The following is a 71,002-nucleotide window of genomic DNA, read 5'->3' as shown; positions in this document are numbered from 1 at the left end:
ATTTGTGTTCTGAAGAAGAACGACAGTCTTACAGGTTTGGAACAACATGAGGGTGAGTAATCATTTTTGGATGAACTATGCTCTTAATCATTTTGGCATAAAATGCTTTATTTTCATTTTCTTCACTTTATTTTTCTTCTATTAGCTTGTTCGGAGGTGGATCGTGGCCTCTGATGCACATGGTCTCTCTCCTCCTACATGCTAGTTGCAGCAGCAGAGCTTTCTTCTGTCAGCCTGCGTGCCAAGGTAATGCATGGTTTGCATATGCATAGATTAGTTACACTACATCACTGTGTGCCAATAACTACCATCAAACATTTTATTTATTTTAATTTGTCAGCTATTTGTGACAAAATTGATCACATTTGTACATATCATCCCTGGCACACACAAAGCTTGAGGGGATTCCCCCGTCTTAGACAGGGTCTGGAGATAGCGTGACATGTCTGGGATAGTAGAACCATGTACCACTTGTTTCCTTTTAGGGCAATGACTTTCTAATTGGATGTTTGCCCAAAAATGTTTGCCCCAGGGCACACCGCCCACCACTAAGCAAGATGATAGAACTACAGTGAGTTTGAATCGTAGATGTAGTCAGAAATGTCCCTCATGATGATCTACATCTACGTTAGTTACTTTGGTTGCTTGATTACTTCCTTAGCAAGCCATTATCATTTGCCATGATTTTAAAATGGATGAAGCAACTGGTTAAATTGGGCGACTGTTTGTAAATTGCGCATAGCCAGACTTTTCGACACAGTCTAATCCAGTGTGCAGATTATTCTGGCCTGTTTTTAAATTCTGATTTAAAATTCATTTTGATATATATATATATATATATATATATATATATGGTTATTTTTGGTTGTGCGACTCCAAAAAATTACATTTATGAAAACTTAAAGGATATATTTTTATTATTTTAAGGCTTAAAAAAAAAGAAAAGAAAAAAAAAAGATTAAGATTTATGTACTTGCATAATGCATACCGTACAAAATTTTGGGGTCAAGTAAGCATTTTTTTTCTGAAAGAGATAATACTTTTATTTAGCAAGTACACATTAAATTGGTCAAAAGGGAGAGGAAAGCAATTTATAGTGTTACAAAATATTTACATGTCAAATAAATGCTCTTCTTTAGAACTTTACATTCATTAATTTATGCATGAATTATGATAACCTCAGTCACGATTTTTTTCCTATGTGTTTTTATTGCTCTTAGGGCATGAAAAACAAGATTTGATTTTAAATTTTTTTTTTTACAAATTTTCCAAAGAGATTTGATTTTTAATTTTTTTTTTTTACAAATTTTCCAAAGAGATTTTCAGGTGTCCACTTGAGTGGACAGCATGCATTTATGGTTTAAACTGAAGAGATACTATATTAAACATAATACAATAATCAATCAGATAAAGTATGTGTATTTAACAAACTAATCAATACAATTATATCAAATTATGTGAAAACTATAAAATATATACAAAAAATATAAATTCGAAATATTGCAAATGCAATTGAACTTCATACAAGTTGCACTTCGTGTATCTTTGATATCAGAACATGAGGACGTGATTCCATCAGAAATTTCTACAGCCTGTCAAGGTACAACAGTGGAAACCACTCAGATGCTCCCTCCAGTGTGCCAGAGTCAATTTACCTTTATTAGCTGATAATTCTGATTATGTTCAAGATAGACACATTTCTAGCATAGGCCTCTTCTGAGAAAACCTAGCGAGACGTATTTTTCAATCTCATCTGAAATTAGCAGTGTTGGGGCATGCATAACGCATTCAGATTACTTTTTTGATGTTACAAGTAAAGTAATGTGTCACAAGTAACATGCATTACATAATCAGATTTGTTTTAATGTTACGAGTAAAGTAATGTATTACAAGTAACATGTATTACCTAATCAGACTACTTTTTGATCTAACAAGTAAAGTAATTAATTACAAGTAATGTGCATTACGTAATCAGATTACTTTTTGTTGTTACGAGTAAAGTAACGCATTACAAGTAACATGCATTACGTAATCAGATTACTTTTTGGTGTTACGAGTAAAGAAAAGCATTACAATATAGTACATTACGAAATCAGATTACTTTTTGATCGAACAAGTAAAGTAATGCATTACAAGTAACATGCATTACGTAATCAGATTACTTTTTGATGTTACGAGTAAATAAATGCATTACAAGCAACATTCATTGCGTTAACAGATAACTTTTTGATCTAACAAGTAATGCATTACATAATTAGATTACTTTTTTGATGAAATGAGTAAAGTAATACATAAGTCACATAAATTATGTAATCACATAACTTTTTTCGATGTCAATGAAATTAACATTCTAATAATACAAATACATTTATTTACAGTAAAAAAAGTCACTGCAGATTAAGTATTTTCAAAAACAATATTCACAGTATAAGTATGAATTGTAGCTGAAATATAGCCATTGATGCATGAGGTCCACTATAAGGGACAGGTGATTTATCAGATTTTTCTCCCAATCTAAAATCAAAACTTGGAAAATTTTACTGTCATATGACTCATTAGATATTGCTTGATGCTGCAATATTTTTTTTACCTACAAGATTCTCCTAGGATAGAAGGAATGGGTGGATATTCCGGAGCAACTTGGCATGTCTGACTGACCATTGGCCATCTTGGTTTGGAGGGGGAAAAACTCGAAACACAACGGCTTGCAACTTGGTTGCAATGTATAGGATGATGCACCAGGGTCCACTGAAGAGATTGATGTGCAACTTTGCCATCAAAACCCTTGCAAATTCAAGAAAATGCTTTTTTAATAGCTGTCCACTGTAGTTACCACTATGCATGAAAGGGTTAAAGAGTCCTGAAATCTTTTTTTATAACAGTTTCCACAAAAACAATAAGCAGCGCAACTGTTTTCAGCATGGATAATAATAATACATGTTTCTTGAGCAGCAAATCAGCATATTAGAATGATTTCTGAAGGATCATGTGACACTGGAGACTGGAGTAATGATGCTGAAAATTCAGCTTTGATCACAGTAATAAATTATATTTTGAAATGTATTCAAATAAGAAACAGTTATTTTAAATGATAATAATATTTCATGAATGTTTTTACTGTGTTTTTGGTCAAACACATGCAGCCTTGGTGAGCAGAAGAGACTTCTTTCAAAAACATGAAAATTATTTTACTGACCCTGACCTTTTGAACGTTAGTCAAGATGTAGAGGAAATATTACATGTGATGTATACACCACATCAAACTTTCCTTAAAAATGATTTCAATATTTTTTCCCTTTTGATAAATTAGTCGTATCAGTCTCTCCCCAATACTTTCTTTTCCCTCCACACTCTCCCTTTGAGGCATAAATAATATTTAAAGACTCCTTTCCCCCGTGATCATTGGTGATGTATTTTGGATTGTACTGTAAATGTAGCATCCTCCAAGCCCTTCATTCACATGATTATTTGTACTCGGTGTGTTTTGATGATATTGAGAAGCTTAGGTGGGTGTGTGAGGATAATTACATGTGATATCATCCCCTGATGAGCACAACTGTGGCACTGTGCCAGTAGCCCAGCCATTTTCTATTAGGAGAGGGGAATCAATGCAACCAGTCTTTTGTCTAGTATGCATTTGTTCATCAATGTATACTTTACCGCAGCGATTTGAATATTTTGTACTGATTAAAACGCATCTCTTGCTAATGTCTGTGTGGCACAGATAAATGCAGAGCAATTGAATGCGTTGGAAATGCATGCGTATAATAAGCACTTTATGGCAAGGTTATTTTTTGTAGGCCATTTCTGTGAGTTTTATAGTCTTATAAACTCTGCGTACTAAGGAATAGAAAAGGGCAAAGTTGTTTTCCTCCTGAGACATGTTCTTATTTAATGTGTACATGCCAACAATCCCTGACAATGTTTTACTAGGTGATGACTCAGAGCTCTTGTTTAGTACCGTACGTGATTTTTTTTTTCAGGATAAAGGCAGACATTTTGAAGGCTGAAAATACACTTTTTGTCCGCCTTCCTCGTCCACCTCTTGTCCTTGTCCCATTGTTTTTTCTTTTTAAATGCCGAAGAGAGAATGCGGTACCCTTGTTTGGGTAAACTCACATCGCCTGGTCATCGAAAGTTCGTCAGGACGCGGAATAACACAGACGGCGGTTTGAGTGGGTTCACTCAGGCCTGTCCTGAGAGTGAACAAGTCTTGTGTAGGAAAAGGACGTGACCTGGATGACAAGAAAACCTGCAGGACAGCAGTATTGGCCCCTCTGTCTTGTGATTGATGGTGTTGATGTTCTAAATTGGCCTCAGATTCGCCAAGTACAAGAATCATAATAGCAGGGTTTTAGATTAGTTCTCTAGATAGCAGGAAGAGGGGGAGGTTGAACGTTCCAAGAATACAACAATGCCCTGGATCCCGAATGTCGGCTGGAGGCTTGCGAAAGGCACATCGCTAGCAAAGGATGTGAATAGTGATTCTAATGCGGAGAAGTATTTCAGGGGTCAGACTGCGTCATTACCGCCGAACGGAGGTCAAAGCCACACGCTTGTCCTCAAAGGCGAGACGCTGCATCTGGGCTGAACAAAAAAGCCTCTCAGCTTACTAATTGTTTGGGGAGCCTCTTTAAGACCGTATTTATGTATGTTCTTTGATCACTAAGATCGTCCGCTGTTTTGCAGCATTATGGCAAATTTGAATGTTGATTACCTGTAAGTATGATATATTTTCAGTGGGAGGTCTAGTATGGATAAGTGCATGTTTTTGTATTGTATTTTTATAGTGTTTCTCTATAGGGTTGGGAATCGAAAATCGAGTCCAATTTTGGAATCGAATACTTGAGGTCAGGATCGGATACTTGTTATAAAATATAAATTTCGATTCCTCTTATCGATTACTTTGTGGGCATTTCAATATGACCTTTAGAGTGCGAGACGACTCGCGCACTGTTTTGTGTGTAACAGTATATTGGATCCGTGCAACTCTTAAAGTGACAGCAGCCTAATATTCCTGCTGCCGTCTCTATAATAACAATAATCAAACAACAAAAGACAAAGAGAAAATTCACTCGTTCTTGACTGAATATCTTTCGTAACTGTATATTTTATTTATAAAGTGCAGTGTTATTTTATATTTGATTACAGTTTCTGTACCTGAATCCCTGAAAATCTTTAAACACTGTTTATTTCAATCATATCTTTGTTCAGTTGTGATTTGCTCATTTTTTATTTGTTCTTTTTTAATTACTGAGTGTTTATTGTTTTTAAATAATGCTTGAAATTTAAGTAAGTGTTCTTTAGCATGTTGATTTCTGTTCATGATTTTCAGCTAGAATTAAATGTTTTGCAATAAGACTAAATGTGAATGATATCTACGTTTTTTTGGTTTTTTTTGCATTATTGGAATCGATACGAATCGGAATCGATAAGCAGGATCGAAATAGGAATCAGAATCGTTCAAATACTTTCTCTCAATATGAATTCCTCATAATTGCTTTGAATAACTGTAATTCTAACACTAAACTAATAGTGAATGAAAGAGAAAAATGTGAAAGAGAGAGAGAGAGAGAGGGGGAGTAAAATTAGAATTTGAAAAATTATATGCCCATTACCAGGATGATCAGTTTGGGAGACAAAAATGACCACTTGTACTGTAGTGTGCAGGTATTTCCTGGGCTTTCAACACTGTTGAAGAGACTATAAAGAGTTTGAAATGATTAAACTTTGTTTTGACCCTGCAGTTAAATGCATGTGCTTGTCCATTATGGCCAACCCACCATCGAGAATAATGGGCATTTTTCAGAAGAGCCAGGGAGTCAAACCATACACTATGTGAAAAGCAGCGTTAAGAGGCTGGAGATCTGTGTAATTAAATAAAACCCAACTGTTTTAGTGTGTACTTTAGAATGAAACCCTGGAATACTTGGTTTTAAATACGCTGTGGGGCTACACCAATGTGCTTATGTTTGACAGTGCTAAAAGGGCTGTTTAATGCTTACGTTTAATAGCTTGTTCACAACACAGGGACTGAACCTCTGTGCTCCTGCCCTGTGCCGCCACCACAGCCGTAACATTGCCTATGTTTAAAGGGTTAGTTCACCCAAAAATTCAAATGACAGTAATTAATGACAGAATTTTCATTTTTGAGTGAAGTATCCCTTTAAATGTAATTAATATATTGTCTTATTTTCTTAATAAACAGGTCAGTAACATATAAGAATATCCAAAATAAGGTTAGCGGAGGCTTTAAAAATGTCACGTGCCTCGACTCCCCAAAAACGTAATGATTTATGAACTACTGATTTATGATATTTGTCATTTATGATACCTAAATAGATGCATTTACTTACATGTTTTGATAATAATAATTGTACATACACAAAATGATTTGAAAAAATCTAGTTTACTACAAGGAAATACACACTTTGGTTTCATTTGTTTAAATCATTTTGTGTATGTACAATTATTATTATCAAAACATGTTAGGAAATGCATCTATTTAGGTATCATAAATGGGGAGTCGAGGCACATGCCATTTCTTAAAGCCTGTGCTAACCTTGTCCTGTCATAAAAAGCTCAAATGATCTGATATAATAACCTTGATGCATATTTAAGAGTCTGCTGCATCATTACTGTGACATCATTTCCCGTTTTATTTACATTACCGTTCAAGAAATAAGTTATTTTATTCTGCAGGAATGCATTAAATTAATCTAAAATGATGAGAATGATTTATGAAATATCATGTGACACTGCAAGACTAGAGTAATGATGCAGAAAATTTTGCTTTGTTATCATAGGAATAAATTACTTTTTAAAATATATACAAATAGAAAAGTTATTTTTAATTGGAATAATATTTCACAGTATAACAATATATTTTTGATCAAATACATGACTTGGTGAGCATAGGAAACTTCTTTTAAAAACATTTAAAAAACCCATACTGACAACTTTTGAATGTTAGTGTATTTTTTGAACCACATAGCTTTGATTTGGTGGATAAATGTTTTTCAAATATGAATTAGCGGTAATGCAGTTTTGTTGAAAACGGTGAATTGATAGTAGAAGAACTGCTAAAAAAATTAATGAGAATTTTTTAGGACAGTTGTATCGTCATTAAAGATGTATATTCAAATCATTGTATGTACGAGTTTCATTTTTCTTAATTAATTGATGCAGACAAAAATGAGCATCATGTTATTGACCCATAGGAGAGACAATTAATTAGAAAAAACAAATGACATAAGTCTCTCAATTAGGTCTTTACACGTTTACATGGTTTTCTCCTAATTATCTTTATTAGCACTTGTTAAAGGACTGTATGCTTGTTTTATAGATAATGTCTCTGTCTGGAGTGTTGACGCGCTGATGTCTCTCTTGCCTCGGGCATGTTAGATTGGCGTCCATTAAGCACCCTCATTGTTTACAACCCACCAATCCCCGGCTTCGTTTCCCGTTTGTCCCTCCTTCAGAAAAAGAGAGATAGCAAAAATCTCAGACTGCCTGATCTCCTCATGTGCGGCACTGAGATCCGGACACCCCTGACCCTGGCTCTATTTTCTCTAGGCATGTGAGCATGCGTGTAATTTTCACCCTGCTGTCCTAGACAAAACTGCCCCTCTGGAGTCTGGGATAATGGTGATCAGGCTTTCCCCCGGTTGCACTGCGGGCAGCCCTTCCAGCACTGATAGTGGAAGAAAGAGCGGCTCGTGCGCATGTGGAGAGTCCGCATCTGAACCTCGAACACCCACGCAAATGAACAAATACAGCCACAGACAGAAAGACATTAATCCATAAATGCAGACACGTATAGAAATGACAGATGTATTGCAGGTTATTGCATATATAGCGATTATATGGCAGGAAAGGGGTGTAAAATGGTCTATACGATTGTGCATTATGAAAAGAAAAGTGTACCCTCTGGTTGTCGTTGCTCTTGGTCAACTGACAAAACTCAGTCCATCAGTGTGGATGTGAGAACACAGAACAGCATGGATCAATTTCTGCTCTTGTTCAAATGTGTCCCTAAATGCCACCAGTAGTTACGGCAGAGGACCACATACGTTGCGCCTAATCCATTCCATGATTTATCAGCATATGCAGGCTATTAATGTTCTCTGTGGAGAACGCTGCAGAGACACCCAGACTCGGGCTGTTCTGGTGGTTGGAGCAAATCTGTTTAGGATTATAGAAATACTGGTGCGGGAGACATCGAACCGTCCAAAATCCCAGCAATGGTGGAGAAACCCCAAACAGCTGTTTGCAGGATTTGTTGACATTTCTCTGCTTTGCATATTCGCTGCTTGTTCCAGTCGGTGACTTTATACGCTTCATGATGTTTGCTGCTGTTTGGGATTTGAGTTTTAGTGTATAGTTTCTTCAGTGAAGTCCATGTTTGTTTTTAACACCATCAAAAATCTATCTATCTATCTATCTATCTATCTATCTATCTATCTATCTATCTATCTATCTATCTATCTATCTATCTATCTATCTATCTATCTATCTATCTATCTATCTATCTATCTATCTATCTATCTATCTATCTATCTATCTATCTATCTATCTATCTATCTATCTATCTTGTTCTGTCTGTCTGTCTATCTATCGTTCTATCTGTCTATCTATCATTCTATCGTTCTTGTTCTGTCTGTCTGTCTATCGTTCTATCTATCGTTCTATCTATCGTTCTATCTGTCTATCTATCGTTCTATCTGTCTATCTATCGTTCTATCTGTCTATCTATCATTCTATCGTTCTTGTTCTGTCTGTCTGTCTATCGTTCTATCTATTGTTCTGTCTGTCTATCTATCGTTCTGTCTGTCTATCTATTGTTCTGTCTGTCTGTTTATCTATCGTTCTGTCTGTCTGTCTATCGTTCTGTCTGTCTGTCTATCGTTCATTCTGTCTATCTATCATTCGGCCTGTCTGTCTATTGTTTGTTCTGTCTGTATATCTATCTGTCGTTTTATCTTTCGTTTTATCTATTCTGTCTGTCTGACTCTGTTTAGAATAGATGGATAGATAGACAGAATGATTTCTTGAATGATAGAATTTTACCATCCAGGCAGTACAATATCTATCTATCTATCTATCTATCTATCTATCTATCTATCTATCTATCTATCTATCTATCTATCTATCTATCTATCTATCTATCTATCTATCTATCTATCTATCTATCTATCTATCTATCTATCTATCTATCTATCTATCTATCTATCTATCTATCTATCTATCTAGTTCTGTCTGTCTATCTATCTATCTAGTTCTGTCTGTCTATCTATCGTTCTATCTATCGTTCTATCTATCGTTCTATCCTTCTATCTTCTATCGTTCTTGTTCTGTCTATCTATCGTTCTGTCTGTTTATCTATCGTTCTGTTTGTCTGTCTATCGTTCGTTCTGTCTATCTATCATTCGGCCTGTCTGTCTATTGTTTGTTCTGTCTGTCTATCTATCTGTCGTTTTATCTTTCGTTTTATCTATTCTGTCTGTCTGACTCTGTTTAGAATAGATGGATAGATAGACAGAATGATTTCTTGAATGATAGAATTTTACCACAATATCTATCTATCTATCTATCTATAGAAATATGTGGATGGACAGAATGATCTATCTCTCTGTCTGTCTGTCTGAAAGGTAGAGTAATGGACAAATTGACAGATAGACGGATAGATGAAAGAAAGGTAGGTAGATATGCAGATAGACTTATAAAATGATAGATAGAATCTTGCCTTCTAGGCAAAACAGCAGACGTCTGATATGTAAGTATTCAGAAGGTAGTGTCTCTGGTGTTTTAAATGTATTGTCCATTCATGCAAGAGAGAGTGGTGCAGGCGTAATGAAAGAGAGAGGCACATGAAAGAGACTCAAACTTCCCCTATCTGATGTCATTTTCAGATCTTGGGCTCCTCAAACTGAGAGAGAGGTCAAGAGCGAGATGGCGTCTGTTCTCCGAAGGCTCTCATATTCACCTTGTGTCCTCCTCGCCCTCTCCCTCCTCCTCCTCTTCCTCCTCCTCTGTCACCTCCCAGCTTTGTCATCTCATCTCTCTGCTTCGCTCCCATGGCACTTCTCTCTTTTCTTCTCCTGTTCGCTCTGACAGCTCCTTTCATCCATTGTCTTCTATCATGCCTTCAGCTCCAGCACTCTCACTGCTCCTACACGGCAGGCATGTTCACATTCAGCCAGCACCAATCATTACTTTTTTTTCTCCCTTTGAAAAAGCAAAAATCAAATGCTGAAAAAGATTGATTGGAGTGCGTTGTGTGGTTCAGGTGTTATTGTAGTAACACCGTTACAGTGCATTTTCAAGAAAAATGCCATGGTGTGTATTTGTGTTGATAAGATTATATAAAGGAAAACTCATAGTTTCATTCAACATAGAAAAGTGACTTCCGACATCATATCTGCATCAAGCAAGGTTCGACAAGATTCCAGAGACAAGTATGTTTCCTGTCAACACTGAAGTTACGTTCACTTTAACCACAATTTGCAAAGTCAAACTAAAGTCATCCGGTTTCAGTAAGAGTTGCTGATTTGAGGTGAGAGGGACTTTGGTGATTTGATGTGGGTGTGCCAGACACCCTGACAAAGTTCAACTTTATGCAAATGAGAGCAGAGTTCATCTTTATGCAAATGAGCAGTGACACGATGAACTACTGACGGCTGAGAAGACAGTGAAGCTCATGTGGTCCGCCTAATGTCAAATGTTGTGGTCGAGTGTATAGACGATGGAGGAAACATTCATCCTGTTTGTGAGGAATCTTTCTATTCTGTATGACTGCGCACATACAGAGACGTACACAAAAAGTGATGCATGGAAGAACATCAAAAAGCATTGAGCATGCGTTGATTCTCGTTGCTGCATAATGCATAGTAGCAATTTATAAAGAAATAGTTTTCTCTCCAACATGTTCGTATTAGCAATGACTCTTTATCAATGCAATTTTATTTTTAGCAGCAGTGCAATTTGAGGTCAGGCGTTCGGTAAGTATTGCTAGAGGTGCAGCACAACGTTACTAGGGAAACCAGTGGTAGAAACGCCTACTCGCGACCAACAGTGCAGTAACTTGGTGACAAGGTGCGATCAGTTAACCCTGACTGCAATTTGCAGAATAAAAGTAAAAAAAGTCAGTAATTTGCAGTGAGAATCAGATAGTTGTGGTGACAAATTGGTGATGAAAGTTTAATAGAATTCAAATTTATGCACATGTGCAGTCAGTGGAGAATTTGCAACCTCCAGTGATTTAAATCGGCTACTATCAGTATGAAGAACTATACATACAAGAAACTATGTATATATACTGTATATATATACACTCACCTAAAGGATTATTAGGACCACCATACTAATACTGTGTTTGACCCGCTTTCGCCTTCAGAACTGCCTTAATTCTACGTGGCATTGATTCAACAAGGTGCTGAAAGCATTCTTTAGAAATGTTGGCCCATATTGATAGGATAGCATCTTGCAGTTGATGGAGATTTGTGGGATGCACATCCAGGGCACGAAGCTCCCGTTCCACCACATCCCAAAGATGCTCTATTGGGTTGAGATCTGGTGACTGTGGGGGCCATTTTAGTACAGTGAACTCATTGTCATGTTCAAGAAACCAATTTGAAATGATTCAAGCTTTGTGACATGGTGCATTATCCTGCTGGAAGTAGCCATCAGAGGATGGGTACATGGTGGTCATAAAGGGATGGACATGGTCAGAAACAATGCTCAGGTAGGCCGTGGCATTTAAACGATGCCCAATTGGCACTAAGGGGCCTAAAGTGTGCCAAGAAAACATCCCCCACACCATTACACCACCACCACCAGCCTGCACAGTGGTAACAAGGCATGATGGATCCATGTTCTCATTCTGTTTACGCCGAATTCTGACTCTACCATCTGAATGTCTCAACAGAAATCGAGACTCATCAGACCAGGCAACATTTTTCCAGTCTTCAACTGTCCAATTTTGGTGAGCTCTTGCAAATTGTAGCCTCTTTTTCCTATTTGTAGTGGAGATGAGTGGTACCCGGTGGGGTCTTCTGCTGTTGTAGCCCATCCGCCTCAAGGTTGTGCGTGTTGTGGCTTCACAAATGCTTTGCTGCATACCTCGGTTGTAACGAGTGGTTATTTCAGTCAAAGTTGCTCTTCTATCAGCTTGAATCAGTCGGCCCATTCTCCTCTGACCTCTAGCATCAACAAGGCATTTTCGCCCACAGGACTGCCGCATACTGGATGTTTTTCCCTTTTCACACCATTCTTTGTAAACCCTAGAAATGGTTGTGCGTGAAAATCCCAGTAACTGAGCAGATTGTGAAATACTCAGACTAGCCCGTCTGGCACCAACAACCATGCCACGCTCAAAATTGCTTAAATCACCTTTCTTTCCCATTCTGACATTCAGTTTGGAGTTCAGGAGATTGTCTTGACCAGGACCACACCCCTAAATGCATTGAAGCAACTGCCATGTGATTGGTTGATTAAATAATTGCATTAATGAGAAATTGAACAGGTGTTCCTAATAATCCTTTAGGTGAGTGTGTATGTATATATATATATATATATAAATACAAACTTTTATGTGAGATGCGATTAATCGTAAAGTTAGAAGCGTTTTTGGTTACGCTTTATTTCGATAGTCCACTTTAGACATTCTACTAACTATACGTAACTTTGCAACTATATGTCAACTAACTCGTATTAGAGTATTAGTAGACTGTTAGGTTAGGGTTAGTAGAATAAGTTGACATGTAACAAAGTTTCTTCTAGTCAGTATAATGTCTGTTGAGGAGCATCAAAATAAAGAGTTAGCAGATATTAAGCAGACAGTCTACTAATACTCTAATGACTGCTAGTGGACATGTAGTTGCAAAGTTACTTGTAGTTAGTGTAACGTCTAAAGTGGACTATTGAAGTAAAGTGTTACCGTGTTTTTGCACAGAGTATGTTTGGGGTCTAAGGGTTTAAGATGCCCTGTGAAGGCTACCTCAGAACCAGAGCCTCCATGCTAACTTATTGCCTGTTTCCTCACTACACGGCAGGGGCCAATTGTTAATGTTAATGGATCAACTCAACGCTGCTCTGGTCCTGTTGACGGATGCCCTGCCAGGGCTGCACATGTGAGATAAGTTTCCCGCCACAGGTGCTCTGTCTAGTGTCCTTCAGCGTGATATAGCGAAGCAGACCCTCTCTCTCGTGCCTCAGGCCAAGGTTTTCAATGAACACCCCTCTGGGAGATTCAACTCGGACCTTAATGCAGATGCAGTGCGCTTAAAAACCTGTACTTTTCTAACACACACTCTCGCCCTCCCTTCTTGTGTTCCCGCAGCCGTGTTATTTTTGGCTCTCTTCGGGAACGTATGTCATCGTGGAGAGCGTGCAGCACACGGTTAATTGGTGTACCTCAAAGCAGGAATAAAGAGTGAGATATTTATTGGTGTTCTTCTAGTGCCGCTTGTCACGAACACGTGTAGAGCCTCTGCAACAAACTGTGTGAAAGCAAGTCAGCGGCAGAACCAACAGTGGGGCCTTAAAATGTCAGCGCTCTGATTCATGGCCAAAAGTGTTCACACAAAAGAGTTTTCCTCCTCCATCATGTGTTGTAAGTATTTATTTGATATAATCAAGAGGACAGAGTGGTGTTTGTCCCTTAGTGTTTGCCATTCAGCCTTCCTCTAACAGGAAACGCGCTCTACTGGGAGCTTTCGCTAATGTGTGATAATTTATTAGGCTATTTTAGATGCTTATGCAAGTGTCAGGTTGTTTGATTTTCAGCTGAGGGCCAATAAATCCCAATTTCGCATTGCTTTAATGCTGTGGATTATGCATTAGACTAGAGTGACAAAAGAAGCTCACCACCCCATATTTTTTCCTATAACTTGCATATTTATTTTTTGAAGTAGCCTATATGAGTTTACACAAAATTGATTAATCAGTCAATGACAAATAAGAGTGTCCATGATAGAAAGGGGAAAATGTGCCATGTTCTTAGAAACGTGCTCTTTGCATTAATGATGGTTTAATAAAAAAACAAATAAATAAAAGAATTTTCACCACTTTCAAAAAAAGAATTAATTTAATGCGGTGTGAAGTAAAAAAAAAAAAAGGAAAGAAAACAAGAAACATATTTTGCTTACCTTGTGTGTATATCTTAATCATTTTCAATGTTTTCAAATATTTTCATAAATTTTCAAGGTAAATAGTATTTATTATTATTGTCTTTTACAAAAATCATGAATTATGCATTCATTCAAAATAATATCATTCAGTTTTAGAATTTAAAATAACCTTTCCTTGTCGTAAAAAGGTTGAATTATGTTTTTTGTGTTGCTTGTACCATATGACAAAAAGAAGAAGCATTGAAGCAGTTTTGTTACAATATTATACATATTTTCTAAGAAATAGGCCTAATGATAAAAGATTATCCCACACTATTTTAGATTTTCCTGTCAAGAAATAAATTATTTTAATGAGGCATTATATATCAGGACAGTTTTATCACCAGACATTTTTCACCCTTATACCCCCAACCAATGAAACTTCTGTCATTAATTACTCGCTCTCATGTCGTTCTAATCCCGTAAGACTTTCATTCATCTTTGGAACACAAATAAAGATCTTTATGATGAAATCTGAGAGCTTTCAGTCCCTCCATTGACAGCTACGCAACTACCACTTTGACGCTTCAAAAAGTTCATAAAGAGATCGTAAAACTAATCCATATGAATTGAGCAGTTTTGTCCAAATGTTCTGAAGAGACTACTTTATATGATGAACAGATTTAATTTAGGCTTTTATTGACATATAAATAAACATTCATCAACTCACACATCAGCTGTGGTAAACGGAAGCTCAAACATGTTCACTTGACGTGTGAAAACCAATGAGGTTCATTCTCGCGTGTCAAGCAAGTTCGGTTGAGCTTCTGTTTATGTTCGCTGATCAATGTTTAAATGTGAATAAAAGCCTAAATTTAATCTGCTCCTCGTATAAAGCGATCGAGTCTCCTCAGAAAATTTGGAATAAACCGCTCAATTCATGTGGATTAGTTTTACGATCTCTTTATGAACTTTTTGAAGAGTCAGTGGTAGTTGCGTAGCTGTCAATGGAGGGACAGAAAGCTCTTAGATTTCATTAAAATGTCTTCAATTGTGTTTCGAAGTCTTACAGGTTTGGATGACATGAGGGCGAGTAATTGATGACAATGTTTTCATTTTTTGGATGAACTAACAGTTTAATACCAAGCAGGCCTTCTTGTCTCCTTCTGTCCACTGTTTCCATCCTCCAGTCTCATCCTGGACATGTGCTGCAGTGCCGATCGGGTTTGGGCATGTGATAGACATTAGCACTGGGAGAGAAGTCCAGATCATTATGTTTAAGAGCTTTACAATGCTCATTAACGGCTTTCTACCACACAGTCCTGGCAGGAGCTCCTGGCTCCTGCAGCCTTTGGCCCGGCTCCGTTACAGCCTCCTCTCGGTGTCTGAAGACAGACTTTAACCCTGACAGTCCTCTATCTGACGTGCACAGTCAGCCCCTCTTTAGGGAGTTTATCGTCTTTCACGGCCTAACAGCTAGCTTAAACCAAGGTCAAAGAAGCAATATTTATGCACTCTCGCCATCTACCTCTTTAAGCACTTCATCAGGAACTTTCACCAGGGATCAGATACATTGCAATACTGATGCCAGACTTACCTGCTACATATGTGGCTCAGAAAGGCCACTACTGTTATTTTCATAAGACCACTTAAGACCCAGCAAGATAAACATAGAACCGCTGAGAAGTCTTTAAACAATTTGTCACTGAACAGTTTCCAGGCAAAGTCTTAATGTAATACATCAAATTGAGCGCCAATTCATGGAGCGAGAATTTCAGGGACAGTTGATGGAACTGTCACTTGCCATATTGGGCTAGTACCATATGTTTTTATGTCTTTTTAATATCATTTTTATGCATTTCAAACCTAAACATTTGGTTGTTTGGTTGTGAATTGTGATCGCTTACTAAGCTTGAACAGAGTCCCTTTAAGTTGTCTCATAAATTTTGTTTCCAAATGCTCAAATCATGTAAAAAAAATGGCAATTTTTTGGGCTGGAGCAGCCAGTGCGCATGTGCAGTCCTAGGAGAGCGTCACACTGACCGTTTCTATAGCAAACGGAGCACCTGCAATGATGCATTGACTTTACTAATTGGCGATTGGCTCTTTTATTGAGAAGGTGGGGCTTATTGCACCGTATTAACCTCCAGTGATTTAAAAACCGTCCACTAAAAGTTAAATATAAAGTCTTTGGCTTGTATCTAGCTGGTTTTGTTGAAATCACAAGAATGCCTTGTGTTAGTCTTGGTAGCATTTAAAAGAATGGATTAAAATTATGAAATTGTGAAAAAATTATGAACAAATCCTTGAATTACAAATCCTGAAAAATGATGGCATACATAGTAAACCATTATTTTTCCTTATTTCCAGCTTTCCTTATTTATAACTTATTTCCAGCTTTTATTATTAATTTTCTTTGTAAAGAGAACTTTAAAATTTGATGAAAAACGGTGTGAAATGATGTGTAAAGAAAAGAATCATTTTTTAATAAGTATTAAATATATGTAATTTCTTTATAATTTTGCATGTTTATAAATGAAAATATAAAATTATAAAAAAATGAGAAATAATGTAATTTATATATATATTAGGGCCGGGCAACGATTAATTTTGTATATATAAATACACACACATGCATGTATATATTTAAGAAATATTTGCATGTATATACTGTATATATATTTATACATAATTTATATTATATATTAATAACAAATTTTTCTTAAATATATACATGCATGTGTGTGAATTTTTGTATACAGAATAATTATACACAGTACACACACATATATTATGTAAACACAAACTTTTATTTTGGATGCGATTATTCGCGATTAATCGTTGCCCAGCCCTATGTTTCCTCATATAGCGAGGTCTAGTTGTTCACATAAATTGAATGGTTAGCAAAAATAAATCAAATAAACTAAAATTATTGTTGAGCAATATCTGTATATTGTGGGAAGGACGCCTTGTGTTCATTGTGTCTTGGCATCTGCATTGTCTCAGAATAGTTCCTGTTTAGCTGTGTACATTCTGTCTTACCTCACATGTCAGTTTTTGATGAATAACCTTGATTTAAGTCATCTTAAATATGAGTAGTAATGTACATGTGTCTTTTTTTCATGTGTTTTAGTGGTGCTAAAGTAAACTGCGCCGTCTGTCTGCTGAGTTAATGTGCTTAGTCGCACTCCAGGTTGTCTGTTTGCACAGAGAGATGTCATCACGGTAAAAACTTCACATACAGTAAGTCACTCAACAGCTTGATTGGTGTGTATTAAAATGAATGACTTTTCTCAACTTTACGAGCTGGTGTATAATGCACCTCTGCTCCTTTTTAGCTCCCGCTTTAATTCTCCCACCTAAATCGGTTTTAATTCAGCATGAGGACTTGGGAATTGGGAATGGCTGCATAACTCAGTGGAGACATTTGAGTGCTGGAAAAATGAATTCTTCTTAAGTGCTTTGCTGTGTTGGTCACCAACCTTAAAAGATATCCATAAAACTCAATTCCCAATAGGGTCTAAAATATGATTTATGAAACCTTACTTATTAGTGTGTCTCACTTTAAAATGAATCAGCACAGTTCTCACTTTCTCAGGGCTGCAATGGCTTAATATGTACAACTGTGTGACTGTAGCTGTTTCCATACATTGAGCATTTGTTTGACTGTAATTTTGACCAGCCCAATAATCAAGTGTTTGATAGCTGGTTTTGTTGATGCATACAAATAAAATCCAGTGTTGCTTTTTCTCGCTGTCGTCATCATCGTTTAAAGGCCAGTGACTTTTTCTAAGCAAACCGTGTTAATGGACGCCTTCTTTTGTAGTTGCAAGACAGTGACTAGAGTCTGTATGGTCTTAATACAAGCCTAGTGTTACTTAATGACAGTTTCTGATGATCTATAATTGCAGTGGCACATAGAAATGGAAGTAGAAAATTGCTGTGTCTGTTTCTCGGTTTTGTACAATTCGTTTGGGTAATTGGTCTGATCCCCAACAGCCTGATTGTTTGTGAATTAGACCAAAACACCTGGACCTGGCCTCAGATATATTTCCGAAATCCAATGGGATGCGTATAGAAATGAATCCCTCTAGTCTTTTTGTTGATGTCGAAAGCAAAACAGGGCAAGTCGCAAAACCCTGCGCAAAATTCATCTTGAATCTTGAATCTTGAAAAGGACTGTAAATGTTTCATTTAAAATGCCCGAACTGAAAAAATCGCGAAAGGAGCACCAGTTTGTTTTGGCGTGTGCGGTTTGTTCCATTCTCCTGTGGCTGCAGACTACTGGTCTACTGCCGGTTCTTTTATTGACTGAATCTCTCACTGTGAGGAGGGGGAAAAAACGACTTTGTATTATAACCGTATGGAGAAAAAAATGTTGGCAGCTGTTTTTACACAGCACACTTTTTAAAAAAGAGAGACGGTCCTGACCACAAGTCATAAACCATACTTTATTTAAACTGGCGCTCACCCATTATTTGTTCATAGGGCTTTCTGTCTCACAGAAATAATGTTCCAGCGCTCTCGGTTTTGGGGGGAGGGGCATGAGGAGGACTTGGATAAACTGTTGCCAGGTGTTGTTGCCATGACATTCCATTATGCGATTCCACGCTGCCTTGATCAAGAGGTGTGAACATTCTAAAAATGATTGAGAATGATAATTTATCCTTGGGTCCTTCTTTGTCTGTCTTTAAAGGGATAGCTCACCCAAAAAAATTTAAATTTTGTGTACTCACCCTCATGTTGTTCCAAACCTGTATGAGTTTCTTTCTTCTGTTGAACACGAACGAAGATATTTTGAAGAATGTTGGTAACCAGACAGTTGACGGCACGCATTGACTTCCATAGTATTTTTTCCTACTCTGGACGTCAATGGCTATCGTCAACTGTCTGGTTACCAACATTCTTCCAAATATTTTCTTTTGTGTTCTGCACATCTTGAGGGTAAGTATTGACAAAATGTACTATCCCTTTAAACGTATTCACAAAGTCAGTGTTTTCATTCATACTTGAGGAAAAGACAGAGTTCATATATCATATTGTTTAATTTAGCAGTGAAAATACAAAACATTGAGCAGTGAGATGCTGTTGTCCACGCCGTTGAACTCCACCCCTCTTTGCTTCTCGTGCCGAGATGACAAGTCCATCACGTAATGCTCTGAAAGCTCTCCAACGCCAAGCTCTGCCCTGAACGACCCTCTCCTGACAGCTTCCTCATTACCTTTTAATGTATTCATGCATATTCCTCCTCGCTGGTAAGGCCGTCATGTAATGCGAGAAAATGGCGAGCCGCTCCGTGCCTTGGATCATGCAATCCGCCCTTTATTTCGATTAACAAAACAACTTCTGATGCATGTAGACGGCAGGAACTCCTGGGTAGTCGGCGCTGAATTTCCTGCAATATGACAGAGAGAATATTGGCGCGTCAGTGGGACACCTCAGTGACTCTGGAAGATGCTATCATTATGTGTTGGCAATCGCGAGAGCTGAATTTTGTGGAAAATGAGGGAGGCCATGCCTCAGCCTCACTAGCGTGTTGTGAGTGGCCTGAAATGCATCCGCTATGAGAGTCATATTCTGTTTACCACAGCGGGGGGGGGCAAACAGGCACGACGGTGAAATGAACAAAATACATTCATTATAAGTTCGCCGCTCTTCCTTCTGGAAATATAGCTGATTTCAATATAAATAGAACAGGGAGGATGTCTTTACATCTACTTTGATTGTCACTTTTCAAGCCGTAAAATACCCAGAGGCCTTTCCGTGGCCTCGCTTATATGTCAATGCTAATTTCCCCCCGTTGCCAGGAGTAACACATTGGGGAGCCTTGATTTTCTTCCTCTGGTCATCGAGCTTGCGTCTTTCTTCTCAGACAGCTTGCTCAGTGCTTGAAATATCTCTCAATGTTGGCCAATCAAAAATAGGAGAACATCTCAAATCAGGTTCTCTGCAGGCTTAGAATCAACAATGACGTACAGTATTCATTTTCTCTGATAAAAAGTATCCCGCTGTGTCTTTCTTGAGAGGTAATTTCCCCGTATTGTGTGCGTGAGCCCATTGTGACTACGGCAGAGATGCTTGTGCAAATTCACGGCGCAAGCAAATCAGTCTCGGGAGTTTTGATCGAAGTGACAACGGTCCGTTTAAGAACTCAGGAGGGCGTAATCTGAAAAAGGCTAATTCAATACAACTTGCCAGACAGCCACTTTCAAGTATCAGAAATTTCGAGCTGTCAGCCGTCGCGGTTGAGAAGCACAGATGCATACAGCTGTTTGGTAGTCTGTAAATGACCCCTCTCAGCCTCTATGCCCCACTCTCTGACTGACACATTGTGCTGGATAACTGCCGGTGCTGCATTGCAAGCGGGCTGTCCAGCATGTGGTTACCTCCTCAGCTGCACTCACCTATTCAAGGGTTACTGCAGGTCAGGATTTCAATGCCTCAGTTTCACACCTTCTCGTGTGTCCTTTCGCTCGCAATCTCTGTTTCATAGGGATAGGGGTCCAAAAGCATTGCTTTTAGAGAATCTGCACTCGCGTGAGCACCGGCTACGGTGGTTTTTACTTTTCTGACGATTTACTACGAGTACTGCAAATATCATTGTTTTGGATGGGAAAGTTGGGGATTTGTGAGTGCAGCTGCACAATGCAAATGGGTGTAATTATATGTTTTAAATGATAGAGATAGCAGAGCTGATGAGAAAAACAGTGGGGGTCCAAATGACTGAGAACACCAGGGGAAATTTCTTCTTTAATACAACATTTGTAATTGCATATTATATTGTCGGCATAAAGGAAATTTGACCTTTTGGGTTACACTTTATTTTAAGGTGTCCTTGCTACAGTGTAATTAATGAGTAATGTTAATTAACTACATGTACTTACTATAGGGTTAGGATTAGGGTTTGGTTTAATGTTAGTTGGATGTAATTATGCTAAATAATAGTTATTCCTATTTTAACTGTAACGTGTAACAAGGATAGTATAAAATAAAGTGTAACCACCTTTTCTATAACGGAGTGATTATTGAACTAGAAATCTCAAATATTTCCCCAATTTTTACTTTTTTAAAACCAAAAATTTGATAATGTATATAATGGTGTGATTAGTGAACTAGAAATCTTAAATATTTGTCCATTTTTACCTCATAACTTTAAAAAAATTGCCTTTTGGCATGATTAGTGAACTGTCTTAGAAAACTAGAAATCTTAAAATGGTAAAAATCAAGCTTTTGATGTTGTTTATATGTCTATGTGGTGTTTTAAATATGCTTCAAGATAATCCATGTGCAAATTCATAAGTCAACACCATTGCTGAGTATTTTTCCTTTAAAACTGCGGTGAACCAAAGACAGTCTCAAAAACACGCTTTAAAATCGCTGGTGTTTCTGACGTCACAAACTACCTTGTAACCAATCAGGTCAACGTGCGATGGTCACAGTGGATCTCTGAGCTGCTGTGAGTGGAGGCGGGGCTCATTTGCATATAAATAGAACCGTGTATACTAGATGAGGCAAGGGAGTTACATTCAAGCTATTTTTAGGCATGAAGGTTTTTTTTCAAGGAAAAAACATTTAAATATGTAATTTTGGTGATCAAATATGAGTTTTAAGGGATACAATTATTGACTACGGGGGACTATATTATATATACTAATATTCATCCATTTTACCTCATAATGTTTGTTTTTTTTAAATCCTCAACTGCTTATTTTCAGATTAAAAAGTCAAAACATATATATTATTTTTTTATTTGTTTTCAGGCTTAAGGAACCCACTTTGTAGTTTGTATATGATGTTTGTAGGAAGTTTTTATTGCAAAAAAAACTTTTTTTGAATATGATTTTCAGCAACTGCATCAAGTAGTATCTCTCAGCTTTCATTGACCCTTTTATTGTTCATGACATAAATGTGATCAAATTATCCGAAAGTGTTATAAAAGCACTAACGTCAGGATTGTGTGCCATTTTTTTGTGTGCATATTTTACATTGTTTTTAACGTCCAGCTTATTGAATGCAAGAACGTAAATAAGGTGACTGAGCAGAGAGGGCAACGCGAGCGAGGAAAGACCAAAATGACAGGGAGTTTAGCGCTGAATCCTTTTAGTAGACCACTGACACATGAATGAGGGGAGAGTGAGAGAAAGAGAGAAAAAAGTAGACAGCCAATTTGGGAGTAATGCAACTAAAAACAGACAAGTGTAATTTCATCCATCTGGACAGATGTGTAAAAGCGCTCCTCAGAACATTCCCCATGATTCCCCCTGATTGATCTTCCCCCGGACTGAAACACCTATTATTAGCCACGAGCCTAATAGCACCAGGATGGCTTGCTGCTCTCCCAGAGGCCAATTCTCTGGTCATATCTCACTCACTGCAGCTGTAGAAACAGAGGAGAGGAGAGGAGAGGAGAGGAGAGGAGAGGAGAGGAGAGGAGAGGAGAGGAGAGGAGAGGAGAGGAGAGGAGAGGAGAGGTCCTTCATATTCAGTCAATAGAATTCTAAAGCGGACGTGTCAAACAAAACAATAACATTGTTTCATCCAGGTTTCCATTGTTATTTAGGAAGAGCGTTTGCACACCCACCTGATTACGATGCTACTGAAACACAACGAAAAAGAGTGGCTTGTGTACAATGCAATCATTGTTATCAAATCCTCAGTTATTTTAAATATATCATAGTTTAAAGCTTTACTCTGGCCAGCTGTGACACATCAAACGATGCTGGTTTCGCTTGAATAGTCGAGGGTTTTGGACTCCACAAACGCTCGCCTTCTTCCTACGCTGGTCTGCTGGCTTTTGGAAAAGAAGGAAAGCGGTTGAGGCGAGCATGAGAGCTTAAGATTGACAGCTCACCACCCCTGCCATGCCGTTCAAACCGCCACATGTCCAAGTCTGGTGTGATCAGATCCATTTTGATCCGGATCCAAACACGAACAACGTTCCCACTGTCCTTCATCTTTGCTGCTCTATATGGAGATGATTTCCAGCACTATAAAAACATACCCGCATCTCTGTTATTTCTATGCCAGCTCTCATGTATAGTGTGCGGAAAGCTTCTTTACATTTGCCTCTCATATGTTTGGTACGATCATCCTGTAGATTTATTTGACTGTATTTTCAGCATTCTTTTGAACACCCTCTCCTTACATTGATTGAATGAGCTCTATGGTTTAATGCATTTCCAAGAGCAGTTATCAGTATCACTGTGATTGCCGGCGTGTGTTTTGATAAAATGGGAAAAGCCTAAAACCCTTCAACTGAAATGGTTGTTAAAGTTTATGAAAATAAATGCTGAAGGGGATTTGTTTTGCACCGCATTACCAAGCTTGAGCTTAACCACATTTGTTCAAATGATCTTATGAATAAATTCAGATTGAATTTACACACTATTTGTTTGTTTTGTTTGATTCTGGCTGTTTTTTTTTTTTACACTTGTTTGGTTAATGTTACCGCACAAAAGGCCAAGATAGTTTACTGGCATGCTTATGAGAAAATCTTAAAGGCCTTCTCATTTGTTAGATAAGATTTGTTTGTTTTTTCTAAAAAAACAAACTTTTTTTCAATCTACACAAACATAATTTATCACCTTTAGTGCCTTCAAAGCATTTAATCTGAAATAAATGGAAGAGATGTTGTGTCTTCCATTAACCTTACACCCATTAATTCATCATTACTATGCAAAAACATAGACAAATCCCGAGACTAATGTTTTTATACGAATATGCTTAATAGAATGTCTGATAGAATACATAAATCCTCAGACTTGCTATTTCATACTTGGAGTTTAATTCTCTGCAAATATTTCAGTAATTTCCCACCTTTACAAATATGGCTAAATTAAACAGCTTGTGTTTTTAAGCATTAATTTTTGGCGACCAGCCATTCATGGCTTCACAGCTTCATTGGTGTAACTCTGCAGTCTTTATATCTCCCGCAGAACCTTTTGTGAGTGAATTTCAAATGTTCTTCATCAGCTAGAATGTGGAAGTTTGTAGTTTCAGGCAGTCTTTGTAATTTGGCTCTATTTAGCCCTGAACAGGAGCTTGAGAAAGCCACGCAGCTCCTGCAGACTGGTTTTCATGTGAGAATGAATGTGGCACAAGGCGGTTCTCCAGGTGTGACTTTTTTTTCTCGGCTGTTTTTACGCCTCATCAAACTCACTGTTCTTGAGTTTCAGGCAAACGATTATTGTCCGTGCTTCATTGTTTGTGCCACTTCCTCACCTGACCTCAGGAAATTCAGATCAGGGAAACTACTTAAATCACACGCAACATCATCCCACCAAATACCAGCATAAAACTCGATGAGCTACAGCATTATTTTAATAAATATCGACTTGTAATTAGAATATTATTTTTTGCTATTGTTGTCACTGCAATTCTCAGCTGTATTTCCAAAAAGAAAAATCAAAATATCAGCACACAATTGAGTAAATACAATTGCTATGTTGTGTTTTATGGATACATGATTAACACACAAAGAAACCGTAACCATGGTCCCTCCAATCAGATTAGGTGGACCAGCTTCAATCAAAGATCAAAATCTATCAGAGCCAGCTAATAGCAATGATTATAAATAATGACTATGGGTGGATAAATAGCTCAGGCAAATGTACTGCAGGACATGAGCTATGTTCAGACAAAGCGGACAGGCATTCAAGGTAATGCACATGTAACTGCATGGGTAAAATGTTTTACTTTAATACAAGCAGACATCGTCGGGGTAAACCACCTGCACATGCAAAGATTCATATGCAAAATACTATCCTTCCAAGGCCACAGGATCTCCGTTTCACGTAAATATTAAAATAGCCATTGATTTCACCCGCTTTTAGAGATCAAAGAGAATGATCATGTGAATAAACAAAGTGAATGATGTTCTGAAAAAAAAAAAAAAATGTATTAGGCTATTCTCACTATCATTCTTATTTCGTTGTTTATCGTACAGTTATCAGTTTAACATTTACAGGCAACTGTCACGCGTGAAAATGACTGATCTCCTGCTGTTAATATTTACGACTTTCCCCGTTTCGGGGAGCAATGACAACTTCTGCTGTAGCTTATCAAAATTATGATTATATGGTTGTCTTGTTGCTAGTCTTGTAAACTTGGCTTTTTTCACCTGTGAAATGCCTGGACAAGGAGTGTTGGTTATTCGAGCATCGTTTTTTTTTCCGCGCGGTTGTTTACCGAATGTTGTGGTCGGCCACTGCACACCCAAATAACAATAAAGCATGTGTCTGTCATGACACGTAAACCCACTATTCGTTGGGTGTGTTTTCAAACTGTCATAACAAGTAATATTCTGACAAACTCCTCCCCGAGACTTTGTGGATTACACGTTAAGAAATATTATCAATATACGATTACGAGGCGAATGACAAGCCACTTGTCAAAATGATTAATTTCGTATGTAGTGCGATTTATTTTATTATTGTACGAATTTAATGAATGTGCAAATATTTCAATTGACCTTCAAAATGTATTAAGTGATATTGTAAACTGTAATATGTGATCAAATGTTGCAGTGATACGCAAAAAGGAACAAATTGCACTTTGCTTTACATTTAGAATCTATTGAACATGTGTAATTATCTCTGGTGCACATCAGGAGCGCATTATTTTGAATTCGGTTTTGAATTCAAAGCCTCAGAAAAGCAGCTAACGAAATTTTACAAAATGAAAGGGGGCTCGGCGCAAGGAAATAAAGTGTATCTTTGTTTGCCCCTCTTTGTTTACCGCGGGATTTTTTTTTCTTTTTTCATTTTACTAATTCATTTCAATGGCTTTCAAACTGGAAAATGGAAATGTTGCTCTTGCCCTCTATTTCAGCAGCCGCGTCCTGGCAACAGAGCAATTTTCTATCATCAGGGATAAACGGCATCGAACAGTACATTCGGATAAAAAAGCCTGTGATTGCTGGCCTTCCTGTCTGTCATCTCTCTAGAAAATCCTCTCCCCCAGACCTGAGCCGTGTGCTGTCAGAGCTAATAATGTCTTCTATTAAGTCGAAAAAGAACCCCGAAAAATCCCACTGTTCTCAATTGTACAACATTCTCAAAAGATAAAAGATTTTTCAGCAGAGCCACGTTCATTTAGATGAACTGAAAATTAATGTTCATAAGAGGCAACCTCTGTGTTGGCTGCAATTTGGCATTGAACATTGAAGTATCCTTTCAGATCTGTGTAGCTACTACACAGCCTTATGTTCTTATTTCCTAGAGATAAACAAACCTCTTTGTTGTACATTGGGATGAAACGTCAAATGCACAGAGACACAAAGCTAATGCTATATGACATTATAGGCCTCTCTCATTTTAATTTGCTCATGCTATAAGAAAAAAGGACAATTATGCTCTGGTCACCAAACCGTGACCACTGTTAGTGTGAAGTTAGTCTACATTCATCAACCCACAGGTGGAGCTTTTAGCAAGAATGGGTAGTAGCTAATCTATATGCACGAGAATTAGCCGAACAGCTCAAAAACACAGCAAGTATTAAGTGGGTCTATATTTCGATGTAAAGGTCCTTGTTTTGTGGTCAGTTTTTATACCATCATATTAAAATGTTAAACATTAATAATGAGCAAGTGACTATTTTTTAATATTTGAAATGTTTGACCTACAGTCTGTTTGAATCGAATTAATGCATCATATGAAGCCGATACCTCCACCTATTTCAGTAAGGGCCTCTGTCTTTTTTTGTCTTTAACTTAAATAGGCCTAAAGTTAGATATTAAGTGAAAGAGTTCTGAAATAAAATGCGTGCTTTAATATGTGACCTAAATGGCAGGGAGGGGTCTGGTGATATTTGTTCTCCTCTCCTGATTTCTATTGTAGTGATCTCGCGCAGAATACCGACAGCTGCGCGTGCTATCATCTGCGTTCGCTTTGCCTCGCCACTTCCTCTGCTCAACAGCCACGGAGATCCGTCGACGCCTGCGTGTGTGTGTGTGTGTGTGTGTGTGTGTGTGTGTGTGTGTGTGTGTGTGTGTGTGTTCGGCAGAGAGAGTACGATCAGCCGCCTCTGCTGGACTGGAAACGCTCTACAATCCGAGCCGGTCAACATGTCTGTTCGGACCAGTGACAAGAAGGTCGTGCGCTCTTCGGAATGAAGGCGAATCCATTTCAAAGTAGTTTTGTTAAAGCTCAGATAGGGCTGCATGGATGCACTCGAGCGCGGCATGTCCACACAGACCCCTCTCTTTCTTTTTATTTTTGACAGATTTGTAATATGTTGCATATGGGTTTACACATGCGTTGCTTTAATATTCTCAGCAATAAAATTAAATAAAAATAGCCTATAGCCTAATAAAAAATACAACATAACACATTTTTAGTTAAAGAAATTGAAATAAAGTTTTTTTTTTGGTAGGTGATCGAGTTTGGTTTTGGTGAAAGTAGACTCCATTATAATACAAATATATATATAATAAAATGTCATTTATTTTTTAAGTGTCAATTTTAACTTTATCAAAACGGTTATCTCAAGGTTATCTCCTCATACTTGGAATGCGCAATTTTGTTTTTCATTTTAGATATTGAAATACAATTTAGGCTATGTAGAAACACAACACCATTTACGATCATTCAACAGCTTGTAAATAGAGGCTATTGAGTTTTAATTGAAATACGCGTCCTGTGGTCAAGATACGCTGAAACGGATCCACTGGCCTGTTGTAGAATTTTGTCAACTTCTATCGAATGATTTTATCAGTCCCTGGAAATATAACCATTCTAGATTTATGTTCTTAACTGTCAAATATAAAGTGTCAACGCAGGTTTTATAAAAAGGAAGTCATTTTAAAGGTACCAAACCATGAATTCTCGATCAATTAAGCACTTAAATGCCAGCAAGAAAGCATAATTGGAAGATGTTTGTACCATGCATGGCTATGTATCTGGTTTCGCTCTCACTTGCTCGACAAACATTTTCAAACTGATCATGCAGCAGCAATAATCAATCAAATTCCTGATCACTAATGTTAGCTCATTTGACAATTGCATTTAAGCAAATTATGACACAGCTTTTTATAAAATTCAAAAAAGGAAACAAAAACATTCACACATTGAGGAAATTGTTCAAATTCTCCAGGTTTCCTCTTACCTGCATGCACAATTCATTTGAACTCGAAATGTTTGATATCTTGACTATAAGAAGAAATCCACAAGCGTTCAGAGCGACCAGATGCCTTTCTGTCTCTCCCAAGTTCAGTCCACCATGGAAAATGGTTATCTACGCCGCTTGTGCACTCTTAAATCCGGCAAAGTAAATAACATCCCTGGTAATAATAGCAAGGTACGCAGTTCTTGTTACAGAAAGGGAGAAAATTGAAACTAAATGCTGCATTTAGGGCTACCATTTTTGATAAGAGGATAATTGAGGCGACACTGGTGTATAATTAGCGGATAATTTATGCTATATCCACTTTTAATCCACCTCCCAAAATAAACAAGGTCCATAATCATTACAGACGAATTGTTCTTAATTTTATAGCGCCAGTCTGAATACAGTGTAACGGATAATCAAAGAGAATTTGGATATAACTGATTGCGACCGTAATTGCTTTTTCATTACCATTTCAAGTAAATGTATGCCATATCATGAGGAAACTCGTTGTCTATAAAATAAAAATTGAGTGAAATGAGAATGAAGAAAGCCTTGCAGTTGTAGGGTATATTTACATCGTGGTTTATAATGCGATCGCGATTTGCCAAACCACAAACTCCACTCGTAATTTGCATATATTTTCAACTGTGACTGGCTCGTGATTATACGAGGAAAGGCTGTCACTAACCCGGGCCTTTCAGTGACTGGGGCTTAATTAAACCAGACCATATCTGGCGTGTTTATAGTTCACGTGAATCCTCTCTGAAGAGGCTTACAAGTTACAACTATTGCTTTTATAGACTATTCTTTTGACACCGCATATTTTCACTTAATATGCATGCCTTATATTTTTTATTCTATTGGCTACTGTAAATCTCCTTAATTATTTATGTATCGTTCTGTGTTTGTATTTAGCCTATTGGCTATTATTATTTTACTGTTGTGGTTTCTTCTGTTTTGCAAATGCATTGAGACTGCACCGTCCATATAAAATGACTTTTTAGTCGTACATATATGGCAATATATTCTCTATATCCTATAAAACGATTCGATTTGTATGGTGTTTTTGCGGTTTGTAGGCTAAGCGATATTTGGCACCTCGAGCTGTGGTTACGAACCACGCGATTAATTAGGCTACTTCGATAGCAGCGCGCGACATTGTCTCTGGAGTCGTATCTGAGTGGGAATTTTGTGAATATCAGAGGGATATCCCAGCATTATTATTCTCCACATGGTTATGGCTACGGTGGGAGCTGTTAAGGTAGGTTAACTCACTGTGAAGTCTCAGCTAAAGCAGAGAACTGATGACGTTAGGTTGAATGACCAATCGGAAGGCGCTGCCCTTTGGAGACAAACCATTTTACTTGTAGTGGCTGCATCAAGTCTGGAAGCAAGGACTCAAATTTAACAGAATCCACCTTAAAATCTCTGCCTTTACTCAAGCCCACCTTCCACCATACCGCGTGAGAATTACAGGACAAAAAAAGGATAAATTGTGGAGGTAATAACGCAATATCCCCTAACCAAGGAGAGAAAGAAACGAACACAACGAAAGGACTCATTTGGACTTCAGAGATAGGGGGTAAGTGCTCTTAAAGCAGAAAATTTGATGATGACCATGACTACGATGGCTGACGGTCTGGAGGCTCAAGACTCGTCAAAATCTGCTTTCATGGAGTTTGGACAGCAATCGCACTCACAACAGAGCTCCCCGTCAATGGCCGCCAGCCATTATCCGCTCCACTGTCTCCATTCCGGGTCTCATCATCATCATCATCAGCACGACAGCTCTCCGTACTCCGGCTCAAACTCTTATAACAGGTCGCTACCTTACTCCTATGTAAGCCATCCCCACCACAGTCCGTACCTGCCGTCCTACAGTAACGCCAGCGGAGCACAGACCAGGTTAGACGCCACAGGTAAGCGTATTACATGCGTAAAGATCCAGCTCTGTTTTCATTGTTGAACTATAGGCTACGAGGAAAGCCGTATGTCGATAAAATATTAAATTCACAGTTCTCATCTAAGACACCGTACCCGTTCCCCTTTGTTCTCGCCCAGTTTTGCCCGTCGTATGTCAGCAATAACTGTGTTCTCAAAATGATTTATTGCGTTCCGCCAGTGATTCTACCCACCATTACAAATTATAATTAGCATCTAATTGTCTCAGTCTCGACATGTCACTTCATGCTATTTCCTAAATATGACAGACAAAGTAATTATGCTATATGATGCTTGAAAGAACGTTACAAATTTGTGTTTGTCAAAAAAAATCACATTTAAAATTCTTATAAATGTTTATGTGCGGGAATCATTCCACAATATTCACCCTTTTCAGAACAGCAGAAAACAACAGTGATTGAAAATGGAGAAATACGTTTCAACGGAAAAGGCAAAAAGATCAGAAAACCAAGGACGATTTATTCCAGTTTGCAGCTCCAGGCATTAAATCACCGGTTCCAGCAGACTCAATACCTGGCGTTACCAGAGCGCGCGGAACTGGCTGCCTCTCTCGGGCTCACACAGACACAGGTGAGATGTGGACTCATTTACATTTAATAGTGAATTGTGCTTTTCATTTTGGTTGGGTATTAGGCTCTATCTCAGGTGGAATGTGGACTCAATTTAATTTAATACTGATTTATGCTTTTCATTTTGGTTGAGTATTATAACTGATTTTTGTAATTAATAAAGATGGACCTATAGTATATGTTTAAGAAGATAATGACCAAAAAAAATCTCATGTTAACTAAATTAGACACATACTTCACTTTAAATAGGATATAACCCATTTTTTATATTTTTCTTTCTTTTCAGGTAAAGATATGGTTTCAAAACAAAAGGTCCAAGTTCAAGAAGTTGTTGAAACAAGGCGGTAACCCTCACGAGATTGACCCTTTGCCCGGCTCCATCGCTCTGTCCCCGCGCTCTCCAGCCATTCCTCCTATTTGGGACGTCTCAGCCTCCTCTAAAGGAGTAAACATGTCTGCTAACAGCTACATGCCCGGTTACTCACACTGGTACTCTTCGCCTCATCAGGACGCCATGCAGAGATAGGCAACTAGCCCTGTTTTAGGCCAGAGGCCTTGACGTTGACTTCTTGTCTTCGACCAGTTCACGGTTTAACATCCCTAATATAGACCTATTCTAGTCTGTCTATTAAGGGGACGATTTCTTTTGAAGGATGAAGACATGTGGTGTGGCGAAGCTCGACAATGGAACTAAATGTCAGTAGCAAATTAAACGGATTGATTAAAAATCTGTTCTCACGTTGGCTGTAATCAAACACAATCATCACCAACAGGAAGCGAAACGTTTTGTCACGCGCTTGAGTCGCATTTGAAAACGAACTCAATCCTCTTGCGTTTATGTTTTTGATCATGCAAACGAAAGCAACTTGATTGTAAATATATTGTCCGATTTTAGTTGTTAAAAACTTTTTATGTTTTGTCATAAATGGAGTAAACCATGACTTCAAGTAACGTGTCGTGCCTTTTTTCCTTTTTGTTAAGGAGATATTATGAAAAACTGGCTTTTAAAAAATCAATTATGAAATTGATTATTGGAATAATCTGAATTTGAAAACATTTCTTTATAAAAAATATATATAAAATAGGACCTATAAACAACTTACACAGTCATTTGAAAATAATCACCTCCACTTAAGGCATTTTTCTAATGCTGGAAAGATACGAAGGAATAACAAAATGGCTTACCCGAGATGGTGGTTTCTCAAAGTGTTTTTCCTACAGAATAGAGCTGCATCTTGTCCATCTTGTCATTCTCTAGCTCAATTATTAAGGTATTGACAAAATGTTTTCCCCCTTTCTCTCTGCCTTGATCTGCGAGACGCTGAATGCCTTTCGCCACAGGATCGATCCTGAACAAAGCATCCAGCTGCAGTCTCGTTCAATATGAAGGAGATATTTGGGACAATTTATGGGTTTTATCCAAGAGAGGGTTTTTTTCCATTCTCATAAATGCAGACATAATTAGGGTAATTTTTGATGTAGCCCGCTGATTACAGCGTTTTTACCGTCAAAGATAATTACCTGTAATTTTCTACCACTTTTAATACTAAAAGGCATCTTTATTTGGATTTGAAGTGGCAAAGACGAAACAAAAGATGAAATTATTCGGTTATTCATGTACAAATTGCTCAGGAGAGTGAACACTTGGGATATTATCTAAAATTACAATGTTGAATAGGGAGACGAGAAGCCCCTGCAGCTGTCAAATCGTGGATGCCCCAGCCGCAGAGAATGGGGCTTGATTTTCTAAAAAGGTTTCCTCATCAACGGATTGGGATGGTTCATTTAAATGTTTGCTCTGCCTATAAGAACATGAGGTAGGCTATATCTTGAAATAGGAACCGTCAAAAACACATGTGTCATTGGTTTTTTAGTAATCTGCTCAGAGATAAAAAATATAGCTAACATTTGCAACTATTCAATTCAATTCACATTTATTTGTATAGCGCTTTTGACAATAGGCTACATATCGTTTTGAAGCAGCTTTACAGAAAATGCATGTGTACATTACAATTTAGAGTAATCTGTTATCAGAGGTGACTGTGTCCAATATACTATTTCAGAAATGTAGACTACATACAAATCACGCAGTTAGCTAGCCTATAACAACGTAGGCTATTAAATTGAAGACAGAAACAATGAGCTCATTGAAGTAGGCTAAATAATTAGGGTCAAGTTGTCAATAATTTTACAATAGAAATTGCCAACAATTTTTACAATAGGCCTAGAAATAACATTGATGCATGTTGATTCAGAGTTTGCCTCAACTCTAAAATTCTACAGCTATAATCTTTGGAGGAATCATAAATAATTCCTCATAATATTCAAAATAAAATGTGTTTGTGAGAGTTAAGGCCCCTACACATATATAGGCCCCCTGACAGACTGCGACAGACACGATCTTATAGCTGCGGATCCCGACATCCTCGAGACTAAATGAGAATTAACCAAAGACCAAGAAGCTAATAATTCCTAGTGTGTGCGCAAATGAAAAAGAGAGGGGTGAAACACCAAATTATGACCGGTTTAGATCCCAGCGTTCGTATGTCACACGTTTTCCTGTAAAATAGCCTGCATTCCCCAACAAGCCGAACTGCAGTTCATAACAACACCCACCCATCAGCGGCACACAGATTAGCCAACAACAAAACAACATGCTAGGCTAATGGAACAACACTTACCTTAGGTAGCTAAGTTTATTGTCTTGCATAGACCAAAATCTCTGGTTTCAATGTTTCAATAAAGATATCGTTGTGAAAGCGGACGGTCCTGTGTACCGCTTGTGTTGAGTAAGCAAATCCAGGTGTGGAAGTGTTTGCACACCCCGACACCTCTTATATATTGCCTGCAAAATTAGCCGTTATTACTGTCACTGTTTAGAGATGGTGAGCTAGGGAAAAAACCGTCTGCAATCAAGAACCAGGCGCATCTTTGCAAATTATAGATAATTGTAAATGTCCAGATTATGATAATGGAGCTAATCCTGGTGGAAGTATAATTATTGTTGAGTGTTACAGTTGAGGGTGTCCAGTAAAGCTAACTGTCATTATTTATACACGGTTTGCAGTGAATTCGTTGAGTGGAAAATGTTGAGTTGGAATTTAACAAGGCTCTCGATATAATAGCATGGGATGTAGCGTGTTTGTGTACGTGAAATAGAAAGCGAGGCAAAGTTATGAGTTGATATATGGCGTGAATGTTTTGAGCGTGAAGCGTGCGTACGCGAGCGCGTGTGGGAGTGTGTGTGTGTGTGGTGGTGGTGGTGGTGGTGGGGGTATAAAAAATGCATAATACGTACTACAATTTTCTCATGTCATAGGTTTCTTTTGGGTAGATATTTGTCACTTTGATTGGTTGTTTAGGCAAAAAAAAAAAAAAGCACAGTAGGCCTATGCCTAATTAAATAGAATTAGAATTAAATTAGTTATTGTTAACCAAGATTTCAGTGTTCAAAACATGACAAATACCAATTCTTGGGTTTTATGCAATAAAAATGCCAGGATGTTTCAACCCACATTTGGGTTGGACAAACCCAACCTTTAGGTTAAAATTTTTAATTAAAAAAAATTTATAAAGATATTTAAACCAACAGTTAGGTTTGTCCATATTTGACCCAACCATGAAACTCAGCTAGTTTATGTATGTGGAAACATCAGTCTCAAGTCATATTTTTAAAGGATGAACCGTTTATTTTGAACATTGAAGCGATCATCGAGCAAAATATTTTCCTGTAGACTATAATAAATAGCCATGAAACTGCGCTGGGACGATTTTTTTATATTTAGGTTTTATAGGCCTACAATAATATCATAGTCAACAAATAAATCTCCACCATGCCCTGGTGGCCTTTTTCACGATTTATCCGTGGCAGTCAGCTGTAGAAATGTTAGCGCTGGTTTTAATGAGATGTTCAGCATTTTTCCAGGAGGAGGATCTGTCAGGGCTGGGTTGTGGTCGCTGGAGCCGGTTTGCCCCCACAGGCATGCGGACTGCCTCAAATCTCCGCGCCGTTCCTTCGCCTCCTCACTACAATTCAAAGGTACTAATTGTAAGGAACACAAAGACAGCAAGGCAGAGCAAACTGTTTGGCAGACCAACAACCAATTTTTTTTTTCGTTCGTCGTGGGTGGGTTTAATCAAGATGTAGATCAAACATTCAGTCCTACTAACGTAAAAAAACAAAACAAATCTAAAACTTGTTTGGAATAATAATAATAATAATGAATATTAATTTAATTGTAGGCTATCAGGCTAGCTGAGGACCAAGACCGAAGCAAATCCCTTTTTCTTTTCTTTTTAATTAGACTATAGAAATGTTTTCCATTTATTCGCCATTAAAATGTGACTCAGCCCAGAACACATGATCCCAAAATGTAAAAACAATATCATGGTTTTCTCTATAATTTCCACTCGAAATTTATTTTCACGCTTGCAAAGTTAAAGTCCCTTTACAAATCACAGAAAAGTAACTAAGACGGGCTCTAAAGCAAAGTGCTCGGTGCGTTGATCTGTTTCGATTTACCTTAAAGAAGACAAAATGTTTGATAATTAAAGAAGAACACACATTTATTTGGGGTTGTCCTTAATGATTTGGCACATCGTCGGATGTACGCGTTGAGGTCAAAATTCAAGGCACCATTCAGAGTGTTTGGGTCCATTGTCCATTTAAAACATTTAATATTCTTCCAAATGCAATAAATTACATGCACACAATTTACACATTATACACGTTCTTCTAGGACTGCCATATCGATACATTGCATATTCCTCAAAAAAAAATTGTTAACACCAGTCCAATATACAACAAAATAATAAACCAATTTCAGTACAACGTTCCTGCTCCGAGTGCCAACGAGTGCTGTAACGTGCCCGGAGCCTGAAGGTGAGAATTCATCGCCCCGGCGGCGGAATACCAGGATGCGCTGGCGCTTTCCAGAAACGTGGATGCCGCTGTGTTAATATTCTGCGGCTGATGGTGAGGTCTCTGAGGACCCTGTGAGTCCCAGACCGCGGGAGACTGCGGGGAGTTACACGCCATCGGGTCGCTGGAGCTGGGGCTGTGTTCTGGAGGCAGCTCGCCGTTTTTCATGATCTTCTTTAGTTTTGATCTTTTGTTCTGGAACCAAATTTTCACCTGAGGAAACAAAAACAAAAACTTTTTTTGAGTTTCTGGGGACAAACAAATAAAGCACGTGTTTCTGCCAAACCTCTAGGCCTACATCATAATAATATATTTTTTGTTATATCGTTAACAATTTTTACAACCTATGAAAAAAATTATATGTCTATGCTATGCGCTTGCTGCAGCAAGCTCATTTTTATATATTTATTTTGCTAATAGGCTATAAAAAATAAGGCCTACCTATTTGAGAATTACATAAAAAGATATTGCAATAAAAATCAAATAAAAACATGTTAAAATGTCGTCGAACCTGTGTCTGCGTGAGTCCCAGCGACGCCGCGAGCTCGGCTCTCTCTGGGAGCGCGAGGTATTGCGTGTTCTGAAACCTTCTCTGAAGAGCAGCGAGCTGAAAACTGGAGTAGATGGTGCGGGGCTTCCGGACTTTCTTGGGTTTTCCGTTGACCATCCTCACTTCGGGCTCGGCTGTTTCTTTTTCTGACGGGTGAACAGAAATTAGATCAATGCACGGGGACAGAAACGCACTCTCTTGATTGTTGGTAATTATTGCCGTGATTTATGTCAAGTGTCGTAGTGCTTTAAAATTGCTACTCGCATAAAGTCAAGCAGAATAATTTATCAGAAAATCTTTACGCATTTTACTCTTGTTTTCTATGTAATCTATCTTCATATTACATGCAGGTTTTCCCCACCATAATAAACACATAGCATTAAAGAAACTTAAATGCAATCATGTTTCGTCCAACTTGGTTACAAAATTGAGACCTTATAAAAAGAAACAACTCTACTATCACAAACAATGCTCAATAATAATGGCCGACCATGCTAATGATTACTATGTATAATAACAACAATAATAATGTGCTTAAATATAATATAGTAAGCTAACTGACCTTGCGGGCTCGGTTGTGACTGCACCCTATTATATGTTCCGGCATATTGGTGATATGCTGTGGAGTATGAGCCGTAATCAGGGTAGGATTTTGCAGGGTAATTTCCAGAAGATCCATTGACTCCGTGGTATTGGTACTGATAGGCATTAAGAGGTTTCCCATAAGTGCCCGAGTTCGGTGAACAATAGCCATGATGAACTCCTCCAGCAGGGCTGTAATAGCCAGAATCCGTGGCTGTCGACTCCGGTAGGGTTGGAGATTCCTGAGATGGATGATGCATCGTGGAGAGCTGAAAAGCGTTTTGGAAATCTGCAGGTTTAATACTCGGAATCCTTCTGTCGAATACTCCAGTCATAGTTCGGATAAGACAACGTAAAAAGGCAGTCTAACTCTATAGGGGTCCACAGAGTCTACACTAACATTGTGTGTGCAAGCGTCAGGCGTCTCTCTTGAAGACTGCTTTAAGCCCCGCAGCAAAGACTTGGTTAAATCCTAAATTGCGCTGTTACGCACTGCAGGGAGGATCTAGTGCCATTGGCCAAGGAGCACAGCAGACGGCAGTTACTCCCCAACCCGTTCAACCAGTTTCAGAAGAACAAAAAACTTAATAGAGGTATTTATGGTATGTTTACAGACAAATGGAAAGGGAAATTGATTATTATTTGATGTAGGCTAAGTCGCTCACCGTACAGAAATAAGACGTCCGTTGATCCATGGATGCAAATCTACCTCTCACCAGCAGAAATGTCTGATTCACTTACATTTGGTTGGAACAAAACTGGCTACTCTCATCGAAGATACAATAACATATCCAGATATTGTTTTGTTTAATCCTTTCAGACGAATCAACAGATTAAACCATTTTTTTGTTTGTTTGTTTTGTATAGGCTATTGTTGTTTGGTCTGTCCTAATCTACATATGAATCTGCATATTTGTTACACATAAAATGTGTAATATTTTTCAATCATTTGTCACTAAAAACAATCAAATGGCCAATACTGGATGTCCATCTGTGTCTGCGGCGGGTTTGTTTATGGCAGCAATGCATGACAGCACTTTGGTGTGACTGATTTTATGATATCTAATATCACCGAAAAATATTTTGCTAATTTGTCCTATTATTGTTGTTCCTAAATCTTAATGAAGAGCATTGTCAAGCATTCATTCACAGTGACAAAGGTAGTCAGCAATAGTGGTGAAATGGTGCCACCAAGTGGAGATTAGTGAATAAAATAAGCCATAGTCAAAGTTTCCTTACATCCTCCTCAAGACAATGCATGTCCACTTTAATAGTGCATCAATGCAGGTGTTGACTAGTCATAAACGACGAGAAAAAATCTAACCTATTTTACAAATGACAAATTGTCAGTCTAGTAATAAATAGTGATTATAGGTTAATTCACTCAAAAATTAAATTCTGTCATTAATTACTCACCCTCATGTCATTCCAGATCTGTAAGACTTTCGTTCATCTTTGGAACACAAATGAAAATAAAGTCCGAGTCTCCGAGAGATTTCTGTCCCTCCATTGACAGCTACGAAACTACAAGGCTACTTTGACGTTTCAAAAAGTTCATAAAGAGACCGTAAAACTAATCCATATAAATTAAACATTTAGTCAAAAATTTCTGAAGACACTCGATCGCTTTATATGATGAACAGATTTAATTAAGGCTTTTCTTCACATTTAAACATTTATCAGCGAACATAAAAGACATAAACAGAAGCTCAACCGAACCTGCTTGATTCACGAGAATGAACCTCATTGGTTCTCACACGTCAACTAGTGAACATGCTTGAGCTTACCACAGGTGTGTGAGTTGATGATATGTGAATAAAAATGCTGTGAAATATTATTACATTTTAAATTAACTGATTTCTATTGTAATATAGGCTATTTTAAAATTTAATTTATTCCTGTGATGCAAAGCTACATTTTCAGCATCATTACTCCAGTCTTCTCTTCAGTGTCACATGATCTTTCAGAAATCCAAAGATGCTCATTTGCTGCTCAAGAAAGATGTATTATTATTATTAATATTAAGCAGTTGTGCTGCAGTGCTTATATTTTTGTGGAAACTGTGATTTATACCAGGATTCTTTGATGAATAAAAAGTGCAGCATTTATTATAAATAGCCTATAACTTTTTTGTAATATTTATTAAACTCATAAATGTCTTTTGTCTGTTTTGACCAATTTGATTAGCTAAATATGAGTGTTAATTTCATCTTTTAAAATTGTACTCACCCAAACCTTTGAATGGCAGTGTATCATGATTTCCAAAAAAACAAAACAAAAATTCAGTATTGATGATAGATTAGGCTATCTTAGAATGATTTCTGAAGGTGTAATATATTACAACAGAAACCAGTTAATTTAAATTGTAATAATATTTCACATTATTACTGTTTTTAGGCCTACTGTATTTTTGATCAAATAAATGCAGCCTTTGTGAGATTAAGAGACTACTTTCAAAAACATTAGAAACCTTAATGTTTTCAATCTATAAAACAAAACATTTACATATTTATATCACAATTAAATATCATTTGAAAAAATGATTTAGCTGCATATATGAATGGGGGGAAAATGTTTTTTTTTTAAATACAATAAATATAACCAAAACTTTTTACATTCATAAATCATTATCAGCTAAATCATTTTTAAAATCATCTCTAAACAGACCCGGAAATGACGTAACATGAGCGCCAGTATTATTTGGACGTTGTGAAATTAAACTTAATGAATGCTTTGTTACTACTATTGGCACATTTAAAAAACCGACTGAATAAAACGTAAAGCGTTCAGATACCTCGCGCATTAACGTCTATTTCCATGAGCTTAGTTTGCAGCAGTGAGAGTGTGTGTGTGTGTGAGTGAGTGTCGGGTAAATAGGCGCTCGTGCTGTGATGGGGGGATGGGATGGGGCCACTCAGAGCTCTCGTGCTCCACTAACTCAGCGCGCTCATTAATCTCAGTTTTCTCCTCTATATCGATGCTGTTTTAAAATAAAAATCATCTTTCCAGTTACCGCATGTGTTACGTGGCAACAGAAGAGCAAAAAGTGACGGCCTGCGATTGAATTTTGGTGCAGAAAGCGTTTAAAATGTATCCCATTGGAGCAGCTGGTGGTGAGTATTATTATGATTAGCGAGCGTGCTAGCGAGGAGATGCTAGCTGAATAAGTGTGGTGTTTTTGATGATAATAAAAGATGTAATTTAGTGGCGTTCGGTTGTACATGACGTCGATGTGCAAATTATTTTTTAGCTTATAGTAATGAAGTGTTGTTTTTCATCTCTGTCGAGGGTTTGTTTTTTAGGCCCATTGTTATTGTTAGCCTGCTAGCTAAGCTTGTTGACCTGCTGGCTTTTGAATCTACAGCAGTTGGTTAAAATGTTATGTACGTCAATCTTAAACGGTAATATGACGTACGTTGAAACTATTTTAGGTTTGGAGATACAAAAGTAGTTTATAGGGTTTAGTCTAATTGTTGTATGTGAATTGAACGCTGGTTGTCTGGCACCAGTTTGACTTTCTCCAGTTATGAAGATAACGTTAGATGAAAGTTCCTAACTAAAGTTCTAGTCAATAACGTTACATACACAATTAATTATTCCGCTTCCAAACGTTTCAGGTCTATTTGTAACGTTTTGTTATATATTTGAACAGTTGAGATGTTCAGCTAAATTATCAAAGTTTAACTGTTAACTTAAATTATGAATGTAAATTATCATTAGAGTTTAGAAAAGGTTGTTTTATTGTTTAATATATATTTATCACTTTTCTTAATAAAAAGTGTTGAGAACTTAAATGTTTTTCACACATTTTAAGAAAGAGGCATTCAAATTACAATTACAAATTACTTTTTGTCGTAAATTTAGTCAAACTCAGTTGGTAACACTTTACAATAAGTCAACAATAGTTGCATTAGTTAAATTAACAATGAACATTACTTTTACAGCATTTAATATTTTTAATTTGTTAATTGAAAATATGGTATATTATAGTGCTAATATAGTAAATGAATCAATGGTTGAATTTGTTAACATTTGTTATTGCACTGAACTAACGTAAACAGTGGAATTTTTATTAATAAACGCTGAAGAAATATATTGCTCTTTGTTAACAAATGAGATCACTTAGGCTTCATGTAGTGACACGTTTGTTTAATTGTCTGTTTTAGACTTTTTCTGATATGCATGAAGCATCTGAAATGGTGGTGATCTAGAGAAAAGCCGTTGAATAGATGTCCTTGTACGTGTGTGTGTGTTTGGCAGGTTTTTGACTTTCTTGTGTGGTGTTGGTGATAAGAAGTTAAAAGGCCTGTTGCCCTGTGGGATGGGTTCACGGTCCTAGTATCTTCCTGCCGTGTTGTGTTTTTAGGGTTGATAAGACACTTCAGGGAATCTGTCAGCCAAAGACTTCAGATACCCACAACCTTCTTTCTTGTACATCAAAAGTTTTTTTTGTTTAGTTTCACACGTTTAACATGGTTGCATTAACTTGACCTGTTTTTTTCCCAAATCAACAAACCCTGTGTGACCCAATTTTATTGTAAGCTAGACTTCGTAATCAACTAAATCTGATGGGTATTATTAGCTAAAACCAGCTGATTTATTTTAACCTTGTATTCAAATTGTAATGTGGCATATTTGCTACTTGACCTTGGCTTGCACTTAAAACGTGTGCAAGTAAAATGGCTGCATTTTCATGGTTTTACATATGTTTCTGCACATGATCACCAATGTAGAGGTTTGTTTGAAATAAACCTGTTATTATGTCTTTTATAGCTGCTGAGATGTGTCAGTCCTCGGGGTCAGATGTTTCTGGTAAGCAGCCCAGACTAAGCTGGCCAAGCCTAGCATATAATTTCAGTACTGTTTACCAAGTTGTCTTGAAGTGTTTAAACCAAAGGAATGATGGTCTTGAAACTTAATGTACTGTTAAGAGCTTCGTTTTAACACACTAATTCTCTAAATATTGACCATTGCTTAGTATTTTTCCTTTTCCAGTTTCTGATTGGATTAGTTACTAATGTTCAAAATTAGGTTTATTACTTAAAGTGTTATTCACCCAAAAATATGAAGGAAAAAAAAGCAGATCGTAAAACTAATCTATATAAGAATTGAGCAGTTTAGTCAATTTTCTGAAGAGACTCGGTCGCTTTAAATGACAAACAGATTTAATTTAGGCTTTTGTTCACATATAAACATTTATTTGTTTGACGCGTGAGAACAAACATCATTGGTTCTTGCGGAAGCTCACACGTGCTGGTTTTCACACGTCAAGTGAACATGCTTGAGCTTCTGTTTACCACAACTGATGTGTTGAATGTTTATTTGTGAATAACGTTTGTATGTGAGTTGATGAATGTTTAAATGTGGATTAAATCTGTTCATCATATTAAGCGATCGTGTCTCTTCAGAAAATTTGGACTAAACCGCTCAATTCATATGGATTAGTTTTACGATCTCTTTATGAACTTTTTGAGCGTCAAAGTGGTAGTTGTGTAGCTGTCAATGGAGGGACAGAAATCTCTCGGATTTCATTAAAATATCTTCATTTGTGTTTCGAAGATAAAAGTCTTACGGGTTTGGAACAACATGAAGGTGAGTAAATGATGACAGAGTTTTCATTTTTGGGTGAACTATCCCTTTAAACAATATCACATCTGCAAAAGTGCAGTTGTACTGAACATCAGCACGGCTGTAATTCGGCACGAGGCCACAGGTAAGCATGGAGGGACTGAGCTGATATTCAGTACAACAGAGCGACTATGACATTGCTTTTCAATACAGTTAAACAAACAAGAAGTTAATAGCAAGTGACTTGCATTTCAAACTAAAGTTGGCCAGTTATATAAGGTGGGGTGCTTGAGTTTATATGGTGCAGCAGAGCTCTAATAGTCTTACCTAAGTGTTTGTGTGGGACTAATTAATGGGATAAATTTGCTCACTGAACTTTAATGGACATTACTAGCTTGAAATAATTGATCTGATCTGACGGAAACTTAATGTTTGTTTAATCTGTACATTGTTTGTGAAGAAGCCATATGCAATGTTTTTTCTAAATAATGTAGTCAATGTTTTTGCATTATTTTTCATTATTTATTGCTGGTTTGTGTGTGTTTTAAGTGGATTAAAAAGTCTAGTGTTTGTAAAATTATTCCTTAATTTTCTTTTGTTCCCTCTTAAATACATTGAGAAAACCTGTTTTTGTACGTCTCCCGCAGCTCCTGTGTCTCCTCCACCACCAGAGTATGTCTTCAAACCACCTCAACGGCCAGACTTTGGCACAATGGGTAGGACAATCAAGCTTCAGGCTAACTTCTTTGAAATGGAAATACCCAAGTTGGAGGTGTACCATTATGACATAGACATCAAGCCTGAGAAATGCCCACGGAGAGTTAACCGGTAACATCTTCAGCTGAAACTTTAAATTTAAAACTGATTGTTTGTTTGGCAGGACATTTGTATGTACTTGTTTTGTTGTTTTTGCAGTGAAATTGTTGAGCACATGGTCCAGCACTTTAAGACGCAGATCTTTGGAGATCGAAAGCCTGTGTATGATGGAAGGAAGAATCTCTACACTGCCATGCCTTTACCCATTGGAAGAGACAAAGTATGTACTATTAAAGTCTGTGTACTGAACCGAAAGACCCGTAACGAATACATGCACAGTTTTAACCCTAATGTTGAAATGTTATGCTCTTACTCTGTACCTTCTCAAAATGCAACATTGAGGTCTTTTGATATCTTATGGAGTGTCACAGCATACTGACGTCCCAAACTGCTCTTTTAGGTGGAGCTGGAGGTCACAATTCCAGGGGAGGGAAAAGACAGGAGCTTTAAAGTAGCTATAAAGTGGGTGTCATGTGTGAGTCTGCAAGCTCTACATGAAGCACTGTCTGGGCGGCTACCGAACATCCCCTTTGAGACCATTCAGGCTCTGGACGTTGTCATGAGACATTTGCCCTCTATGAGGTTAATGGCTATATTATATTGACCCTGTGTTCCTTTTAGAGGGAGGCTCATGCTTCATCCTTCTGCACATGCACACTGCTGTTTTACAATGTATTGTTGTCTACAGGTACACCCCAGTCGGACGTTCGTTCTTTACTCCGTCTGAGGGCTGCTCCAACCCCCTGGGTGGAGGAAGAGAAGTTTGGTTTGGTTTCCATCAGTCTGTTCGGCCATCCCTCTGGAAAATGATGCTCAACATTGATGGTGCGTGTGAACTGACATTAGTTATTGGATTTTTTAAATGTTTTTGCACTGCTAATATTTATGTAAAATGTGTTTTTTAGTGTCCGCCACTGCATTTTACAAAGCTCAACCTGTGATTGAGTTCATGTGTGAGGTTTTGGATTTTAAAAGCATCGAAGAGCAACAGAAGCCCTTAACAGATTCCCAGAGAGTGAAGTTTACCAAGGAGATCAAAGGTAATTTATTACAGTGATTGGTGACAGAGACTTTTTATGGAATTAATTTTTGTTATAATCTGAACTTTGAATTTGATTTACAGGTCTGAAGGTTGAAATAACTCACTGTGGACAGATGAAGAGGAAGTACAGGGTGTGCAATGTGACTAGGAGACCAGCAAGCCATCAAACGTAAGATCTTTCACATTTGCAAAAAAAAATTCTTTTTAACTTTTCATTAAATAGTTATAGCTCTTTCTGTATGAATGCCTTTACATTTATATTCCTCATTGAGATGATGCTGTTAAAGGTCGATGCTTTTTAAAATGTATTTTGCTTGTCTCAAGGTTCCCCTTGCAGCAAGAGAATGGTCAGACCATTGAATGCACTGTCGCGCAGTACTTCAAGGATAAGTACAAATTGGTGCTGCGATACCCACATCTCCCATGTTTACAAGTTGGTCAGGAGCAGAAACACACCTACCTTCCACTGGAGGTTGGTCAAGACCACATCTTACACTTATGTTTTCCCCCTTCTCTCTGATGCCTTTCTCTGAATGTCATTATCCTTTTTTTTTATCCAGGTCTGTAACATAGTAGCCGGACAGAGATGCATAAAGAAACTGACAGACAATCAGACCTCCACTATGATACGTGCCACAGCCAGGTCTGCGCCTGACCGTCAGGATGAGATTAGCAAACTGGTATGTGATCAGCAAACTGATCTTTTGTAGTCTCCTAAATCTCATTCACACCTCATGAGATATTTCATTTGTTTGTGACAGATGAGAAGTGCCAACTTCAACACTGATCCTTATGTGCGTGAGTTTGGAGTCATGGTAAGAGACGAGATGACTGAGGTCAATGGTCGGGTCCTTCAGGCACCTTCGATTCTCTATGGTGGAAGGGTAGGAACCTGTTCTGGTCAACTAAACTTGACAATTATTCCGCTGAGCTTTTGGTTAAATCCCAATCGGGGTGTGTCTGCTTAATTCGGTCATGTATCTCTGGCTGTTTCAGAACAAAGCAATAGCAACCCCAGTCCAGGGTGTGTGGGACATGAGGAACAAGCAGTTCCACACAGGGATTGAGATCAAAGTGTGGGCTATTGCCTGCTTTGCCCCACAGAGGCAGTGTACAGAACTCCTCCTGAAGTAAGTCAGCTTTGACTGGAATTTGTATTTGATTGAATTCTAATCAATACATCAGTGGTTCTCAACCAGGCGGCCTCGTTTGAAAATGAGCACCTTTGTCATAGCAGAAGTATCAGAAATATCTTGGGGGGGCCTTTAAATATAATCTCTGACAGTGGAGTGAAAAAGGTTGAGACCCTCTGCCTAGTCTAATCCTTTGCTTGTTTTCTCTAGGGCGTTCACTGACCAGCTTCGTAAAATCTCACGTGATGCTGGGATGCCCATTCAGGGCCAGCCTTGTTTTTGCAAGTATGCCCAAGGAGCAGACAGTGTGGAGCCCATGTTCAAACACCTCAAGTACACTTACCAAGGCTTACAGTTGGTGGTGGTTATCCTACCCGGGAAGACCCCTGTTTATGGTAATTTAACTCGTCTCTGTTTCTTCAGTGTTTATGTTTGCAGTGTTTTTTTTTTTAGGTTGTATCCCTCTAAACACTGTAATTCTCATAGCTGAGGTGAAGCGTGTTGGAGACACTGTTCTTGGCATGGCCACCCAGTGTGTCCAGGTGAAGAATGTACAGAAGACCACACCTCAGACCCTTTCCAACCTCTGCCTCAAGATTAATGTCAAACTGGGTGGAGTCAACAACATTCTTCTTCCACAGGGCAGGTGAGGGCAGCTGCTCAAAAAGCCTTTGACATGTAGAATAAGCTTAAGGCACTTTTCTGAGTCTTTGTCTGACTGTCCGTTAAGTCCTGGGCTGCTTTCCCATGAAACTTAAAGGAATAGATAGACAAAAATCATAATTGTCGATTATTCCTTTGAAATTGCAATTGCGATTATTAATTACTATTATCATAATTTACATTGACTGATGTTTTAAATAGCTTTATACCATGTTTAAAGCAACTTCATGCCATATTTTTATATCAAAAATAAAAAAAATAAGCTGAAAATACTCTTCCTGAAAAACTTTTATTGCTTTTCTCATTGCCACAAATGTAAATGATACATTGGTTTGGTTTCTTTAATTAAAAAAAGTACAAATATGCAATAGTATGCATGGTATAATTGTTATACTAAAACTAAAATTAAAACAATGGAAAAACTGTAGAAAGAAAAAAACTGAGATTCCCTTATCAAGTATTTTGGCCTAGAACACAAGCCATAAAAATACTTCGAGTTTTCAGGAATGAACAACATCAAGTTGTTCATCAACATCAACCCCGCGCTGCAAACTGTACTGGCTGCGTGGCGTGAGCGTGGCGTTTCTGTTGCGTGTCAGCTGCGTCGCATTTTCTTTGTCTTTGCACACCAGAAGCGTGTCTGACGCGGCGCTGCTGCTGCTAGGTGATGTACAGGGAGGACGTATTGTGGAAGCCCTATACTTCATGTTAAGCATAAATATAAAGCCTACTGATAAAGACACCGTCAGCAGTATTGACAGCAAAATAGACTACAGAATATTTCGTTCTGTATTGACAGGTGCAATATTTGAAAATTGATCATTATTTGTTTTTAATTATTTTTTATATCTGAATTTGTCAAAACCTAGACTTTCAACCATCAAAATGTAATTTATTAACATGTATTCGTGTACAAAATAACATATAAACATATTTTCCTATTCTATTTAGCCTGGAAACGCTTCCAACACGCTTGCGTGTCGCGTGAAAAATAGGCGTCGGTTATATTTCTAGCATGCACACATTTTCCGCGCGTGTCACGCAGGCAGTCTGCAAGCTCTAATCTGTTAACATGGGAGCCGAAATAAAAACGGACACGCCACGCAGCCAGTGTGTCTCCGGCCTTATTAAAAGTGTTGATTTGCCTGTCTGTCACAACATGACATTATCTAAACACGCCTCTTTTTTTTTTTTTTTTTTTTTTTTGTAATCGCGGCTTTGGACGATTACGTAATCGTGGCATCCATAATCGTGATCACGATTAGAAATTCGATTAATTGTGCAGCCCTAACCCAAAAATGAAAATGATTTACTCACTCTCAAGTTGTTCCAAACCCATAAAATTTGGTTAATCTTTTTGGAAAACAAATTAAGATATTTTTAATGAAACCTGAGTGGTTTCTGTCTCTCCATTGAAAGTCCAGGTAACCAAAACTTAGAAGATCCAAAAAATCATTAAAGTGTTGTAAAAACGGTATGATGATCACTTTATATGATGAACAGATTTAGTTTAGGCTTTTATTTAAATCTAAGCAGTGATCGACACACATATAGAGCACATCGCATTTGGTAAACATGGAAGCTCAAACAGGTGTGCGTGATGTATGAGAACCAATGAGGCTTTTTTTTAGCCCATGACGCATGACCAAATTAAATTGTTCATCATATAAAATGATTATATCTCTTCACAAGACTTAGATTAAACCACTCGATTCATATGGATTCGTTTGACAAAACTTTAACGAGTTTTTTGGATCACATAAAGTGATTGTTCCTCTCATGATTCATTTTATGAACTCTTCATGACCCTTTTTGATTAGTTTTGGTTTCCTGTCCTTTCAATGGAGGGACAGAAACCACTCAGGTTTCATTAAAAATATCTTAATTGTAAATTCTGTTCTTTTGGGTTCGGAATGACATGAGGGTGAAAAAATGATGAGACAATTTTTGGATGTATTTTCCCTTGGGAAGAAAATACTTTTATCACTAAACTATTCTGCACATCCTTTATATCTTTTTTTTTTTTTTTTTTCATCTTTAGGCCCTTGGTGTTTCAGCAACCAGTCATCTTTCTGGGTGCAGATGTAACTCATCCACCAGCTGGAGATGGCAAGAAACCCTCAATTGCTGCTGTAAGACTGAAAAACCTGACAGCCGTATTAACATGACTGATTATGCTCATTGCAGAGTGCCAAGTAGCACTAATACCACAAGTGTGACCAGTATCGACTTCTGGTGCACAATTTTAAGCCAGATCATATTGCCTCAAAGATCTCTTAAAAAGGCTTTTAACATCTTTTTTGGTGGCATTTAGGTTGTTGGCAGTATGGATGCCCACCCAAGTCGATACTGTGCCACGGTTCGGGTGCAACAGCACCGTCAGGACATCATTCAGGATCTGGCCACCATGGTGAGAGAGCTGCTCATCCAGTTCTACAAATCCACACGCTTCAAACCAACACGCATAATCTACTACAGAGATGGCATCTCGGAGGGCCAGTTCAACCAAGTAAGCTGCAGACCTACACCTTCTGCCAACACTTGACAAGTGTGCTGAAACATTTAATTTAATCTTCATCATCCTATTTTGACCATGCAGGTTCTACAGCATGAACTGCTGGCTATCCGGGAGGCCTGCATCAAGCTGGAGAAAGATTATCAACCAGGAATCACCTTTGTAGTAGTGCAGAAGAGACACCACACCAGGCTCTTCTGCATGGACAGGAATGAACGGGTTGGTTATTGCACAGGCACAATTTGTATGATTGCAAGCAGTGCTTTTAAGTGAACTCCTTTCATTGAAAGTATACAAATTATTCTTTATATACAAAAGTATATATAAATGTGGTTATTGCAAACATCTTGTGAAGTAAATGGTAAAGCATTAGTTTCAATAATTTGTTCTACAAGCATATGTCCTTGAACAAATTGTTTGTAAAACGGCACAAACCTTTTTTGACTTTTTTATTGTTTAATGTTTTTAATGCATTTTTAAAAATTTGCCTTTCAAATTGACTGTTTTGTATTCAAGGTTGGAAAGAGTGGCAACATCCCTGCTGGCACCACAGTTGACACCAAAATTACTCACCCATCTGAGTTTGACTTTTATCTTTGCAGTCATGCCGGAATTCAGGTACCATTGAATATTTTTAATGGAATATCAATGAGAGGTTGATCAAGATTCCTCAAATTCATAGACGTTTTATATAATTTGAGTGCTTATGTATGCTTTATTCCTAGTTATCAGGTACTTTAAAGAGTGGAGGTTAATTTGCTCTAGTGTTGGCGAATATTATATTTGTCTAAGAGTGTGTGAGTTTTGTTAATTGCATAATTGCTGAATCTCCACAGGGAACCAGCAGGCCGTCTCACTATCACGTGCTGTGGGATGACAACCATTTCACCTCTGATGAGCTGCAGGTCCTCACATACCAGCTGTGCCACACCTACGTGCGCTGCACCCGCTCTGTCTCCATTCCTGCACCAGCCTATTACGCCCACCTGGTGGCATTCCGTGCCCGTTACCACTTGGTTGACAAAGAACATGACAGGTACTGAATGTCTGAATGGCAGGTCATTGCAGAGTAATAACTACGTTTTTTTGTCAAACCACATTGTCTAAGCTGTTGTTTTATTTAACTGATAACATGTAGAGCAGGCTATATAGCATTGCTGTCGGTGGAAACCTTGTATGTCTAAAACGGCTACTTTTCAGGTAGTGGAAAAAGCAGTTTAAAAAAAAAATAACTTAAACTCAACTTTTAATTTATAGAGCACTTTCCACACCACAAGTGTTGCAGCAGCAAAGTGCTGTACAGAAAAAGATCAAATAAAAACAAAAACAATGCAAACATATGATTTTACACTGCTACAAAGGATTTTCAAATGCTAAAGCAAATTAATAAGTTTTAAGCGCACTCTGAAATAAACCCAATGTAGGAGAAGATTTAACAGACAGAAAGGTCATTCCAGAGCCTAGGAGCAGCAACAGAGAATGCCTGATCGATCACCTTTACATTTTAAACGAGATCGCAGAACCATGAGGAGCAATTGATCATTTGAGCGCAGAGTTGACCACCACCAATTCTTATACATTGTGTTGTCAAAGTCAATATACCTTACATTATTAACATTTCTCCAAAATCAAGCTCAAATGGACCTTTTTTGACCTGCAAATGACAAACATGTGTTTTCTCCATCATTAGAAAGGTGAAGAATTGTATTCTTTTCATCAACTTACAGGTTATAAAGTTTATTGTAGCTATGTGTGCTTTTTTTTCTTTTTTCTGTCAATTTGCCAAAATCTCATGTTATAAAAGATGAAGTGCTACGCAAAGGCTATTTAAGACCGTATTGGCTATGACTCGATGACAAATGCTAGAAGACACACTTCCCTGCTCCTCAAATCTGTAAAACATTAGACTTTATATAATATATAAAGAACACACAGTGGTTCTAAAGTAAAGAAAATACAGTACTTATTCAAAGAAACAGTTCTTTATTTACCCTTGAATTGCAAACAAGCAGAGACGGTCCAAAATGTGTTTGGCACTGCATTCACGATAGAGGTGGGTGGAGTTATGAGGTTTGAGGAACCAATGGAGTTGGGTTTAGTCACAAGCTCTTTTTAATGCTTTTCATTGTTTAAATATTTTCTAAACCCACAGAGAGACGTAAAAAGCGACCAATAGTAATGATTTATGTAGGAAAAATATAAATGACGAGGTACTATGGAGATACAAGGTTCACTCAAAAAAATGATATGTTGGCTTTAATTAATTTTATTTCGTCAACAGGTTCCACATAACTAGGTTATGTTAAACAAACATAATTTGTTATGTAACTTCAACATAATTTGTTCATGTAACTTCAACATCATGGAATTAAAGGGATAGTTCGGCCAAAAATGATATTTAAACCATGCATTACTCACCCTCAAGCCGTTCGAGATGCATATGTCAATCTTGTTTCAGACGAACACATTTTCAGTTATTTTAGAAAATGTCTTAGACCCTTCAGTGGATATAATGTGAAGCAATGGGGTCCACCTCCTTTAAGTCCCAAAATGTGCATATATCCGTCACAGAAGTAATCCATCCGGCTCCAGGGGGATAAACGAAGGCCTTATGAGGGTAATCCGTGCGGTTTTGTCGTAAAAATATACATATTTAAAACTTTATAAATGAAAATATCTGACTTCCGGCAACGATCGACGCGCGTTCACGGGTGATGTTTTGCTCTGCTCTCTGCATAGCTCTCTGGCTGCGCGGGCGCGTTCGTTCTACGTCACGACGCTACGTCCTACCTCGTATGCCGACTTCCATCACCCGTGGACGCGCGTCGATCGTTGCCGGAAGTCAGATATTTTCATTTATAAAGTTTTAAATATGTATATTTTTACGACAAAACCGCACGGATTACCCTCATAAGGCCTACGTTTATCCCCCTGGAGCCGGATGGATTACTTCTGTGACGGATATATGCACATTTTGGGACTTGAAGGAGGTGGACCCCATTGCTTCACATTATATCCACTGAAAGGTCTAAGACATTTTCTAAAATAACTGAAAATGTGTTCGTCTGAAACAAGATTGACATATGCATCTCGAACGGCTTGAGAGTGAGTAATGCATGGTTTAAATATCATTTTTGGCCGAACTATCCCTTTAAGTCATTTTAAGCAACCCTATTGAAGTAGTCTCAAAGTGATTTTTTAAAGGCTTCCTGACATGATTCTGGTATTTTTTATATTCATTCAGTCATTCATTAATATTTCATTTATTTTAGTAACACATAATTAAATTGTTAGACTATAGCTAGCTGTTTGCTAGCAGTAGCACATATTAGCATCTTAAATGCTAAGATTAACATGCTCAGTCAATCAAACAGTTGAAATAATTAAATCAGTCCACAGCCAAACAAAATGCTCCACTCTTCTCCACAATGGTAACCCACTGTAATTTAAATGGTGCTAATAATTCAAATGTAATTGAACATTAAACACAATTACACACTATCAAGTCTTCCCCTTTTGTCATTTTCTCAAAAAAAACATAAAATAACACTTAATTTTAACATTTATTCTCTCTTAATTCAACCATATGCAAAGCATGCTGGGCACTAACAAGCACCGCCCAGTTTTAGTTAATGCAACACAAATCAATCATGTAATCCAACACAAGTGGATTAAGTAAACTTAAATGTTACATATATTTAAGCAGATTGAACACAAATTAAGTTCGGGCAAAATGGCAGTTGGCTCGCACTATACTGCCACCCTCTGGATGTAAGAATTTTTCACTTAACATAAATGGTTTGTGTTTAGGCAACGCATTAGGATTTTGTACTGTTAAGTTGAGACAATTACGTGGAGCTTACTAGAAAAAAACATTTCAAGTCAAAAAACACAATTATTATAAGTAAACTAAATATAAATATATTATGTAAAGTGCACAACCTTCCTAGTTCATTTTTTTGAGTGTTTCTGCCCGTTTGCGATATTAGCCTTGTTTGGTTTACTTTAAAAAAAATTCTCTGCTCCATACAGTATGCTAAAGTAATTCTTAATAATGCTTCCAACTCAATGTGATTAATCTTTTATTTTTATATATATAATGAAAAAAAGCGCCCTAGCTGTGCATTCCCACTAGGTCTGATTTTATGTGTGTTGTATCTTGTTTCTGGCAGTGCTGAAGGCAGTCACACATCAGGTCAGAGTAACGGCAGAGACCAGCAAGCCCTGGCCAAAGCTGTTCAGATCCACCAGGACACACTGCGCACCATGTACTTCGCCTGAACATAGCCAGAAACAAGCCCCACATCCTGAAAACAGCACGGTGTGTGTGTGTGTTTGTGTTTGCCTCATGAGAACCTTCAAATGGGGGGAAAAACAATAATCGCCATGCTGTTAGGTTACCCATTGCCCATGTAGTCAATTACCAAACATCCTAAATATCCATGGTTTTTAAAACTGTAACTTATTAATTTATCTCTTTTTTTCCTTTAGTTTGGTGGGCATGATTGTGTACCTGTTGTGCATGTCAGATTTGAGGTTAACATGTTTACATAGTCAATCCAAAAATTCAGACTATTTTTACACTGAAAGTTACATTTGCATCCGGATGGGCTTGATTCAATACTATTGCCAAGGCTGGTGATGGAGACTGTTGAACAGTAGTTTTACAAACTCATCAAACCAATGAATTCGGGTTAGTTTAGGATAACACGGATCAGGTTAAGGGGTTGTGGGGATGCAGTTTCCACAGCTAAATTATTTATCAGCAAGAGCCAGTGCACTGACCAGAAGAGGACTTCAGGACAAAAGTACTTATCCTGTTTTGTTTCATTTATTTGTTGTGCTAATATGATTTTTTTTTTTTTTTTATTATCATGGTGTCATTTATTGTTTAGTCCAGGGCTCAGTCGACTTACTGTACCTGTCCGTGTCCGCCAATGGCATGATTAACGGAGTGCTATCATGTACTTGTGTCAGAAAATTTGAACACAGTGAGTGCAGAATCAAGAAAGCTTTTGGAAGTGAGAATGTAGGAATTGTTCTGACAATCAGTTTTCTGGCACTCTGCCGCTCATTTGAGGCTGGTTCTCATCAGTGACGCCCTCCGTTTACCTGTGACAGGGTTCTCGGTGCAGAAATATCTTTGTAATATTGATAATTGACCTGTAAAGTACTAATATTTTAGGACTCCAAGCATTTCGATTGAGATTATCTTGTACGTACTTTAAATTCTGCTGCCATAAGCATTTCTCTGATTTGTCGAATGTGATTGTAACAACCTAACGTTTCGGTGGGTGGGTGTATGAGTTAAATATCTTTCACATCAAAATTAGATCGCATTTCACTTTAAGCACCTATTCTGAAATTTTCATTTTGACGTTGTCAAAAATATTCCCCACAACGAAACATGAGGCAGTTGTGTGCTGAATATTAGGGAATCTGGAGTTTGCTTGGTTCTGTGTGCTGTTTCCAACGGTGAAGTTTGACTGTACTATGTTGACTGGGTTTAAACGCTGTCGTCGCACTCCAGCGGACTTTACAGGCGATCGAAACTTTTAAAGATTAATACAGATATCAATTGCATTTTTCATAGAGACACGAGGTCAGTGAAAATTTCATACAAATTTCGAATGCACCTTAGTTTTTTTTTAGTTTTTTTTATCTCTAGCTTATAACCATTTCCAATCCCTTTTTAAAACTTTTTCTTTTTAGATATAAACTGTGTGAATCTTTTTTTTTTTTGAACCTTGGAACCTTTTGTAGAATCACAGGGTTGGCGAGTGGTCATTAGCTTTTTATTGTTTAACTGAAAAGGAACATTTATTTAGTGCGAATTGATCCAGACTTAGTTCAAATTGAAGCGCAATACATTGTATATGTGTCGGTAAACTGTTTTTGTGTAAACAGTCTTATGCCTTCTAAAGCATATCATGATGTGTGTAGTGATTGATCTAGTGAGTCTTGTTAGTTAATTAACTGTAAGATCACTTCCCCAAAATAATGTTTCAATTTTAACTTGAAATTCTTGGGAATTTTTAACCATCTTTTTCTAACTATGCATTCTTAACCAAGAGATTTTAGTGGTATGTTTATGTATATGAATTTAGAACATTTGTAATGTAGTCGTTTTCATGCTGGGTACTTTTAGTAGTGTAAATAGTGCAAACCCTGTACCCACTGTAGCAGTATTAGCTTACAAAATACTCTATTTTTATTATCAACAATTGGATGTTCTTTATATGGCTCTCAATTATTCCTGTTAGCCGAACAAGATTACATATGTACTTGTAGTTAATGTCCTACCATAACTGAAGCACAATAGGACATTATAATTGTAGGTGCTAGAGTTTATTCTTGAGACTACCATTTTTTTATATATATCTTGTTTAACTTCAACTTTTAAACAAGAATCATAGACTGGCCAGAGAGCTTAATGGGTATGTTTGGTTTTCGATCTGGTGAAATCTATGACATTTGACCCTGAAACTTTTTGCCATTTTCTAAACCCAACAGACTGTGTATAAGGGGCATTTTAATTTATCTTCAAATACTTGATTAGAGTTATGATATGGTTTGGCGCTGGTCTCATAACTCGTGAAAGTAGATGCACTTTGAAGAGCAACGGACACAGACCCCTAGTTCCAGTGTTTATCTGGATCATAAGCACGCTATCTGGGTGCAGTTGTGTGGAAATGACTTGATGTCCTACCTCTTGTTACCTGTTACTTGTATTATGGTAACATTACCGCACTGGTCATTTCCTCATAATTGCATGAGTGGGGAATGTTGTCTTTTTGTCCCTCTGAAAGTGAAAGTGGTAGATGTCACAGAAAATCTATTCATATTTGTTCAGAGGCCATACCTGCTGCCATTTAGCCTAGATTATTTAGCATTGCTATTGTTTTGTTATGGTAGTTAAGCTATGTATTCAAAGCTAGAGTTGAGTGCTGCAAGTTTCAGATGTCATACATTTGATGTTTCATAAGTCCGACATGAATCCAAAAGAATATTTATATATATGCTTTCAGTGAATAAATGGCTTAATGGCTCTTTAAATGTGTGGCATAAGCTATAAAAATTTTCATAAATATATAGTGTGAATTCCAGTTTCCAGTCCTTTTTTCAATTGAAGCGCATTGTCGCTTTATCCATGTACTCATTTGAATATGCGTCACTTAGCTTTTTTGTGTTTTTCTTTACAACTTTAGGTTTTTTAATAATAGTATTTATCATTTAGCATTAGAAATATGAGATGAAATAATTTCTCAAACTACTACTTAGATTTTCTCTGGACAATCTCATTTTTTGTTTGTTTTTTTGTTAGAATCCATTATTTTCGTCCTCATGACCTGCTTTAGTTAGATGTTTGCAGAAGTTACTGAGATTTTAGTATTTTAACCTTTTCAAAATCAGCACCTTAGTCAAAGGTCTACAACATATGCAATTTCTCAAATATAAAATATGAGATGTTTTTGCACTATATCAGAAGAGGAGTTACTAATTTGCATGCCGGTGAACAGATTTGTAAGGTTAGAGTGAAGAACCATCATTTTTTTAGACTAGTCTTGGCCTTGTTTCACATTGGCACTAATCTATTAATAGTTAACAGACGTGAGAAGGTCTTGAGTTCTTACACTATGCAAAAACTCATTTCCATTCTGAGCAGCCACTGTTTTTATACATGGGGTCAAATTGTTTTATTTTTTATTTTTTTGTCTGTGAAATCTGTCAGGCATACCACAATTTGTTTTTCACTTCACTACTATCAACTGACTTTTTTTAATGATGCCATAAGGAATCTGATGCAAATGTTTGATAAAAATAATTCCGTTCAAATATTGTGAATGCAAATGTAATAGAGGCCAAGGATGAATGAAGTATGATGCTGGTTTTGTAGAGACCGTCGCGTTAATCTATGCTGCAGCATCTCTGTTTCAGATTTTAAGAGGCACACACAGTGTTAATTGAAAATTGAAATGGTGCCTCAATTTCCCTGGAAGCTTTGAATGATCTACCGATGTTATGACAATAACATTTAATGGATGTCTCTTGTGTCATGATTTCTAGAGTATTGACTCTTGCTGCTTTAGTGAAGCTTGTATATTGCTTGGCGATTGCGAAGTGTGTTTCCAGCTCTGTGTGGGGTTACAGTGTCCACATGCCTCTTCGCTTTACATGTTATGGTTTGAATAAAACTAGTCAGTTTAGCTTTGATTCTTAGTTTGTGTCCCAACAACTTTCAGATTTGAATTTTATTCGTGTCAGACAAAAAAAAAAACGTCTCATCAAAAGAATTGTGCCCCCCAGTTTGATGATCAGAGGTGGTCTTTTAACCTATAGAGATATATTGCTAATGTATTTGCATTAGAACTTTGCACTATAGTGTTTTTAAGCAGAAATGTAAGCCTCTCTTTACATACCGTGGTAGTTTTGTTACTGTTCTCATTGCTTTTTAAATTCCTACGGTGGCAAGTTTCAAAGATGCTACCTTTTATGATCTGCTAAAACCATAAATATACAACTGAACAGTTTGAATGTACTTCATACACCTGCATACTTGTAAAGAACATCCACATTACTTTCATCTGTTTGCTCCAGTTTGTTTTATGCATGCACATTTAAAGCAGGATTGAATCGTTTGGCTTTTATTCATGCATATTTTGAACTATCTCACCATTCATGGTTGTGATGTACTAGATTAACAGATATGGAGTGGCAACATTTGATTCAGAATACACACTGGCACAAAGATCCATGTATCGCTGACATGTGTGGTGCTGTACTGTAAACTGTGTACATAAGGCAATTTTTAGATGTTTCATGTTTTTTGCCATGTATTGCTTGTATGTTTGCCAGAATTTCCAACTGAAGTTTCATCCAAAGGGTTTTTTGAGATATACCACAATACCTATGTTCGTATATCAACCCAATAAGCCAAATTCACTTGTTTTAAAGACCAGCAAACACACTGTGGTGGTCCCGTAATCATGACAGTGATACTTGCTGAGCCTCAATTCATTGTGTGCACAAACTAAACCTCAACTCAGATTCATTACAGGTCAGTTGCCATTCAGCTTGATGATTTATTGGGGCGTGACGGCATACAAGTGTTTCAGACTTTTTTTGGATTTCTTCCTCCCTACTAAGTTCAAAACTAGTTTTAAAACTAGTCTAAAATGACCAAAAGTTAAGCTTGTTGTGAGGGATAATAAAGATCTCTAAGTATTCTGTTAAAAAGAGCACACTTCCATTAGTTCATTACATGCTAATGTTATTTATTCAAATATGAGCATGCATGTAAAATAATTAAAATAGGGTCTTGAGACTGATTTATTGGAATAATTGAGAGCTTCATGACCTGGCTTTTTAAACCAACTTTGAAAAACTACCTCAATAGTATCAGGTGCTAACATTAAAATATCCCTTATACATATATGTATATGTGCTCATGACAAAGAACAATAATTGTGACCAAACAACACAAGCCTATACTGTGTATTAAGTGTTTAGTTTTGTTTTGTTTTTTTAGCGACTTTTAAAATTTGTAATGGTGGATCAACATGAGGGATGTTTCAGCATGTAACAAATTCGCAGGGGACCAAAATAAATATGATCTGAAAGTTTCCCTTTTTAAAATGTACTAGTGATAAATACTCATCAGCTTTTAGAGGACTTCATTAAAATCATTTTCCGCTTTACATTTTGACTGAAATGGTGCTGGAACAAATGGCTAGGAAGAGCGTTCAGGCCAAGATTATTGCCAAAACATGGTGGTTGATTTGGTCTTTATGGATATCGACTGAGTTGAGTTGATCTGGTATGTGGCAGTGTCATCCCCATGTCCATCACTAGCATTGTGCCATATTATGGATGACATACTTGACAAGAAGCGTCCAATGACCTCTGCTTTGTGTTTAATGTATGTTCGGGGGAAACTGACAGGATTTTCCTATGGAAGCAGCTTGTCAACCTGTGTCAAATGGCAATTTAATCATCGTTGAGATTTACTGTCTTTGGAGTGCTAGGGTTATACTTGATTCTACAGCTTGATTTATATCCAGTATTGCAATAACACATTAAATCCTGATCCGTTTGATGAAAGTCCCACAGCGAGTCTGCGATAAGCTATTTGTATTTAAGCATTACATGTAAGACTTTGGAGTGCCGTTCATTGTAGTTGATGCGCATTTACCTTGCTATATTTTATGAAGGGAATTCAGTTTTGATTTGATGTCTCTCAAACTCTTGATTAAGGATGTTTAGCATCCCAAATACACTGGCATTTGAGTTTCTTGAGGGATAAAAATTAAGGTACAAAAGGTTGTATGGAAATCAATCAAGTTTCTTGTTTTTCTTTAGTGAGCTTAACAACGTCCAGTGTGTTTTTCTCGTGTATGTGTGCCTTTTCAAAATCTCTCCCGCCCTTGATTGAGGGACTATCCTTTTAATTTGATACTCGGCTCCACATTGAATAATTTGTACATTTATCATGCAACCTTGAGTGAATGCTGCATAGAATCAGTATTTGTATTTTGCACTTTCTAAGCAGTTTTAAAGGATGCCCTGTTGTAATTGGGCACACAGACTAAGACTATTTAAGACGAGGTATTTTCTGCTACAATAGGAATTTTAAGGAACCATATGACTTGTTGGTCTTTCCGAAAAAGTGTATAGATGTGAAGTACCTCATAAGCCTGATAAATGCTGCATAAACTTCATTTATTGTTCTTTTGTGAACCTCATTTTTCAAACAGTTTCCCCTATAGGGAGGTTTGATGCCCGCATGCTGTGCAAGCACCTTCAGAATTATGTGATTTACCAGAGCCGCTATTTAATAGATTACCAGTAATGCACATCGAATGCAATTCTGTCGTATTCACTGACGTGATACAATATCACCAAGCCTCTAGCTCAGTGGATCATGACTATTGTATGGTGACGTCTTGCAGTCAAAAGTTACAGTTGACTCAGGTATTGCCATTAAGGGCTGTATCTGCTATTGCCTCTCGTCCCCAATCCCCTCACCTGTGTCTTAATGTAGCCTTAGAACTGCATTTATGGATGGATCATAGTGAAGAATACCTGGCCTTAAAATATGCACTATTACAACATGCAAATCACTTCAGATCAGGCCATATGTTTTTGCCAACTACCTCCTGAGAATGTAGGAGTGTCCTTTTTTCTTCCTCTCCCACCCCCAAATAGCTCTGTTAATTGACAATCATCATTTTTTTTGGGGTTTTTTTTTTAGATAGAAGTTCTTAAAGTGTATCACAAACAATTATTTCTGGGACACTCTAGTTGAATATTCTATTTTATTTGTTGATTTTTTTTTTTTTGAGAACCATGTCCAATGTTAGTCATGGAAGAGCCGAGCGACCAAAGTTTCTATTCGAAGGCTTTCTTGCACTGCCGTGTGGTGTCAAACCTCCCTCTCACATCAGCAATTTCTTTCATTTAACCTTGTGTTTGCTCCTTTATAACATGCCAAATTAAATTTGCTGTCATTCCTGTAATGGTGAAGTCTTTAATTTCTGATTCATGTGTTTTGCGTTCACTGCTAAGCTCCTTGTTGTTGTTTCTTGATAATGTAAAGTGTGAGCTTTTTTTTAACAAGCAAGATTACAAACTGAGATATGCTGAAAACCCTGCTAAAACATAATGTGAAAACGTATCATTTAATATAGCTCACTTTCGCTTGACTGTGTATTGCATCATTTAATAAACTTAATTTCCTCTGACTGATGTGTCTTAATGTTTTACGTGCCATATTTTATGTTTTTGGACATGCTTGGCCTCTGCTGATGTCTGGATCTCTCTGCTGCCAGTTTTTTTCCATTCCTGTTTGCTGAGATAATGTTGGACTTTAAAAAAAAAAAAAAAAAAAAAATTCCCTCTATGCTTGTGTTTTTCTAGATCGCCAAACAACCAACTGTAAGTAAACACAGATTGTGTGGATTTTTGCAAACCCAAAAAACAATGTTGCCTGAGGCCAAAGTTGGTGCTTTCTTTTTCTTCTCAGACAACACTTCAAAAATAAAATTTATATTGTACAGTTTAGCTCAAATAAGTAAGGCTTTTTAACGACAACCCTTATATATCTGTTAAAAATTAGTCATGCCGTTTATGAGTGTCTGAGAGAGTCAAGTTTAAACTTTCTAGCTTAAACATGAAAAGGAAAAAAAAACATGTTCACACAGACAGGGAAGTCCTTAAAAAGTTTACAATGGCCGTGTTTCAAAACCAAGTGCACACCTACAAAGTGTTATAGAAGCCATGTTATTCCGCTCGCAAATGATGTCCAAAAATGCTGTCTAGATAGGAAGCACACTAGGTATTGAGACACGGCCACTCCTTCAGCTGATCAAAACTTTGCAACTGTGAACATCTTAGACGTTTAGCTTTATGTCTTTACATTTCACTCTGTCGTTTTGTATATAACGCTTATGGTTTTCGTTTAATATTGTAGTGTTTGTAAAAAATAAAAGTTCCTTTAGTTCGCGTAACTAACTTTACTTGAGTTTGTAACTAAACGAGTTTTGAGCAGCTCTGAGTTGAGCTGTGAAGAGCGAGTCAGATTTTCCAATCGCTCATTTATGAGAAGCACGCGAGCTCTCTCCTTTCTGCTGATCTACAACAGTCTCTGAGGTACGTTTATATTAAATGTTGAATGTTTTTAACATTTCACGGTGTCAAATGCTTTTGCTGTACTTACTAGTTGCAAGCCCAAACGTTTTTAAAGAGACGTTAGAGCAAAAACGCTGTTTTTAAAGGTATTTTCCTTAAAACAATAATGTTTTTGCACGATGGCATTTCTACGTTTCATAAACGTGTCTTTACGTATGTTAATTTTGCGACAGAGTTTGATTAAATATTTATTCATCAACTAGCTTTATTTATTTATCTTAGAATTTAGTCCGTGTTTTGCTACAATAACACTTGAAGTCTACGTCTCTCCCTAGAGTAAACAGTAGCCTACAAAAAAATGATGAATGTAATGTAACGTTATTTGGATTTTACTTAATATCCCAGCTTAACAGCAGTGGCAACTATGGGCTGATTCCCTCGAAAAGTGTGAATTCTGGGCACAATCAAAAAATTTGTTTTGGCATGATTGAAGATCAACTCAACGTAGCCTAATGGTACTTCGACCTCTTTGTCTGACCAACAAGTAGGAGTGTTGAGGAAATTTATTTGAAAACGATCCTTATTTTGCGATTCTGTCAAATAAGCGGCCTTTGGGTGGCTGCAATAACCATTAAACCTTATCATTAAAATTTTCTTGCATTACGTTTCTTGGTAAAATCCAAAAGAATAAATATTTGGGGGCGTCCACTTCATTACTAATATCAACCTTTTTGGATCTGTATCTTGGTGCCACTGGCAACTTAATACACTATTTTGTAGATGTCAGCAAAACAGCACAGAATAATGCAGTTACTAGTTAATAATTTTAAACTTATCTTAAAGATACTTTAATAACGTATTAAAGAAAAGCAATAAATTAAAAATACAACAACTGTAACAAGACAACATTTGAAGTCCCTCTGAGGTGTACATGTGGTATTTCTGTTGTAATAAAAATGTCTGTTTAATGTAGCCTACATCTTTATTTTTAGTGTTTTTTTTTTTTTACTTTAAGATAACTAGTCTACATTTAAATAATTGTAAGACTTTTTGGGGGCATTTTGCCAAAGGCGCCCTTTCGTACACTAACAAATTTAATAGTTTTTGATAGGTGAATTTTTATTTTATTTTTATTTTTATAAATGTTCAGCCTTCACTTATGCACCATACCATAAAAAAAATATTGAAATTAAAATGTTATTTCTAGGATGTAGTGTTACCCCAAAATAGCAGTTTATTGATTTATTTCAGTCAAAGTCCTTTCACTGTTAAGCATTGTATTTAGATCTTAAACGGTTACAATCATATCTATTCAACCCCCATTGCAAATCAGGTTTATTGGCAAAATACAAAGACATTCAGCTGAACAAATCAAAGGTAAATGAAATAGCCTCAACACAATAAATGCTTCAAGTGGTTTCGCCAAATTTGACTGAAAAAGCTACTTTTAATGACTTCTGCAGTCTCAAAATTATTCAACCCCTTCATGGCAAGCATCTTTAGTACTTACTAATACACCCTTTTGCTGTTATGACCTGCTGCAAACGAGATGCAGAACCAGACACCAGCTTCTGGCAGCGTTTCTGAGAAATCTTAGTCCATTCCTCATGAGAAATGGCCTCTAGTTCAACTTCAAGTAATATTCTTGGGTTTGTGTGCTGCAGTCGCCGCCTTCAAATCCCACCAGAGATTTTCTATGGGTTTCAAGTCAGGTGACTGTGATGGCCACTGTAGAATCTTCCAGGACTACTACTACAACCAAGCCTTGGTGATTGCCTCAATTACTTCTGTTTGATTTGTTCATTGCAAACAGCTGAAAGTCTGTACATTTTGCCAATAAACCTGATGTGCAATGGGGGTTGAATAATTTTGATTACAACTGTATATTCCTCAAGTGCTTACAAAGTCAGGAATATGGGTTTGATACACTAAGGCTCACATTGGTACAGTTAAAGGGATAGTTCACCAAAAAATGAAAATTAGCCCATGATTTATTCATCCTCAAGTCATCCTAGGTGTATATAACATTCTTCTTTCAGACTAGAAAATATCCTGGCTCTTCCAAGCTTTATAATGGCAGGGAATGGCTGGATATTTTTTGAAGTCCATCAAAGTGCATCCATAACCTCTAGGGGGTTAATAAAGGCCTTCTGAAGCGAAGCAATGCATTCGTGTAAGAAAAATATCCATATTTAAAACTTTATCGACTAAAATAACTAGCTTCCGGCAGACGGCCTACGCAAGTCAACTTACACCATAAGAGTAACACTAAGATGTATGACGCAGGATGTAGGAGTATAGCGCAAGCTTTGACGTAAGCAACAACCTCAAGCTCCTCCGACATTTCTTTTTAAAAATTCTCGTTTTAGACCTCTAATTCGTGACTGGTGTTTTGTTTTGCTCTATCCTCTGCGCTTCCGCGTTCGTCAAGGTCAAGGGTTACTCTTTCGCCATCTGCAGTGCCCGAAGCTAGTAAAATATCCAGCCATTCCCTGCCATTATAAAGCTTGGAAGAGCCAGGACATTTTTAATATAACTCCGATTGTATTCGTCTAGGATGACCTGAGGGTGAGTAAATCATGGGCTTTTCATTTTTGGGTGAACTGTCCCTTTAAGGGCAGTTAACAAAAATCGCTTTCTTTTACTGCTGTTTAGTGTCTGTTCAATAGCACCAGTATGCGGTTGCTCCAGGATAGAATGAGATGGACGTGTTTGTCCCGGTGCCTTTTCCTGCTGTACTCAGTGGGCAGCGTGGTGACCGAGCTCGAGCTGGACGGCTCGGACCGGGACTGGGGTTCTGGATTACACGAGCTCCTAAACAGCTTTCCAGCAGATAGTCCTTTTCTCAGAGAGACGCCCGGCAGACCGGCCAACTGCACTCAGCGCTTCTGGCTGCCTCCGTCCTCCCCTGTGTGCTGGGATGATATAGCGGGACCAGAGGAGTTTGAGAAGTCACGCCTCCTCGTGCTGCAGAACAGGGCGGCACTGCAGGCTGTCTCCACATCTAGTGGTGTCGAGGAAGGGGGGTCGTCCTATGATCAACAGGCCAGGGACGATGTGCAGGGCGTCCAGGCTGACCATCTTGTCGTGACTCAGACTGCCGATACAATGCAGAAGGTGTTCATGGATTTGGATGAGAAGAGGAAGGAGGAGAAAGAGCATTATACCTTCTCAAGGTAATTGAGTTTTGAACGTTTTCATGGTAATTCGTGGGGTTGAAAGCATTAAGCAGAATTTTACTGTAAAGTCGTCTTTTCACTATCTCCATCAAGCTGTGTGGGGTTTCAACTAGTCTCGTATATATTTTAAAGTGTCTATGCCGTGAACTTTACATACTTCACATACTTTTGAAAATCCAGTGTTTAGTTGATCCTGATAAGCGCTCATTGTCACAGTTGTACGGTTTGCTTCTTCCATAAGGGGGTTTGACATCACGGCATCTTTCCAGGTGGAGACGCAACACACACGTCTCACGGAAATACTGTAGAATTCAACCAATCAGATGACGACTTCGAAAGTCCCGAATAATTTCTGATTTTCTGTGCCATATGCATCAGACGTTCAGCCAAATTGGTGTGACGTCTGTGACTTTTTTGCAGCGTATGCAGACTTTTTGGATCTGATTTGAGCTTTGAGTCAAGTGCATTCAAATATTTGAACTTTTGCAGATAGACTGCATGCAAACGCCCGACTGGATGTGATTCTAACTGAACACAATTCAAACTGAGCACAAGGTGAAAATTACCCATATTTTTGGACTAAAATATTAAACTTTAAAAACTATTTCCACGAAATAGGCAGTTATGAGTATTTCAAATATATTGGCAGTCATTTGTTTTGTGTGGATGTATTTATACATTATTTATTAATTTTACCGTGGCGAATAATACAGTAACAGCTCTATTCACCAAAAAAAAAAGAAGTCAAATTTGAGGTGTTCGGCCACTTTTGACCAGGACTACGAGTTTGACCCCCTTAATGAGGAGAAACAAAATATTTTATGTTTATTGCAAAATATGCATGTATTATATATATGTAGCTCAAACAGTAGAGTGTTGGCGCTTGCAACGCCAAGGTCATGGATTCGATTCCCAGGGAAAGCAAGAACTGGTAAGAATGTAAATGTGTACCTTGAAATGCAATGCAAGTTGCGTCTGCCAAATGCATAAATTAAATATATATATATATATATATATACACAAGCATTAAGTAGTTTGAGAGTGTAGGGAGATTGACTCGATTACACCAGTTGCGATTTTTGGATTTGGGGAGATTACTTTGCAGAATCATGGGTAATGTAGTTTTGCAACAAGAATTCCACTGTTAAACATAATTCTTGTAAAAAAAAAGTTGTATAAAAATAATACAGGCTGATACATAAGCATATACCGTCACTTAACAACCTTGCAGCCAATATAGGTCATTATCATTAAAAATCAATTGCTCTATGGAGATAACAAAAAAAAAAAAAAACTTACTTCCGATTGTTGCACTCTGTGTTGGAGATAGTGGAAAGACGGTATATGATTACATAATGTCAACACAGGTTGTTTTCTCTTAAATCAAATAAATTCAAAAATGTTATAATAACATGAAAGTTTCTCTCTCTCTCTCTCTTAGTATGAAGGAGCAAATTGAAATCACGAAAGACTCCATTGCAAACAGGGAGCAAGTAGCAGCACTTCTGGAGAAACACCTTGCCAATCTGGAGAGGTCTTTGAACACTATGCAACTTCGACTGGCCAAACTACTACCCCAGTAATTTCACTTGAGCAACACAAGCCCATGTTAAATGGACATGTGGAAAAAATAATAATGCATGTTTTATTACAACATTTAATCACACAAACAAAAAAAAAGACATATGACCATATACTGCATGCTAACAGCGTCCGGTACTTCTCTTTTGGTACGTTTCCCCCCTCGTTCTTCCACTCTATTAAGTAAGTGAGTTACTAGGAACTAGAAATAAAGTCTATTTTTATACCCCCAGACTAAAGACTTGTACCTTACAATTTTGTTATGCCAAATTTGTCTAAAATCGCCTGTGATCAAGAAAAATGTCACTTACACAACGGTTCATTTGATTTTGCATGACTGATTGCATATTAAAAATAGGATGAACACATAATCAGCAAATGCATTTATTCAAATACAAAATCAAACTGTTCAAGCATTTAAAAACTATACAGAGCACTAGATAAATCTTCAGCTGCAGTCCAGACTCAAGTATTAATCAAATGTATTTTTTATCTTCAGCGGGTGAAGTGGTTAAAATGTTAAAGCACCTCTCTAAACCCTGAGAAATATAATTTTATTTAGAAGACGCATAAGCAAAGTCTAATTTCACAATGAATGAAATGGACTGTATAGATGTTTGGATTGTTGCAGCTGAATAAAAAAAAAATCTTCACAAAACATACAAATCATGGTGTCAAGTAGTAATAAAACACCACCAATGCATGACACAGCAGCACGTATACTGGTTTCCTGTGCTCTCAGTGGTTCAGTTGTGAATCTGAAGCGGCTATTGAACATTTTAAACAGCATAGTGTAAGTGGGTGCTAAAACATACAGACTACTACAGTAAGTAAAACATGTATGTTACCTCTCTAAAACAACAACTCTTTGGGTGAAATCTCCTTATTTGTAAGACAACGTCCTATGACTTTATCCACTGTTCTAGTAAAGTGGTCAGAACCAGTTCACAGTGATTTCCTCCGACTTGCTATTTATCACTACAGGTTGTCATCATCTTTGTCCATTTCTTCCAGTGACTTCAGATAATCTCTGGCCAAGATTTTCTTAGGAAGGATATCTAAAAATAGAAGAGAGACAAAACTGTTTACACACCACTTCATGTGGTTTGAATTGTGTTTGTCATCATTACAAATGACCAGAACTCACCAGTTAAAAACTGAAATGTTTCCGACTCCTCTGCTGCCCTGGCCAGATCACTGTATGACAGTGTGTTTGTCCCTTTACCGGAACCGTTTTTATATGAAGACAGAGCCAAGTGCTGGACAAAAAGCTCCTATGAGGAAAGTATGAAGATGTGTCACACTCACAGTAATATATAAATATATCAGTCAATGATATAAGAGTCGTTCGCTAGTACTCTTACTAATACGAGAGATATGAATTTAAACTAAAAGTTAACTGGTGTCGCAAATGTCCATAGCGAACAAAAACAAAACAGCTTTTCAACTGAATAAGGCAGTTAGCCTGCCAACTGACCATTGATTAATAACACACCAAATTACCGTTGCTTTAGTCGTCAAGAAAAGAGCGTCCTGGTTAATACAGGACACATCGGGAGAACTTTTCATGATTAATCGCACCCTCGACATTGGCAGAGATATATTTTTACTGTTTGTAGCTTGCTCAACTTTCTCCTCCATGTTTCTATCAGACATGTTTCTCTTAGCAGCCGCTGTGGTTCAAGCTTAACGGAAGTAAATCAATCTAATAGGCTTTCAAAGAGACGTCACTGGATGACGTTTACATGGGAACTGTAGTTTTAAGATGAATCGTTTGTAGTCCTTTGAGAATTTTGTCAGAAGAGGAAAGAAAAGAGAAACAAATAAGTGTAAGCAGATGGTTTTTTTAATGTATGTATTAGATATGCAAAGTGACCATATGTTTCTATCGTTTTTATCTTTCATTTATTAATAAAAGTGCTGTGTCAAATTATCTAAAATATTGGTTTTCAAACTTTTTGACCCTATGGCCCCACACATTTTTTTCTTCCGTAATAATTATAATGCAGCTAAGGACGTCAATTTATTAAAATAATGATTTTTTTATTATTATTATTTTTTACTGTTGATGGGACGAATTAAAATATAACGTCATATTGTTCATGTTTAAAACATTTTAAATGTAACATAACATTATTTATTAACTTTTTTAAATTATTTAAACTGTATAAAAGTATTTAAGTACAAGTATTTCAATGTTTACTTTAATTAGGAAGTTTTTTTTTTAATGCGACAGAAAGTCTGGCAACAAAACTGTCCGCATGGTAGTCGTTAAATTGGTATAAACTACGTTTCCCGAAATACCAGAGTTGTTTTTTCCCTCCTCGACAGTAGTTGGGCGTGTGCACTTCACAGATAACGAATGAGCTTGGCAACGATGTTTACTACAGCGTTCAGGACTGCGTTACCCACAATGCACTGCTCACCGTTGTCAAAAGTCTTGCTTTCTTGGGTCACTTGTCGAACTCTGGCCAGCTAACCTTCTCTTATTTGACGAAATAATGCATCTGTCAGGCGCTATGCTTGGGGAAATAGGACACGGACAGGGGCCCGGTGCCGGACCCGCGCCTGGAACCTGCAATCCGCGGAAATTCAGCGAGAAAATCGCGCTTCACAATCAGCGACAGGCTGAAGACACAGCCGCTTTCCGAGAGGTTATGATGGACATTACTTCCATCAGGGTGAGTCTACTCGATACCTCTCGATACAGGACATGTCAGGCGTGTTTACGACACTTGTCATATATTTGACCTGGGCTCCATTATAATGTTATTGCGGCTGCTTAAACTTAGTTTTATTGATTGCTGACAACTAGCTTTAGTTTAGGTAACAGCTACTGGGTTTTCTTAGGAAGTGCGATGTCAGTAACAAGAAATCAAAAAGGAAGTCAAAAAAATTACTTTATAGTAAACAGTTTGTGGATTGTTGTTATGTTTGGATATTTGTACATATTAACCCGTATCCTATTTTCCCCAGCTAAAGTATTTTTACTTCTCCTTGTCTTTTGTATAATAATATAACTCATATATAACATATTTTCCGAAACAAATTAATATTTAAAAAATAATGGAAAGTCTGTATTTTTTCCTGGTCACGATTTTAACTGGATGGAACTGGAGTCAAAAACTACTGGTTGGACTATAAGATACATTATAACGTTTCAAACAATGAAGTAACATAGTTACAAAAGAAAAAAATAATTGTTGTCCAAAAATGCATATTTCGTTGTACTTTTACTTGTTTTAACAATACGTCTATAATGTAAATCAATCAGCTAAAAATCGTGCTCAGTGTTTACGTGTGATCATGACTTACACGAGACAGCGATATTCATAATAAATAAATAACATTAGACCCTTGAAATATTGTATGTACCAAATATGGTAGTTGTAGCTCTATGATGATGTTTTATGAAGTTAAAGCAGTGTTAAACAGTTCTGGTCATGTAACTATTTACAACTATTTTTAATCTGAAATCTAGACAGTATTATACCCTTTAAAATCACAAGTAAATTGTAGTAAGATTTTGGGGGATTAAATGGGTTACCATCAGTATATGGACTTGTGATTCAGCAGGTTCACAACGTGGATTATGTCAATGCACATAAATAGCACTTTGTCAGTAACTCATCTAGGGTCTGTTTCACATCAGTGTTGCAGACTGAGGCAAAGGGATCTGAAAATCCCAGGTACAGTGTCTGTTTTAAATTATGATGTAACCGGTGTTTGTTCCCCTGAGGATAAAGCAGTCTGTGGGGGAGAGAGAGATTTGTGTTGTGCTACTGTGACCAGTGGGCATCTATTCATTCCCTCCTCAGGTTCAGGCTGAGAGAGTTCGGCAAACCAGCGACTTGGTCCCGTACTATGGAGGATCGCTGCCAAATGTCAATCAGATCTCAAGATGCTCCAAGGAGAGCCAGGTGAGGGATTTTTATTGCATTTTTAGTATCATTATTATCCTCCTCTCCTTATAAACAAAGGAGAAACATGCAGAAATTATTTTTCTTTGAATGAATTGCATTTGACTTGCCTTTCTGCTATTTACAGTACCCGAGTTATCTTACACAGCAGCTCCTAGAGGCAGATGAAGAGTACAGAGACGTCCAGCCTAGTCCTCTTGGCAGGCCGCACAGGAGACACGTATCCCCACTTTTACAATGGCTGATAAGGTTACACTTTATTTCGATAGTCCACTTTAGACATTCTAGTAACTTTGCAACTACATCTCTCATTAGAATATTAGTAGACTGTTAGGTTAGGATTAGGTGTTAAGTTTTGGGTAAGTAGACATGTAGTTGCAAAGTTACTTATAGTTAGTAGAATGTCTAAAGTGGAGCATCGAAATAAAGTGTTACCGCTGATAATCTTACAGATGCATGTTTATAGTAATATGAAAGGAATATTGCAACAACTCTAATCTTAAAAATTGTGTTGCTTTAGTTTTGTATTGTACTGATAAATATGTACACAGACAATGGTTGCATACAGAGAACAGGTATTTTTAATAATAGTAATTTTCACCACCACTGGAAAAGCCATGTAAATTGTTATAGTTAATATATATATATTTTTTTTTCTATTTATGTTATTCTTTTAACTGCATTAAGTGCTACACAGTATTACACTACCATTCAAAACATTCTTTAAGATTTTTTTATAGAAATTAATACTTTCATTTAGCATTAAATTGACAATAAAGACATTTATAATGTTACAAAGAAATAAACGCTGGTCTTTTGAACCTTTTATTCATCAAAGAATCCTGGAAAAAAAATTTGCCGTTTCCAAAAAAATATTAAGAAGCTCTTTCGGCATTGATGATAATAGTGATAATGCATCCTTGCTGAATAAAAGTAAGTTCTTTAAAAAAGAAGAAAAATCTTACCCTGAACTTTTGAATGGTAGTGTATCACAGTTTCCACAAAAATATTAGGCAGCAAAAATTAAATGAAATTAAGCATCAAATCAGCATATTAGAATGATTTCTGAAGGATCATGTGACACTGAAGACTGGAGTAATGATGCTGAAAATTCAGCTAAAATGCAAAACAGTTATTTTAAATTGTAATAATATTTCATA

The 71,002-nt window shown here is 37.3% G+C and overlaps 6 protein-coding genes and 1 long non-coding RNA gene across 8 annotated transcripts in view; 4 read left to right on the top strand and 3 right to left on the bottom strand.

The window, feature by feature from the left end:
* Positions 1-19,134: 19,134 nt before the first annotated feature.
* LOC130084315 (uncharacterized) lies at positions 19,135-32,521 on the bottom strand. The gene is made up of 2 exons (XR_008806912.1): positions 31,931-32,521; positions 19,135-19,503 (listed from the first exon to the last, which is right to left on the bottom strand). It is a non-coding gene; the product is annotated as an uncharacterized LOC130084315 (long non-coding RNA).
* dlx6a (distal-less homeobox 6a) lies at positions 29,179-31,692 on the top strand. Its single transcript, XM_056249662.1, has 3 exons — positions 29,179-30,133; positions 30,553-30,746; positions 31,032-31,692. Exons 1-3 carry the CDS (start codon positions 29,824-29,826, stop codon positions 31,269-31,271), a joined length of 744 nt encoding a protein of 247 aa, XP_056105637.1. The 5' UTR covers positions 29,179-29,823; the 3' UTR covers positions 31,272-31,692.
* A 2,772-nt stretch (positions 32,522-35,293) lies between the features above and the next one.
* dlx5a (distal-less homeobox 5a) lies at positions 35,294-37,385 on the bottom strand. Its single transcript, XM_056249661.1, has 3 exons — positions 36,779-37,385; positions 36,178-36,362; positions 35,294-35,879 (listed from the first exon to the last, which is right to left on the bottom strand). The coding sequence occupies exons 1-3, from the start codon at positions 37,131-37,133 to the stop codon at positions 35,568-35,570; spliced, it is 852 nt and encodes a 283-aa protein (XP_056105636.1). The 5' UTR covers positions 37,134-37,385; the 3' UTR covers positions 35,294-35,567.
* A 2,297-nt stretch (positions 37,386-39,682) lies between these two features.
* ago2 (argonaute RISC catalytic component 2) lies at positions 39,683-54,213 on the top strand. 2 transcript variants are annotated; one of them, XM_056249659.1, is made up of 21 exons: positions 39,683-39,911; positions 41,572-41,610; positions 42,358-42,390; positions 43,014-43,194; positions 43,282-43,402; positions 43,583-43,764; positions 43,871-44,007; positions 44,088-44,222; positions 44,306-44,393; positions 44,549-44,696; positions 44,785-44,904; positions 44,986-45,108; positions 45,221-45,354; positions 45,568-45,752; positions 45,844-46,003; positions 48,062-48,152; positions 48,335-48,529; positions 48,620-48,754; positions 49,052-49,153; positions 49,372-49,571; positions 52,708-54,213. In XM_056249659.1, exons 1-21 carry the CDS (start codon positions 39,887-39,889, stop codon positions 52,814-52,816), a joined length of 2,643 nt encoding a protein of 880 aa, XP_056105634.1. In that variant the 5' UTR covers positions 39,683-39,886; the 3' UTR covers positions 52,817-54,213. The 2 variants fall into 2 exon arrangements, with proteins under 2 accessions (XP_056105634.1, XP_056105635.1); XM_056249660.1 differs by lacking the exon at positions 42,358-42,390.
* Positions 54,214-60,542: 6,329 nt separating this feature from the next.
* Positions 60,543-66,173, top strand: si:ch211-57n23.1 (uncharacterized). Its single transcript, XM_056249658.1, has 4 exons — positions 60,543-60,553; positions 61,159-61,183; positions 63,818-64,338; positions 65,783-66,173. The coding sequence occupies exons 3-4, from the start codon at positions 63,839-63,841 to the stop codon at positions 65,922-65,924; spliced, it is 642 nt and encodes a 213-aa protein (XP_056105633.1). The 5' UTR covers positions 60,543-60,553; positions 61,159-61,183; positions 63,818-63,838; the 3' UTR covers positions 65,925-66,173.
* A 274-nt stretch (positions 66,174-66,447) lies between these two features.
* Positions 66,448-67,593, bottom strand: chrac1 (chromatin accessibility complex subunit 1). Its single transcript, XM_056249657.1, has 3 exons — positions 67,426-67,593; positions 67,070-67,196; positions 66,448-66,980 (listed from the first exon to the last, which is right to left on the bottom strand). The coding sequence occupies exons 1-3, from the start codon at positions 67,576-67,578 to the stop codon at positions 66,901-66,903; spliced, it is 360 nt and encodes a 119-aa protein (XP_056105632.1). The 5' UTR covers positions 67,579-67,593; the 3' UTR covers positions 66,448-66,900.
* Positions 67,594-68,270: 677 nt separating this feature from the next.
* Positions 68,271-71,002, top strand: part of crtc2 (CREB regulated transcription coactivator 2) — a 12,580-nt gene continuing 9,848 nt past the window's right edge. Inside the window, exons 1-3 of the mRNA XM_056249655.1 lie at positions 68,271-68,603; positions 69,741-69,842; positions 69,970-70,062. Coding sequence (XP_056105630.1) covers positions 68,424-68,603; positions 69,741-69,842; positions 69,970-70,062 — 375 coding nt within the window. The 5' untranslated portion in view covers positions 68,271-68,423. The remainder of the gene's footprint in view (positions 68,604-69,740; positions 69,843-69,969; positions 70,063-71,002) is intronic.

This window comes from Rhinichthys klamathensis, unplaced genomic scaffold (assembly GCF_029890125.1).
Source record: "Rhinichthys klamathensis goyatoka isolate OS25496 unplaced genomic scaffold, OSU_Roscu_1.1 h1tg000060l_1, whole genome shotgun sequence".
Taxonomy (NCBI): domain Eukaryota; kingdom Metazoa; phylum Chordata; class Actinopteri; order Cypriniformes; family Leuciscidae; genus Rhinichthys; species Rhinichthys klamathensis.
The sequence above is the reverse complement of the archived record's forward strand: the minus strand, read 5'-3'. Positions and strand labels throughout refer to the sequence as shown.

Bases quoted from the DNA above. Each gene is read 5' to 3' on its own strand.
- dlx6a (XM_056249662.1), top strand. From the start codon at position 29,824: ATGATGACCATGACTACGATGGCTGACGGTCTGGAGGCTCAAGACTCG. The intron at 30,134-30,552 runs GTAAGCGTATTA...CACCCTTTTCAG, and splicing joins GACCAGGTTAGACGCCACAG to AACAGCAGAAAACAACAGTG. The intron at 30,747-31,031 runs GTGAGATGTGGA...CTTTCTTTTCAG, and splicing joins TCGGGCTCACACAGACACAG to GTAAAGATATGGTTTCAAAA.
- dlx5a (XM_056249661.1), bottom strand. From the start codon at position 37,133: ATGACTGGAGTATTCGACAGAAGGATTCCGAGTATTAAACCTGCAGAT. The intron at 36,363-36,778 runs GTCAGTTAGCTT...TTCACCCGTCAG, and splicing joins GTCACAACCGAGCCCGCAAG to AAAAAGAAACAGCCGAGCCC. The intron at 35,880-36,177 runs GTTCGACGACAT...TTGTTTCCTCAG, and splicing joins TGGGACTCACGCAGACACAG to GTGAAAATTTGGTTCCAGAA.
- ago2 (XM_056249659.1), top strand. From the start codon at position 39,887: ATGTATCCCATTGGAGCAGCTGGTG. The intron at 44,223-44,305 runs GTAATTTATTAC...TTTGATTTACAG, and splicing joins GTTTACCAAGGAGATCAAAG to GTCTGAAGGTTGAAATAACT. The intron at 48,153-48,334 runs GTAAGACTGAAA...GGTGGCATTTAG, and splicing joins AGAAACCCTCAATTGCTGCT to GTTGTTGGCAGTATGGATGC.
- si:ch211-57n23.1 (XM_056249658.1), top strand. From the start codon at position 63,839: ATGCGGTTGCTCCAGGATAGAATGAGATGGACGTGTTTGTCCCGGTGC. The intron at 64,339-65,782 runs GTAATTGAGTTT...TCTCTCTCTTAG, and splicing joins GAGCATTATACCTTCTCAAG to TATGAAGGAGCAAATTGAAA.
- chrac1 (XM_056249657.1), bottom strand. From the start codon at position 67,578: ATGTCTGATAGAAACATGGAGGAGAAAGTTGAGCAAGCTACAAACAGT. The intron at 67,197-67,425 runs GTAATTTGGTGT...CTTTCCTCATAG, and splicing joins TCTTGACGACTAAAGCAACG to GAGCTTTTTGTCCAGCACTT. The intron at 66,981-67,069 runs GTGAGTTCTGGT...TTCTATTTTTAG, and splicing joins AACATTTCAGTTTTTAACTG to ATATCCTTCCTAAGAAAATC.